The sequence below is a fragment of the Elephas maximus genome, chromosome 2, assembly GCF_024166365.1.
Source record: "Elephas maximus indicus isolate mEleMax1 chromosome 2, mEleMax1 primary haplotype, whole genome shotgun sequence".
In the NCBI taxonomy this organism is placed as follows: Eukaryota; Metazoa; Chordata; class Mammalia; order Proboscidea; family Elephantidae; genus Elephas; species Elephas maximus.
In genome coordinates, this window is record NC_064820.1 from 132,582,335 (window position 1) to 132,654,423 (window position 72,089).

Here is a 72,089-nt window from a genome sequence, read left to right on the forward strand (position 1 = left end):
ACCACTACTCCTCTAAGCGAATAGGTGACAGTCTACACCACACTCTTGGTGACCCAAAATCAGATTCTACTCAAGAATAGTGAATGGACTCTTAGGCTTATATTTCTCGTAACGGCCCAAACCAGCTGGTAAGAGGTCATAAGTGATTCAAAGGCTACAACAATCAAGACAGAGCAATCTAGTAGCCCATCTACGTACACTGAAAGAAAACAAAACAAGATAACTCTCAGTGAGCAAATATAAAATAAACCATTACAATATCTTATAGATGGCTTGGAGACAACAGTTGATATCAAACCACATAAAGAAGCAGACCATGATTGCTTCTACAACTCCCCAAATTAAAGAATCAAAATCTTTTCCCAAATGAAGATACAATCCTGGAATTGCCAGATGCAGAATATAAAAAAACTAATTTACAGAATGCTTCAAGACATCGGAGATGATCTCAGAAATGAAATAAGGTAATCTACAGAAAAAGCCAAGGAACACACTGATAAAGCAGTTGAAGAACTCAAAAAGATTATTCAAGAACATAGTGGAAAAATTAATAAGCTACAAGACTCCATAGAGAGACAGCATTCAGAAATCCAAAAGATTAAGAGTAAAATTACAGAATTAGACAACTCAGTAGGAAGTCAGAGGAGCAGAATCGAGCAATTGGAATGCAGAGTGGGGCAGGTGGAGGATAAGGCAATTGACACCAATATACCCGAAGAAAAATCAGATAAAAGAATTAAAAAAAAACGAAGAAACCCTAAGAATCATGTGGGACTCTATCAAGAAGAATAATTTGCGTGTGATTGGTGTTCCAGAACAAGGAGGGATAACAGAAAATACAGAGAGAGTAGTTGAAGATCTGTTGGCAGAAAACTTCCCTGACATCATGAAAGATAGAAGGATATCTATCCAAGATGCTCATCGAACCCCATATAAGACTGAGCCAAAAAGAAAATCACCAAGACATATTATCATCAAGCTTGCCAAAACCATAGATGAAAAGAAAAATTTAAAATCAGCCAGGGATAAAACAAAGGTCTCCTACAAAGGAGAATCAATAAGAATAAGTTCAGTCTACTCAGCAGAAACCTTCATGCAGTCAAGAAGGCAATGGGATGACATATATAGAGCACTAAAAGAGAAAAACTGTCAGCCAAGGATCATTTATCCAGCAAAACTCTCTCTCAAATATGAAGGCAAAATTAAAACATTTACAGATAAACACAAGCTTAGAGAATTTGCAAAAACCAAACCAAAGCTACAAGAAATACTAAAGGAAATTGGTCAGAAAATCAACAACATCAGATAAAAACACAATACAAGATCACAGAACAGAACATCCTGATATCAACTCAAATAAGGAAATCACAAAAACAAATTAAGATTAATTTTAAAAAGAAAAAAATGCTCAAAACAGAGAATCATTGAACTCATTATGTAAAAGATCACAATAATCAAAAAGAGGGACTAAATACAGGAGGCATAGAACTGCTATCTGGAGAGGAAAACAAGGCATATAGGACGATACAAGATAGGTTTTTACTTAGAAAAATAGGGGCAAATATTAAGGTAACCACAAAGAGGTCTAACAATTCCATAACTCAAAATAAAAACCAAGAAAAACATAACGACTCAGCAAACGTAAATTCGACTACTATGAAAATGAGGAACACACAATTTACAAAGAAAAACATCTCAGCACAAAAAAGTAAGTGGAAAAATGAAATTGTCAACAACACACACAAAAAGGCATCAAAATGACAGCACTAAACACATTCTTATGTATAATTACACTGAATGTAAATGGACTAAATGCACCAATAAAGAGACAGAGAGTCTCAGACTGGATAAAGAAACACGATCCGTCTATATGCTGCCTACAAGAGACACACCTTAGACTTACACAAACAAACTAAAACTCAAAGGATGGAAAAAAATATATCAAGCAAACAACAATCAAAAAAAAGCAGGAGTAGCAATATTAATTTCTGACAAAATAGACTTCAAAGTTAAATCCACCACAAAGGATAAAGAAGGATTAAATACATAATGATTAAAGGGACAATTGATCAGGAAGATATAACCATATTAAATATTTATACAGCCAATGACAGGGCTGCAAGATACATAAAACAAACTTTATCAGAACTGAAAAGTTGGATAGACACCTCCACAATTATAGTAGGAGACTTGAACACACCACTTTCGGAGAAGGACAGGACTTCCAGTAAGAAACTCCATACAGACACAAAAGACCTAATTGTTACAATCAACCAACATGACCTCATAGACCTATACAAAACACTCCACCCAACAGCTGCAAAATATACTTTTCTTTCTAGTGCACATGGAACGTTCTCTAGAATAGTTCACATATTAGGTCATGAAACAAAACTTTGCAGAATCCAAAACATCGAAATATTACAAAGCATCTTCTCAGACCACAAGGCCATAAAAGTGGAAATCAATAACAGAAAAATCAGGGAAAAGAAATCAAATACTTGGAAACTGAACAATACTCTGTTGAAAAAAGACTGAGTTATAGAAGACATAAAGGAGGGAATAAATTCATAGAATGCAACGAGAATGAAAACACTTCCTATCAAAACCTCTGGGACCCAGCAAAAGCAGTGCTCAGAGGTCAGTTTATATCGATAAATGCACACATACAAAAAGAAGAAAGAACCAAAATCAGAGAACTGTCCCTATAACTTGAACAAAAAGAAAGCGAGCAACAAAAGAATCCAACAGGCACCAGAAGAAAACAAATAATAAAAATTAGAGCTGAACTAAATGAAATAGAGAATAGAAAAACAATGGAAAGAATTAACAAAGTCAAAAGCTGATTCTCTGAAAAAATTAACAAAATTGATAAACCATTGTCCAGACTGACTAAAGAAATACAGAAAAGGAAACAAATAACCCGAATAAGAGACGAGACGGGCCATATCACAACAGACCCAACTGAAATTAAAAGAATCATATCAGATTATTACGAAAAATTGTACTCTCACAAATTTGCAAACCTAGAAGAAATGGATGAATTCCTAGAAAAACACTACCTACCTAAACTAACACATTCAGAAGTAGTACAACTAAATAGACCCATAACAAAAAAAGAGATTGATAAGGTAATCAAAAAACTCCCAACAAAAAAAAAGCCCTGGCCCGGATGGCTTCACTGCAGAGTTCTACCAAACTTTCAGAGAAGAGTTAACACCACTACTACTAAAGGTATTTCAAAGCATAGGAAATGATGGAATACTACCTAACTCATTCTATGAAACCACCATATCCCTGATACCAAAACCAGGTAAAGACACCACAAAAAAAAAGAAAATTACAGACCTATATCCCTCATGAACATAGATGCAAAAATCCTCAACAAAATTCTAGCCAATAGAATTCAACAACATATCAAAAAAATAATTCGCCACGACCAAATGGGATTTATACCAGGTATGCAAGGTTGGCTTAATATTAGAAAAACCATTAGTGTAATGCACCATATAAACAAAACAAAAGACAAAAACCACATGATCTTATCAATTGATGCAGAAAAGGCATTTGACAAAGTCCAACACTCATTCATGATAAAAACTCTCAGCAAAATAGGAATTGAAGGAAAACTCCTCAACATAATAAAGGGCATCTATACAAAGCCAACAGCCAACATCACTCTAAATGGAGAGAGCCTGAAAGCATTTCCCTTGAGAATGGGAACCAGACAAGGATGCCCTTTATCACCGCTCTTATTCAACATTGTGCCAGAAGTCCTAGCCAGAGCAATTAGGCTAGACAAAGAAATAAAGGGCATCCGGATTGGCAAGGAGGAAGTAAAATTATCTCTATTTGCAGATGACATGATCTTATACACAGAAAACCCTGAGGAATCCTCCAGAAAACTACTGAAACTAATAGAAGAGTTCGGCAGAGTCTCAGGTTACAAGATAAACATACAAAAATCACTTGGATTCCTCTACATCAACAAAAAGAACATCGAAGAGGAAATAACCAAATCAATACCATTCACGGTAGCCCCCAAGAAGATAAAATACTTAAGAATAAATCTTACCAAAGATGTAAAAGACCTATATAAAGAAAACTACAAAGTACTACTACAAGAAACTAAAAAGGACCTACTTAAGTGAAAAAACATACCTTGCTCATGGATAGGAAGACTTAACATAGTAAAAATGTCTATTCTACCAAAGCCATCTATACATACAATGCACTTCCGATCCAAATTCCAATGACATTTTTTAAAGTGATGGAGAAACAAAGCACCAACTTCATATGGAAGGGAAAGAAGCCTCGGATAAGTAAAGCATTACTGAAAAAGAAGAAGAAAGTGGGAGGCCTTACTCTACCTGATTTTAGAACCTATTATACAGCCACAGTATTCAAAACAGCCTGGTATTGATACAACAACAGAAACATAGACCAATGGAACAGAATTGAGAACCCAGATATAAACCCATCCACATGAGCAGCTGGTATTTGACAAAGGCCCAGTGTCAGTTAATTGGGGAGAAGACAGTCTTTTTAACAAATGGTGCTGTCATAACTGGATATCCATTTGCAAAAAAAAATGAAACAGGACCCATACCTCACACCATGCACAAAAACTAACTCCAAGTGGATCAAAGACCTAAACATAAAGACTAAAACGATAAAGATCATGGAAGAAAAAATAGGGACAACTCTAGGAGCCCTAATACAAGGCATAAACAGAATACAAAACATTACCAAAAATGACGAAAAGAAACCAGATAACTGGGAGCTCCTAAAAATCAAACACCTATGCTCATCTAAAGACTTCACCAAAAGAGTAAAAAGACCACCTACAGACTGGGAAAAAATTTTCAGCTATGACATCTCTGACCAGCGCCTGATCTCTAAAATCTATATGATTCTGTTAAAACTCAACCACAAAAAGACAAACAACCTAATCAAAAAGTGGGCAAAGTATATGAATATGCACTTCACTGAAGAAGATATTCAGGCAGCTAATGGACGCATGAGAAAATGCTCTTGATCATTAGCCATTACACAAATGCAAATTAAAACTATGAGGAGATTCCATCTCACTCCAACAAGGCTGGCATTAATCCAAAAAACACAAAATAATAAATGTTGGAGGGGGTGCGGAGAGATTGGAACTCTTATACACTGCTGATGGGAATGTAAAATGGTACAACCACTTTGGAAATCTATCTGGCGTTTTCTTAAAAAGTTAGAAATAGAACTACCATACAACCCAGAAATCCCACTCTTCGGAATATACCCTAGAGAAATAAAAGACTTTACACAAACAGATATATGCACACCCATGTTTATTGCAGCTCTGTTTACAATAGCAAAAAGCTGGAAGCAACCAAGGTGTCCATCAATAGATGAAAGGTTAAATAAATTATGGTACATTCACACAGTGGAATACTATGCATCGATAAAGAACAGTGATGAATCTGTGAAACATTTCATAACGTGGAGGAACCTGGAAGGCATTATGCCGAGTGAAATTAGTCAGATGCAAAAGGACAAATACTGTATAAGACCACTATTATAAGTTCTTGAGAAATTGTATAAAGTGAGAAGAACACATTCTTTTGTGGTTATGAGGGGGGGAGGGAGGGAGGGTGGGAGAGGGTTATTTACTGATTAGTTAGTAGATAAGAACTACTTTAGGTGAAGGTAAGGACAATACTCAGTACAAGGAAGGTCAGCTCAACTGGACTGGACCAAAAGCAAAGAAGTTTCCGGGATAAACTGAATGCCTTGAAGGTCAGCAGAGCAAGGGCGGAGGTTTGGGGACTATGGCTTAAGGGGACTTCTAAGTGAATTGGCAAAATAAACTCTATTATGATAACATTCTGCATCCCACTTAGAAGTGTGGCGTCTGGGGTCTTAAATGCTAACAAGCGACTATCTAAGATGCATCAATTGGTCTCAACCCATCTGGATCAAAGGAGAATGAAGAACACCAAGGTCACATGATAACTATGAGCCCAAGACAGAAAGGGCCACATGAACTAGAGACCTACATCATCCTGAGACCAGAAGAACTAGTTGGTGCCCGGCCACAACCGATGACTGCCCTGACAGGGAACACAACAGAGAACTCCTGAGGGAGCAGGAGAACAGTGCGATGCAGACCCCAAATTCTCATAAAAAGACCAGACTTAATGGTCTGACTGAGACTAGAAGAATCCCGGCGGTCATGGTCTCCAAACCTTCTGTTGGCCCAGGAAAGGAACCATTCCTGAAGACTACTCATCAGACATGGAAGGGACTGGACAATGGGTTGGAGAGAGATGTTGATGAGGAGTGAGCTACTTGTATCAGGTGGACACTTGAGACTGTATTGGCATCTCCTGTCTGGAGGGGAGATGGAAGGGTAGAAAGGGTTAGAAATTGGCAAAAGGGTCATGAAAGGAGAGACTGGAAGAAGGGAGCGGACTGACTCATTAGGGGGAGAGTAAATGGGCGTATGTAGTAAGGTGTATATAAGCTTACATGTGACAGACTGACTTAATTTGTAAACTTTCACTTAAAGCACAATGAAAATTATTTAAAAAAAAAAAAAAAAAAGTAACTTCCCTATCATGCCCACTGCTATGGGTTGTTGTCAGAAAAAATGCCAAGTTGGGTGAACAAAATTGATTATCTAGTGAGTACAAACATGAGCTTATCTGAAGGCGAAATTGCGTAAGTTGTCAAAACGTCTTTCCCATCCATGTAGGATGTGCTAGGTAAAATCCCTGTCCCCTGTTCCGTATGTCAAGAAGAAGAGAATAGAGCCACATGAACTATACATGCAGTCCATAAATTAAAATACTTGACATTTTCTATAACACATTCCAATGATATGAACCACCCGCTGTCCAGTAAATGGGTTATGCTGAACCTTTGCATTCATTAGCTAAGCTGTCATAAAGACGGAGTGTGGAATTGTTACTTCTAGTCCTAATTCTGGGCATTAGATACTTGGGAAACAAGTCTGCTCACCTAGCCCATAACAGGTCTCTGATTGTGAGCTCCCACAGCATTTCTTCTCTCTTACTGTGCTTTTCAATGAGTGTTAAAGGAATGATTTAGGAGCTGGAGAAAGCTGTCAGATCCCCTTGTGAAATTAAATGCACAAGCTCAACAGAACAGAAAAAAGAAAGGAAATCTGCTCATTTGGGGGCACAATGGCTTTGGCATACAGCTGTCAGGAAAAGAGGGAGCTTTGGTGCCAGCAGCAAAAATGGACTCCTCCTTCAGCCACTTAATGATATGGTTTCCTTAGAAAAGGATGATTTTCTTGGGCATGCCCATTTTAGATGCTTTGGGGAGAATATTTTACCAGAAGAAATTTTCTTTATCTTCGGATTGCTCCTGGCAACATGCAAACCCTCCCAAAGAAATAACTGCTTTCCAGGAACTCCTACTCCTTTGCACCTGTGCCAGGCACCATTAGGATCAACTTGTGAACCTACCTGCCTCCTCCCATTCACGCTGCAGACCAAGAACATTGCCTTCAAAGCCACCTCAACTTGCAAAATGCACCTTCCCTGCTCAGGCCCAGCAGATGGTCTTAAAGATGATGATAGAAGATCAGTTTCACTTCGATGACACACGTTCCTTTGAAAGCATGCATCCACATACCTGTCTTTTTCTTAGTTTCCTTTGCAGGTCCCTCCTCATCTGCCATATCTCTTAATGTCTAGTTGTTCCAGAGACTAGTTCTTAGTGTTCTGGATTGACACGTGCCCCCTCGAAATATGTACTGAAGTCCTGGCCCCTGTACCTGTGGATGTGATCCTTTTTGGAAATAGGGATTTCCTTTGTTATGCTAATGAGGCCACGGCAGAGTAGAGTGGGTCCTAACCTAGTCCCTTCTGAGTGCTGTCTTGTAAAGGGGAGTACAGAAGCGCTGATGGTCCAATGACTAAGCACTCACTCGGCTGTTAACTGGAAGGTTGTTGGTTTGAACCCACCTGCTGTTTCCTGGAAGAAAAGACCTGGCTATCTGTTCCCTTAAAGATTACATCCTAGGAAATCCTACGGCAGTTCTACTCTACCATGTAGGGTTACTATGAGTCAGAATCAACTCAATGGCACAGAGCGACCACAACAATACAGACATGAAGAGACAGACACGTACAAGGGAAACCACAACGTGAAGGTGGAGGCAGATAATCTATAACCCAGGAGTGCTCAGATTGCTGGCAGCTACTAGAAGCCGAAAGGTCCAACATGCATGGACCTTCTCCTAGAAACAAGCACCTGAAGTCGGACTTCTAGCTTCTTGAACTGTGAAAAACTAAATTTCTGTTCTTTAAAGCTACCCACTAGTGGTCTTTTCAGTTATGGCTGAACCAAAACCAAACCCGTTGCTGTTGAGTTGGTTCCGACTCATGGTGACCCCACGTATGCAGAGTAGATCTGTGCTCCATACGATTTGAAAGGCTGTAACCTTTCATAAGCAAATCACCAGGCCTTTCTTCTGAGGTACCTCTGGTTAGGTTCTTACTGTCAACAATTTAGCTAGTAGTTAAGAACTTAGCCATTTGTGCCACCCCCAAATAGGCCTCCACATTCTCCTTTCTTTATTTTTCTGTATTTTACTTATCATCTTCTAATATTGTATTTTACTGATTTGTTTATCATTTGTTTATCTACTTTCCTCCTCTAGAATATAAACTCAATGAGGGCACAGGCTTTTGCCTCTTTTGAATCCCCATGTCCTAGAAAAATGAATTAGACATGTAGTAGTCATTCAATAACTATGTGTTGAATGAATGAATAAATTAATAGATGAACCCTGCCTTTGGTCACTTTGTCCTGGGTGCTGCTCATCTTGCTATCCTCCTGATTCCTAGGCCTTCCCTGATCCTGACCATAGTATAGCCTGCCTTGCTCCTGACCTGCATCACTGTCCTTCACTGCTTTAGATGTCACACTTGATGGACCAAGTTCTGACACCTCCCTAGTTCTCACCCAGTTCCAGCCCAGCCTGCTCTGATCTACCTCATCGCCAGCTACAACCTAGCATAATACGTAGAATATTCCATTTAGGCTGCCTCCCAGCATCTTCATAGTTTTAGAAGTCTGAGGAAAATGAATAATCACGTAACCCATTTGCTTTAATATATCTAACACTACTAGGATCACTAAACACTAATAATTTAGACAAATGAGTATGTTTATCATATGCTAGGCAGTTACTAAAGAAACTAAACACCCATCATTACCTGGTACAAGTATATAAAGGGTGATTAGTGGGTGAGTAAATGATCAGAATAGTAATAACAAATATTTATTAAGCTCTCACAATATATTGGGCACTTTATCTGTATTATCTCTTTCCTTGTTTCATGTTTTTACATCTCCACTTTCATCAATTTAGATTTCCATCCAGAGTTCTTGTTTTCACATTTTCCTCTCAAAGCTATTGTTTCTATTTATCTTAGGCTGGGTTTTCTAGGGAATCGAAATCAGTAAAACATATAAATATCTATATAAAGTGGTTTATATCAAGGAAATAGCTCATGTGGTTGTAGAGGCTGGAACATCCCAAATCTGTGGGTCAGGATGGAGGCTTCTTCTGACTTACATAGCCTCACGGGCTGGCGAACTCAAGATCAGCAGGTCAGATGGCAGGGCTCTTGCTCACAGGCTGTGAAGATCAATAAATCCAAAGATCATTAGGCAAGACCACAGATAAGCTGCTAGATCAAGTCCCAAGAATCAGAAGTGAGACAAACAGGAGCCAGCTACAGGGTCCAGAGTGAGCAAAAGCCCACAAGCCTTGCCAGAGAGTCCACTTCAGTGCAGGCCACACCCTCAAGGAATGTCCTTTCAACTGATTGGCTACTCACAGCAGATCCCATTATGGAAGTGATCACATTATATCAAATCTCATCATGGAAATGATCATATCATCATACTACTGCCAAACTACATCATAACTGCCAAACCACTGAAAATCATGGTCCAGCCAAGTTGACATACATCCTTAACAAATCACACCACTATAGTCAGTCTGATTATTTAAAGCATTTTTAAAACACTCCAAAGCCCTCTCACTATACTTAAATGTAAACTCTATCAGTTTCCAATGATAATGTTTAACATTATTGGATGCTTACTATTTTCAAGCCGTGTTTGAATGTTTTGTATACAATTATTATATTTAATACCCTCAACAATTCTGTGATGTAGGAAGAGGGCACAAAGAGCTTAAATGATTTGCTTAATGACATGCATTTAATAGAGATAGAGGTGGAATTTGAACGCAGGCACTTGACCATTCTGCTATCCTGTCCCCTGAATGAGTGTGCTGGCCACAGGTACCACCTCTGCTTTCCTTCCCACAGGCTCTCCATCTAGCAACCTATAGCTCAATGCACTACAGACACACATAACCACTTTCAGCTTCTGGAACACATAAAACTCAATGTTCTTTCTCAACGAGGCCTTCCTAGACCACCCAATCCAAAGTTAAATCCTCTCTCTGTCTCGTGTTGTTGTTAGGTGCCATCAAGTCAGTTTTGACTCACGGCAGCCCTATGTACCACAGAACAAAACACTGCCCAGTCCTGCATTATTCTCACAATCATTGCTACATTTGAGCCCATTGTTGCAGCCACTGTATCAATCCATCTTGTTGAGAGTCTTCTTCTTCATCTCTAACCCTCTGTCATGGAATGAATTGTGTCCCCCCAAAATATCTGTCACCTTGGCTATGTCAGGATTCCCTTGTACGATTATGATTGTCCACCATTTTATCTTCTGAGGTGATTTCCCTATATGTTGTAAATCCTATCACTATGATGTGATAAAATGGATTAGCGGCAATTATACCGATGAGGTCTACAAGATTAGGTAGTGTCTTAAGCCAATCTTTTTGGAAATATAAAAGAGAGAAGTGAGCAGAGAGACATGGGGACCTCATACCACCAAGAAAGCAGTGCTGGGAGCAGAACACGTCCTTCGGGCCTGCGGTTCTTGCGCTGAGATGCTTGCTGCCAGACCAAGGGAAGACTGATATATCACAAGGACTTACCTTCAGAGCCGACAGAGAGAGAAAGCCTCCCTCTGGAGCCTGTGCTCTGAATTCGGACCTTTAGCCTACTGGACTGTGAGAGAATAAACTGCCCTTTGTTAAAGCCATCCATTGGTGGTATTTCTGTTATAGCAGCACTAGATGACTAAGACACTCCCTACTTTACCAAGCATGATGTCCTTCAGCAAGGACTGGTCGCTCATAGCATCCGGTGTTTTTCTTCACAAGATTGGTGCAATTTATGGATTTACTTGTTTATTTACATTTTCATTGTCTTTTCTGACCACTTTCATGTCTATTTTATTCAAAACAGCCTACACTGAGAAACTTTCTGGTTCTTAATGAACATCTGTTGAATCATTCATGAATTTAGTGTTGCTTAATCTTCACTGTGGAGTCCCTGAGTGGTGTAAACAGAGCCAACAGGTTGGAGCTTTGATTTCACCCAGAGGTGATTTACATCTGAAAAATCAGCCATTGAAAACTTTATTGAGCACAGTCTTACTCTGACACACGTGGGGTCACCATGAGCTGGAATCTACTCAACAGCAGCTGGTAACTGAAATCTTAATTACAAACCCCAAGGTAGTACTGCTCTCATCATATATGTGATCAAATTGACAGTGATAAGAAATAACTTGCCCAAGATCAAAGAGCTTTTGAGTGGTGAAGCCTGCACCGGAACCCTGCTCTTTCCAGTTCTGGAGCACTAGCAAGCTATGCTGCTTCCCAAGATGCTCAAGATTTGAGGACCCTAAACAAGGAGATTATTAAAGTAGCTGGCAGATGGGCTTGGTAATCTCTCTATAATTATCTGCAAATTTGTAAACCTTGAAGTGAAAATTAAACCCTCCCTACTCAGATTCCTTTTCAGAGTGAAGACTGAACAACCTAGTGAAGCTTCATCTTGGAGCTGCACTGAGCAAATCACAGTGCAAGGAGGCAGCTAATTGCTGAACCTGATTGCAACTGCTAATCACAGTCATAGGGAAAAAAGTGTTGGGAATTAATTAGGCAAGGACCTTCCGAACAGCAGCAGGAAGCCTCCAAGTGACCTTTATTTACAGTCAGTTAAACAGAAGTGTGACTAAAAATGCCAGGGAGCAAATCAGATTATTAATATTGATTGCTTAAAGAAAATGAATAATTTAGAAGCCAAGTCAGAATAAATACCCAGTGACAGAGATGAAGGAGCACAACATACCACATTTCTAACATCCATCCGTCATGCAGCAGTGTCCCCAGTCCGGAAATTGAGAATTTTCACCCTCACAAAGCACAATTAGTTTCATGACCCAGCATGACTGCCACTAGGAACTGTGCTCATTCAGCCCAGCGCTGGGGGAAATCCAGGGTGTTGAACTAAAGCTTTAGTCAACACTTCTCATAGTAAACTAATTACAAGTTCATAGAAGGTTTGCTTTCTGATTTTTATCAATAAAACATCAACCAAAAGAAGTTGGATTGCATTTTCTGTACTTATTGGGCAAGGCTCCAGGGTTTCAGTTTTTGATGACAGAATGTCTTTTGTGGTGCATACGCCGCAGAAGTTTCCAACAGCAGAGGCAGAGGTTTCAGATTGTTTGTAAGTAAATATTTTCAGAGGTTATCTCAACTTCCTGGAGCCCTGGTGGGGCAGTGGTTAAAATCTTGGCCGCTAACCAAAAGTTTGGCAGTTCGAGTCCACCAAGCTGTTCCTTGGGAAACCCTGTGGGGCAGTTCTCCTCTGTCCTGTAAGGTCACTAAGAGTCAGAATTGACTCACCGACAACAGATTTATTTTTTTTAATTTCAAACTTCACTTCCAATATAAGTTGCCTTTCATTTATCGGAGTCTGTTGTCCACACACTTCGCCAACAACACAACTCTGTCCTAACTCCATTTGGTGGTAGGATGGATATAGAATATTTATTTATAGCAAAGTCTTGAGCATGTATTTTTTAATTACGTGGTTTTCTTTAAGCAGAGATTTTTGAACCATGTTCAAAGGTTTAAGTTATACTTAAAGTTATACTCTCTTATACCTGGAAATACTAATTAAACTACCTGGTGGGGGGAGGTTATGGCTATAATTATGTTTTAGGGAAGTAGATATTAATAGTTTTGCTGAAGTGGAAATATTTCAAAACTACTACGGTGGCAGAGAATGCAGGCATGTTTACTTAGGCTAGGACTTGGAGAAATTAAGCTCTGTTACTATCAGATTAATGTAGCAAATTAACTAGCCGTGTTGAAGGAAGCTACAATTTCTATATGACAGTAAACGTAATTTGTAAACCAATCAATAAAGCAAGTCAAATCACTCATTTTCCCTATCCAGTATAGGCATTAGTATTCATTTATGCCTATACTAATTTATGTCATTCATAGCATGTATCGAGTGTAGGCATTAGCATTATCTCATACTCTTGTAAGGGAAGAAGAGTTACTGAGGTGAAATGGTTTCCATTTCTCTAGAGTGGACAGACTGATTTGTTCCCCAATTCAACACGATTGTTCGAAGTACATCCCCTTAGTACTCTGGCCATAGGCTATCTCGATGTACCTCTGGATGATCATCTCCCCAGGTGTTCTATTTCCCTACAGATGGAAGGAGCCAGATGCAAGCTCCAGTGAGTGTTGAAATCATTTCATATTTAAATATTGATAGGCATTGGTCTCATTTTGTTGCCTGGTGGACTTCAGCAAACACTGGCCAGTTAACTGGCTTGACTGCCCCTAGGTGAGTCACAAGACCAATACAGATATGTTCTGCTGGCTAAAAAGTTGGGCACTGATGGAAGAAAGATTGCATCAAGCATGGTGGCAGCCTTCCAATCTGGCTAGTCATTAATTTAAGGATTGATGGTGCATCTTTCAACCATGAATGGATTCTTGCTTCCCTCATACAGATGGGAGTTCACAATAAGATTGGTCCTATTCTAAAGCAACTGGTTGATTGATTATTTCCCAGTACAAGGAATTACTGGTGCTTTTTACCAGGTTATCTGGTTATGCGTCTGTCATTTCCAGAAGTCTGTCGTATGAACTTTGTTTTTATGAGAACTTAGATAATATAATACTCTTGGCAGGTAAACATAAGATCATATTAAAATCAGACTGTTCAGTCCTCTCTGGCCTAACATCAGTATGCCAACACTGCAGATTCGTAATCATTCTCCTGAGGGAAGAAGTCTCCTTCGCTTGGAATCCTGACAGGAAATAGAGGCCAGTAGAGGCTTTTCCTTTACCTCACAGGTTTGAAAAAATTATTATTATTTATAGGCTGTGTTTTACTCTTTCTAGTATCTGTTCTTGGATGTTTTAGTCTGTTGTTTTTCAAAAGCATGCAAAACTGGTGTTCAAAGGAGATGGCAGCAACCACAAAAATGCGAAGAGCTTTAATTAAGTGCCACCATAAAGCCTTAATCACATTTGATGTTAAAGTAAAACAGTCTCTACTGAAGTGTTCAAAATGATTCAGGTAGCCAGCAGGTGGACTACCACAAGTCATTAGAATGTGAGGGGATTTTATGGGCACTTGTTTGTGTCTAGATACCAGCAAACTGACTGTGGTAACCATTCTTCCTGAAAGCAATTTCATTTTTGAAAAACCAAACCATGTAGAATTATGGTCTCTCATTTAGATTCTTGGGTAGAAAGGCGAGCTCACCAGTTCTGATTCTTTTCCTACCTCTAGGCAATGAAATGAACCAGGATCTTTTGAAAAGCAATAATGGGCAAATGTGCATCCTTTAATACATGAAAGCTGATATGAAAATACATGACTGTGTGGCATTCTCAGGTTTCTTCCCTTTGCTAGACAGGATGGTGATCGTCACTTTAATCGTGTCCATTTTTAATGGGATGCCTGGCTTTACCTGCAGAGGTGCCCTTATTCCCGCCCATTATAGGAAGCAAGTCATATGAATAATAATTCCTGCCATCAGATTACAAAAAGCAGCATCTCTAGAATTTATAAATATGGTGTCTTTATTTTATTCCTTTGTTTATACACAGATTAAAACATGGTCCCCCTTGGCTGCTGCCTATAATTGAATAGAATGTTCTGAGACTGCCCCATGGAGCCGTGCTTAAGTGGCTTGGGAATAGAGTCAACACCTGAAGAATAAATTTTCTCCTTGATCTTTCAATAGGGCTGTGCATTTTTTGATAATGTTGAGAAGACACAATAAAAATGGTACTTTTTAATGAGCAGAGAAATGTAGCTAGGCACTACACTGCCTGCTGCAGAAAGAGAAAGATTTTTCACTATTACTTAGAGGATGGGGTGGGGTATTTTTTCATATAATTAATTTCATCTTAATTTGCTTAGCTTTCTGTAGAAGATCATCAGATTGAAATTGCAATATGTTTCTTTGTCTTTTTTATCCCTCTGAATTCTCAGCATAATTTAGAACCAGGGAAGAGCGACTCTTTTGCACTTTGCATGCAAGTCACAATTTCTTTATTGGGTTCCAAGGGATCCCTGGTCTCCAAGCTCCAGTCCACAGCTGCCACTGCATATGTTGCTGCTGCAAACTAAAACTTGCTGAAATAATCATTCCCTATGTTTTTAAGAGGCTGTGTTTAAAGCACGACTTGACACATCTCATTTCTTCAGGGAGCTTGAATTCGTATTGCAAGACAGCAAAGCCAATAAAAATCTAAGGTTTATTTATTTTTTTCTGTTCGATATTAAATATTATGAACAATCCTTGGAATCACTAATAGTGAGAAAGCTTTCTGAGCCTGAGGCATTGTATGTACTTTAATTTCTAGAATGCAAAGCACACATATAAATTAACACTACGTAGTGAATATAAAATATGAACCCTCCTCTATGTACATGGTTTAAAAATCCAAATAATCTGTAAACACACACAAAAAATTAGTCCCATTTATGTTTAAACCAAGGAAGTTTTATTTACTTTTTTTTTTTCCTTCTATAATCTTGATGCTGGTTATTTTCAAATAAAAATGTCAGTTAGAAAAACAATATTTTAATCGCTTCATTATCATATGGAAACCATACCAGTTCCCTTAGTTCATGGGATATACAAGATATTTCAATATAGGTAGAGATACACCAAACAGATATTTCTGTGTACTTCGACTTCTTCTCTTATATACCAATAAAACAATAAAAATTTACCTCTCAACCAGTATTTTCTAAAACTAATACAGAGAAGAACTCTTTGGACAAGCCAGAATCTCTATAAATTTTAAAATTAGATTGCTTGGGGGAGAACATTATCTCTGGAAATAAAAAGCATTGTTATCATCATCCCTAAGATGTTAAATTAAAAATATAATTTAGTGGAAGATAGTCTGGGCAGAGTTAGCTGAAAGCCTGAAGAGCTAATTGTCATTTAGGGTTTCCAATCTTTTTCTTTCATAAAAATTCCTAATAAGGACACCAAGACAATTTTCTCAAAAGGCATATTTTGTTTTTAATTTATTTTTCTTCCTTCAGGACTTCTGAATTGCCAAAGAGAAATAGGAAACATTTCTAAATGAAAATTATTCTAAGTGTGGTTTTTATAAATATTATAAGATTGAATTTCAAAGAGATCTAAACATTTTTTTTCATGTCAGAGGGATACACGTGGAAAATAAGTTGCATTTGAATATTTCAGTAGTTTTGTAAATAATATTTATGTTTAAGTTTGAATGTAAAGTGTGGAGAATTTAAGGTAGAATGGAATTCAGTTATTATAGAGTCTCTTTCTTTTTTTTTTTTTTTCTTTCTCAGGAGAAAGATGTGACAGCCTGCTTCCATAAAGGTTTATAGTCTTGGAAACCCAATGGCGTAGTTCTGCAGTGTCCTGTAGGGTCGCTATGGGTTGGAATCGACTTGACATCAATGGGTTTGGTTTGGCTTGGGTTACTTATGTTTTCATCAGTGTGAAAGAGCTCCTGCTTTTTGCGGCTTCATTGCATTCAGAGTGATGGCAGTAGATTATGAGGCAGGAAAGTAGATGTAAGTTCTTCCTTTGATATTTTCCTTGAGAAAGAAGGAGGTGTATCCCACAGGGTGGATACATTTCTTCTTGTCTATTTAACAGCCTCTAGAGACCCAAATGAGTCAGAATTGACTCATCGGCAGTGGGTTTGGTGTTTTTGGCTTAGAGACCCAAAGAGCCCTGGTGGTGCAGTGGTTAAGAGCTTGGCTGCTAACCAAAATGTTGGTAGTTTGAATCCACCAGCTGCTCCTTGAAAACCCTATGGGGCAGTTCTACTCTGTCCTATAGGGTCACTGTGAATTGGCATTGACACCATGGCATCAGGGTTTTTTTTTTTAGAGACCCAAGAGAGGAGGCGACCTGGTAACACAATGGTTAAAGTGCTCAACTGCAAACCTAAAGGTTGGTGGTTCAAAATCATCAACAGCTCTGTGGGAGAAAGACATGGCAGTCTGCTTCAGCAGAGATTACAAGCTTGAAAACCCTATGTGGTCATTATGAGTCAGAATCCACTAGACGGCAGTGGATTTAGTGGTGGAGACCTAGAAGTAACCAAAATGTCATATTTGACTATTGTACAACCATTCCGTTTCTGAACAATTCAATGGTTTCATTTGGCTTCTTAAGTTTCTTTTTTTTAACAGGAAGGTTGTAAGTGTGACCCATATAAAATCTTTTAAAAATCTCCTGTCATTAGACTGGTCAAAGGTAAAGAAAGTTATCTATGAGGCCACTCATTTGACTCTTTATGGATAAAACTTATAATGATCAGACACTCTGCTGCTAAAATGGCCCTAGCAATTTATGTGGTCATGTTTGCCATGTCATAGTCCATTTTATGTCCCTCATTGATCCTCAATGAATCCATCTTCCTTTTCCTGTTGTTAGGTGCTGTCAAGTCTATTCAAACTCATGGCAACCCTAAGTACAATAGAATGAAACACTGCCTGGTCCTGCATCATCCTCACAATTGTCGTTATGCTTGAGCCCATTGTTGCAGCCATTGTGTCAGTCCATCTGGTTGAGGGTCTTACTCTTTTCCATTGACTGTCTGCTTTACCAAGCATGATGTCATTTACCTAAACCAAACCAAAAAACCCATTGCCGTCTAGTCCAACTCAGCAACTGTACAGGACAGGGTAGAGCTGCCCCATAGAGTTTCCAGGTAGTGGCTGTTGGATTTGAAATGTCAACCTTTTGGTTAGCAGCTGAGTGCTTAACCACTATGCCACCAGAGCTCCATCCTTTACCTAGTCCACTGAAAATTAAAACAGTTTCACTTAAGATGGTTATAAGGTTTGGCTTTACCAGATAAACTTTCATAAAATACTAGGTTTAATTTTTTTGTGCTATTATCTTTATAGAAAGTTCTAGTAAATAATGTGGAAACCAGAAAAGTATATGTTTAGAATTTGGAAATAGCAAAATAACACTACCTTGAATTAACTTTTATGGACGAAGATTGTAGCTGAAAATAACGACATTTCTTAAAAAAATAGAGATTGGGAGCATGATTTGTCATTACTTAGCACATCTAAAAAGATCTTTTATGTGATAATATGCTTAATTACCCCAATTGAAGGAGCCTTGATGCTGCAATGGTTAACCAAGAGCTTGGCTGCTAATCGAAAGGTGGGTGGTTTGAATCCACCAGCAGCTCCATGGGAGAAAAGACCTGGTGATTTGTTTCCATAGAGATTACAGTCTAAGGAAACCCTAATGGGCAGTTATACTCTGTCATACAGGGTTGCTATGAGTCAGAATCGCCTTAACAGCACACAACAATAACAACAACCCCAACTGAGAGTGTGACAGAACTGTTTATAAAATCCTTCACTAATATCTTAACTAGGAGAGAGGAAAAATAGATTTTTAAAAAAATGTATAGAGTTAATTGCTTAATTGGTAGCTTAATGTTAGCAGTTTGTATAAGAAATAACAGAGAACTGCATATTAGTCTTACAGATAACAGAAGGGAAGACTGTTATCTATAGACTCTGAGATGATAGTACCAACTATACTTGACTGATCACTTGTGAGAAGCAAGAAACAGATGCCAAGAGTGACTTTAGATTTGGCCAACCTTTAAGTTTGGGTAGCTGAGAGGAAAATGGGTGTATTAACATAGGGGAAGCAAAAGATTTTTGAATAATATAATGAGTTTGCCTTGGAATCTTTGTTCATCTGAACTTCCCAGAAAGGATATCTAGATGAGAGATGAAAAAAGATGATGACTTGAAGAGATGTTGAGGCTAGAAATAGACACCTGGAAGTCATCTATATTTATACCTAGTGATTGAAGATTAGAAATGAACGTAGAAGAATAATTACCCAAAGACATGCTACCCAGAAATAGCCAAATCTAACATAATCTAATACAATATAATAATGTACCTTCTCCAGTTCTTTTACTATTACACATGCATGTATGTGCTCTTTCAGCTGCTCAGTTGCTTGCCTATTTTGTTATGAAAAGTTTTAAGCAGGCAACTAAGTTTAAGCATCAATACTGTTCCAAAGCACAACAGTTAATTGGTCACCTTGTGCTACAGCCTGCTTACAGGACTAGTAACAAGGAGGAAAAAGAATAGACTGGGATAATACTCTTGCAAATTCAAATGTATTAGTGCTAGCAAGTAGTAATATGGGTGATAGCCTTTTCTTTATAGTTCACCTTGTCTCAAAAAAAATGAAATTCAGAAAGACCTCTGAATTAGGTTAATAATACAACAAATCAAAAGTGTCCTGTTTATTCCCTTTCTCCCTCTTCATGCTCTCTCCCTTTCATCCTTAGATGTAATTTCAGCCAATTTACAGTAAATACTGATTACAGCGATCAAATCATTTATTGCTACATCAAATGTCTTTTCTTACATCAAGGAAAAGAGAATTTTCTCTGAGTTGGTAGACATCACAATTATGGTGGTCCCATTTGGATCTCTGATAACATTTCTAGACATTAAAACTCAAATTGCTAAGTTTCGTAGACTATGAACAGAATAACTATTCACTGTAATGCCTTAGTGCAAGCACATAAGAAGTGAAGAAAGAAAAAAACCTCGGGAGGAAAATTACATGCAAATAGAAGGTATGAAAAAATTTCCTTAATCTGTGCTTCAATAACAGGGTCTAAAAATATGGTATGTATGCCCCTCTCAAGTCTCCAGTGAGAAAAACATCCAAAAGTTCACAAAGTGCAATTGTTTTTCCAAAATGCCTGATTAGGAAAATCAATTAACTAGGCAGATTGGGCCTTGTGGAGAAATTGCTTCATTTCATTGGAACAGGAAGAAAAAAATGTGAATGAAACCATTTGTCTTAGTCACCTAGTGCTGCTATAACAGAAATACCATGAGTGGATGGCTTTAACAAAGAGAAGTTTATTCTCTCACAGTCCAGTAGGCTAGAAGTCTGAATTCAGGGCGCCGGGTCCAGGGGAAGGCTTTCTCTCTGTCAGCTCTAGAGGAAGGACATTGTTATCAGTCTTCCCTTGCTCTGGGAGTATTTCAGCACAGGAACCTCAGGTCCAAAGGACACACTCTGCTTCCAGCACTGCTTTCTTGGTGGTATGAGGTCCCCATGTCTCTCTGCTCACTTCTCTCTTTTTATATCTACCTAATCTTGTAGATCTCATCAATGTAACTGCCACTAAGCCATCTCATAACATCATAGTGATAGGATTTACAACACATAGGGAAATCACATCGGATGACAAAAATGGTAGACAATCATACAATACTGGGAATTATGACCTAGCCAAGTTGACAGATATTTTGGAGGGGCACAAGTCAATCCATGATACCATTTTTTGCTACTGTTTTCCCTTTCCATGAAACTATTACAAAAGAGAGAAAGAAGAGGGAAAAACTCAATAGGAAGATGTCCCAAAGTTTCTCTGCCTGGTTCAGCCTTGGCTACTATTCTGATGTCCCAGCCTCCTCCTACAGAGATTCTGATCTTTTATTTATAGCCCCTGGCCAGATTTTTACTCTTTAGGGGTACCACAAAGTCTTGGGTTGCTGGTCTCCCAAGACTAGATTCTAAATAGGATGTGATGTCTCAAAGTTATCCTTTCTATACCTGTTGCCATTGAGTGTATTCTGACTCATGGTGGCCCCATGTGCTATACTGTAGAACTGTTCCATAGGATTTTCTCGTCTGCAATCTTTAAGTAGGAGCCCAGTGGTGCAATGGTTAAGTGTTTGGTTGCTAACTGAAAGGTCGGCAGTTGAAACCCCCCAGCTACTCCACAGGAGAAAGATGTTGCAGTCTGCTTCCATAAAGATTACAGCCTTGGAAACCCTGTGGGACAGTTATACTCTGTCCTATAGGGTCACCGTGAGTCGGAATTGACTGGATGGGTTTTTGTTTGGTTAATTTTTAATGAAGCAGATGACCAGGGTTTTCTCCTGCAGAGCCACTGCGTGGGTTCCAACTGCCAACTTTTAGGTTAGTAGAAGACAGCAAACTGTGCCATCCAAGGACTTTCCTTTCTATAAGGATCTGGAAAATAAATAGACCAAGACTTTTTTTTTTAACTTCCAGTTTTCATTGCTAATGGTTGCTGAAGGGATAAGCAGCAACAAGGATGACCAAAACAAGCAGATAAATGCCAGCATTCCCAGAAATGCCCAGCTTTGCCTGATAATTACCCCAAATACCCAGAGACTCTTGCTGACATCTTTTGCTCTAGAGCATGATTTTAATCAAACTTCTCTTTCCTTCAGTGCCTGGATCTTCTCTGGGCGATTAAGAGTCCTTTGCTATTTTATATTTGGTTGATTCAGCAGAAAGGTCTGACAGCTTATCAGTGTAGATACAAAAATAGGTATGTATTATTTTTTATTAAGTAATAGAATATTTATATAAATATACCCAGAAACCCTGGTGGCGTAGTGGTTAAGCGCTACAGCTGCTAACCAAAAGATTGGCAGTTCAGATCCACCAAGCACTCCTTGGAAACTCTATAGGGCAGTTCTACTCTGTCCTGCAGGGTCGCTATGAGTTGGAATTGACTTGAGGGCAACGAGTTTGGTTTTGTTTTGGTTTATACCTGGCTTTATGCAGATAACCCGCATTTCTGGGAATTACAGAACTCTGACTCTTATCTCTTAAGTGCCTTCTACTCTACCAGCCCCAGGTCATATTAGGACATTTTTTCACCATGAAAGCTCTAAAACAAATTTTGAAAACCCTGATAATACTTAGATTTCAACTGGTTTGGATTTCAAACCAGTTAGTGTGTTGGTGAGTTATTTAATTTCTCTCTGCCTTCATGTCTTATTTGTAAAATAGAAATAATATTGCCTACCTCATAGGAACACCGTGTTAATTTAATGTTAATGTATTGAAAATACACACAACTGTGCCTTTCACAGGGAAGAACTATGCGATTATTATCATTGCCAAGGTTAATCTTGCAACTAAGTGTTTGTTGTGGTGGTGGTGGTGGTGAAAATACACACATCAAAACATTCACCTGCTCAACAAGTACCACATTTACAATTCCATGATGTTGATTACATTTCTCGCGTTGTACCACCATTATCTCTATTCTTTTCCAAACACAAATTCCCTTTGCAACTAAGGTTTATTTGACCCACATTGGATTTCAAAAATTACAAATTTGTAAAAAAAATTCTTATTTGGGAGTATTCTTGAAAAGTCAAGAGCTCTGACCACAAGTGAACCCCCATTAGCCACACGGAAACAGTAGATGGCCATTGAATAATGTCACCCCTTTAGAGAGGGAATGCATGATCAGTTGACCACATGGCCACCATTTTCTCATATCCAATACACTTCATACATAAGCAAGTCACCTGGCCCCATGGGTATTATACTATGACACCTCACCTAAAAATTCTAGCCCATTTTGGAGATTATTTATACTGGCTCTTAATCTTCCAATCTGAGCAATTCCTCGTATAGAAAACGACTTTCTCCTGCCCTAATACCTATGGAAAACTTTCATAAGGATGGGTCTGGGATTGCTCACAATGAGTTACGTCTGCATAACTCTACTTCTTTCTCTCCGACCCAGAATCTTATCAGAATTCAGAAAGTGAGAAATATGACTATGGGGAATGCTTTAAATATCAGCACTAAAATACACATTTTACATTTGGGGTGTATGTGTGTGTGTGTATGTGTGTATGGTGATTCCAGGTATGAGAATTGCTTTTCAACAGAACATAAAACATTTTCAGTTTTTTAAAAAAATTGGCTATCATGAAACCATAGCCCTTTTTTCCACCCTAACTTTGGCTGCAAACTCATCTGCTCCTCCATGTGCAGCCCTCCACCTCGTTCTGAAAGGCACCGTCATGTCTAAGATACCAATCGAAGGCCCTATGTGATGTGGGCTGCCAGCGAGACTGCTCTGTGATCCCATACTGAACACCCTGTAATGAGGATTCTTCCTGCTTTGAGGCATTTCTTTTCATGGGTTGCAGCTACCACTAGAAGTACGGTTCATTTCTGCTGCAGGCTGGTCAAAGAAATAGTCAGGTTTTTAATAACAAGCTGTAAGCCCTTGCAAGTCAAAGGGTGAGAAGGAAGGAGGGAGAAAGAGGAGGGTGCCCAAAGTTATTTCAATAGGCAAGCTCCAAAGTAAGTCTAAGGTTAATACTGCCTAATTAATGACAGCACCAAATGGAGCCAAAAGCGTGAAATCTGTAAATGGCTAATAATAAGGGCTAGATAGATATACCCCACTTTCTGTGTGTGTTCATAGGTCCGTCAACAAAATGTAATTGAGGTAAATGGGGTTTTCTACTTATTTCTTATTCTTAAATTTAGTGCTGAGAGAGCGTTGAGCTCCTTTCCTTTCTTACCTCAAAAAATCTCCATTAACTTAACAAATCTTACACCTGGTAATGTCACCGCTAGGATCCAGGACACAGACGCCTTTGAAGGACATTTACAGGGAGGAAAGGCTCAGTCATGTGTAGCACACCTTCAGCACTCGTTCATCTCTTTGCAGTTATAACTGACGGACCCTAAGCGTGGGGTTGGGGAGAGGACCGAGTTGTTGCTTTCAACTCCTCATGCCTGTGAAAACCAAGACTTTCCATTCTCTTGCTTAAATGCTCAAATTCAAATCATTTTTTAAGTACAGTGACTCTTTAATAAAAAGGGCAAAGAAGATAGGATCTAAAAAAGAAAGATTTTAGGAACAAGGGGATTTTTATTGTACTTCTTTTTCCAAGTCTTGAATTAATCACAGCTGTCTTGTCTTTCCCCGACAAAGGTTATTTTTATCTAGCATGCTTTAAATTAAAAGCCAACAACAACAAAGGGAGCAATCTGATGTTCTTCAAGCTCCCATCACCTTCCACAGAAAAGAGTGAAGCCTTAGCTCGGTGCAGCTAAGAACCCAGCTTTTAATTATATCTTCGCTGTGTTTACATGAACTTTCGTTTGCATTTCAGAAGGCTTATGGAGAGATTCCTGCTGCTGACCCTGGAGTCGTGGTGAATTTCTCCATCAAGTCAGTATTGATGAGCTGCAAAGTTCAGTGAACAGGAAAATTCTGCTCCTTTTATTGCCAATGTGACAGGTTACTTTATTACCATGCCTTTCACAGCAATTTAACAGTTACCCTGGTAACGGATTCAGTGAGGTAATGGGATCACAGGCATTAGAGCCGAGGAAGGCTGGCCGCTCCCGAGCCAGCCATCTGCTGGCTGCTGTTCCGAATGCTGTCTGCCTGGAGGAACCCTGACAATCACGACAATCACGGGCCTGCATGGCAATGAGGCAGGTTAAACCGCAGGCCTGCCCTATTTAGCTGTACTCTGGTGATTTGTCTTTCTAATTCTATTGAAATAATAATCAGGATTTGTTTCTGATTAATTAACTAACCTTTTGGTAAAAAGATTAGATAACGAAATTGCTGCCTATTCAGAGATAATGAGATTTTTATTACTCTGTCAAAAGAAAAAAGTACATTTATGTGTCACCAGCCGCTATGTCAAGAGAAGGAAAAAAAAAAGATTTAAGTCTTTGTCAGATGTGTATAGTCCTCAACAGACTAAGAGTGTGCTTAATTCTGCAGGAACTCCCCAGTCTTGTTTGAAGCCTTTAGGAAGAGCTTTGAAAACAGCAAACAAAGTAATAAACACATTTAGGCCAATAGGCTTTTGGGGAGGGTGCTAATTTGTTTTAAAATGTCTCCTAATGGAGAGAAACGCTCGGGAGTTTCAGGAACTTGCCTGTACTGTGTGGGTGTATTTATGTAAGTGTGAGAGTGTGAAGAAAGCAGTAAAACCTCCTCGCCAGGCTTTAAAATGACATATGTAGACAGGCTGCTTTTCCTCTGCACTACAGATATGTCTTCGGCTTGCAGTACATTTGTCTTCTGGCAGGAGTTGTACTTGGGCAATGGGAAGGGGGAAATCATCCAAGCTTAGCTGGCTGGGAGGTCACCTGTGACTGTCACAGGTAGGCTGTGTTAGGAAATGAGTTATTCTGACTGGCTGAGTAAAAAGGGGAGAGGCCCTTTTTCCCTCCCAGACACACAGCCGGTCGATTTAACCTTTTCTCTTAAGAAGTCACAGCTCAATCCTTTGTTGAGACTTTCATTTTCTCATTCCTCTGTGGCTTCTTCAACGTTGCAGCACCAAAGATATATCAATCCTGAGAAAAGCACCTCCTTTGGATAAAGAGATGCCAAATGAGCCAAAAAGGCTGTGTGTGTCAGGGAACGGAGCCCAGTATATTTCCAAATAAAACTTCACAGAGCTACAATATTGTTTTAATTACTAAAACCTGAGGAGGGAACGCAGCGTGTGTCTCTTCCTGCAATGCCATAAAGCTGAGGAATGGGAGGGAGGGCCAAATGGTGGGCTGGGACCCAGCTGAGCATTTCGCTGAAGTGTATTTGTGTCGCTGTCTTTTCAGATTCAATGAGATAGTTATGTTTCTTGTGACATCCTGTGGCCTTGGCTGCCTCAGTTTGTGCGTGTATGAACATAAAAAAGATTTCAAGTGCTAAAAATGAATGTTTCTGTTCTGGATTTCATATGGCTTGCAGACAAGTTGAAACAGACCGAAAAAGAATTGTGACGGGGATCAGATGTGAACATTCTGTAGCCTATTCTCCTGTTCTTGGGTCCCCACCCTCTATCTTCCCTTTATCCTCACTCCTTCCTCCTGCACCTCCAATTGCCAGTGAACAGGCTCCTTGTCTGACAACAGATGCTTGACAAAGAGAAGTAAGACATTAAAGAGGAGGAGGTGGCTGCTGGAGGTGTGGATGGGTGGGGGTGGGGCTCGCTGAGAGTTCATTACCACATGCTTTTAACCAAGAACTTGCTCTCCTTGGCTCACCACCAAATGAAGGGAACAAATGGGGCAGGGGCAGGGAGCCTTTGTCTTCAAGCTCTCAGTGAAATACAGGGTTAATATTAGCAATTATTATTAAAATTAGCCAAATGTTATTAAATGATCTTTGCATAGAAGAATAAGTATAGTTTTCCCTTTGGCAGACAATGACATCTGGAGCTCTACATTTTCATGAAATGACTATACTTAACAAAAACATTACTTCATTTTTGTGGTATTTCTTTTGTGCCTAGGAGCAACCCTGTAATTGTTCACTTCAATTACAACATTACTATTTTAAACTGAAACCCATTTTATCTGCATGCCAGCTTTTTATTTGTTTTACCAACTATATCTATTTCCATTACTGCAAGGCTGATGGTTTGTCTCAAGAGGAAATCAAATCCATTAATTCAGAAATTTCAAGCTCGGCTGGGTCTGCCATAAGCAGCATTTCTTATGCTAATAGCAAATGTGCCGAGACTGAAAGGAACTGACATGGCTCTGTTTTTTATCATAACTTAAGCATTTATGTAAGAAGGCAAATCTAATAGTACTAGGAAACTGTAAGTGTTATTATATATAATTCACTTTCCTGAGATCTGGACAGGGCTCTGGTTTGTGTAGCTGTGGCTTAAATCAGGCTGCCATGAGACTTAACTCACCTGACTTTTCCTATTTAGCCAACATATTGCTTCACAACAGATACATCTAGCGTGAAACTACATTTGTGGCTTTTTTTTTTTTTCTTCTTCTCAACATTTTTTTCCCCTTAAAAAGAGGCTTTTGTCAATGCAGAAAAAAATTTTTCCTTTTGCATTCAGCTGATGTCTGAAACTTATCCTTTTTATAGCGCTAGCTTGAGACAAACCTGGCCCCATTCTGCTTCATTTTTAATGCACTCTGTTTGGGTCCTATCACATGGTGTGTGTTCCATTAGATAGCTTGCCTCGATAAAATCTGACTCTGACCCAGAAAAAAAAAAAAGAGAGAGAGAGAGATTGCTTCTGACTCCTGCGTAAGCTTTTGCAGGCACTGTGACCTGTTTATGTCAATGGTAAAGTGTAAGAGATTCCTATCACAGAACCACATCATCTTCTGGGATATAAAAAACACAGAAAGCTCTGGAGGACCTCGGCCCTCCTTTGTCACCACCAAGCCCATCAGTGCTGTAAATCAGTCCTCAATGGGAGCTCTTGTACACTAGCCGTCACCCATAATCTTTGGAGAAGTAGACAAGGCTTTTAGGAATTGCTGAACCATGAAGTTGACCTGCTTAGGGTTTTGTTGTAGGCTATTAAATCCAGGATGGCTGTTTTAAGATGATTCCACCTTCTTCTTGCCTTGGTTTAGTTAAGCAACTCTACCCCAAGCTCACTATTTGCCTGATTTAAAAAAAAAAAATCAGAATGGAGAAACCTGCTGTTTGAGAGTACTACCTTCACACACCAATTTAATGAGTGACTTATGCTGACGTAGTTTACAGGCTCAAGCAACTCGATACTAATTTTGCAGCTAAGGAAAGATTTACTAACTGTACATACTGCTCTGCTTTTGTTGGCATGGGTACCATGATTCTTTTCTCCAAAAACAAACTCTAAATCTTTTGTAAACATGCATTATTTGGTTAACACATTGTAAATGGATCCCAGTTGCGCAGCACAAGCGCTCCTCACTATTATGTAAACAATTATTCACTGAAAGGCTTGCTTTAAGTTGTAAATGAATATATTTCAGCTGTAATGTTGCTTTCAGACCTGCCCAGTGGTATAAATCTGGTCATTTGTTTTTTGCACTCTGCCTGTTACTAACCAGTTAGAAATGTGCTGATTATTTGCACAAGCCTTTCACACTGCGAGCACAGTTAAATTGCGGTTTTATTTTTCCTGTGTTTGATGAGTGTTAACAAGAGCACCATTTGAGGAAACCCAAACCAAATACAGCTCTTTAATTGGGGTTGGGGGTGTTTGGGAAAAGCCACCCGGTGAGTAATTCTACTGTTTAATGTTTAAGAGTTCACCCAGCTCACTGTAGGACTTACAGCAAAATTAATTAAAGGGAGTTGACAAAAATTCAGGGCCATGTTCAGTCAACTGAATAGCTTGAAATATGGTGAATCCAGTTATTGGGGGTGCAAATTGCTTTGTGCAGTGTCTAATTCCCAACCATCTCCTTTAAACCCCTACTCTTGCCAAGCAGCTCCATGTTTGGATTAGGCAATTTTACATTTTAGATCCTTCAAAAGAATACAGTTTGGAGAAGAAAATGAAGTAGTGATCTCACAGGGCACATGACCTGCTTTCATAGGATCTGTCCAGGGGCTGATAAAAGTTCTAGCCAACTCAGCTTTGCCTTTTTTTCTTTTTTTCCTAAACAGCCCATTAATCACTTTTAAAGTTTCCCTACCCCTTGTAGTTTGATGAGGTTTCAGTAGTGTGCTGATCTGCCAAACTTTGAGGACAAAAATATTATGACCTGAAATGGTCTCATTGGTATGAACCAGAGCAAATGTTGCAGCTTTATCTACCTCTGTTGATAAGTTACTAAACCATTGACTTAGTTAGTGCTGACCTTAGATCAAGCCTCAGATCATGGGAAAAGCCCCAGGTTCTACCCCTGGATTTGCTCCTAACTAGCTCTGTGACTTTGAGCACTCAGTTAGCCTCTGTGAGCCTTATCTATGACATGATAGGATAGGACAGCAAGATCATTATTGTTCCTTCTGGAACTAAAATTCTTTGAACGTCTGTGGTACATAATTCCAGCTGCTATTTTGCATCCATAAATAAATATAGGAAAGAGACTTAGTAGTCAAACAGTATGGTAGCTAAAAGTATGAGGCTTTTTACCTCCATATTGAATATTAAAAAGAAAATCTGGACCTCATAAAAATTAAAAACTTTTGTTCATCAAAAGGCTTTATCAAAAAAGTGAAAAGATAACAACTGGGAGAATATCTTCGGAAACCATGTATTCGACAAGAATCTAACAACAAATAAAATATTAACAACAAAAAGACAAATAATCCAATCATAAAATGGGCAAAGGACTTGAATAGACACTTCACTGCACATACGAAAAGATGCTCAGTGCCATTAGCCATCAGAGAGATGCAAATCAAAAACCATAATGAGATACCATTTCACTCCCACTAGGATGGCTAAGATTAAAAAATAAAGAAATAAAAAAAAACAGAAAATGACAAATGTTGGTGAAGATGTGGGGAAGCTAGAATCCTTATCCACTATCACTGAGAACGCAAAATGGTACAGCTGTTGTGGAAAACAATGTGGTCATTCCTCAAAAAACTAAAAATAGAACTACTCTATGACCCAGCAATTCCATTGCTAGATATATACCCAAAAGACTTGAAAGCAGAGACTCAAAAAGACACTGGTACACCAGTGTTCGCTGCAGCATTATTCACAACAGCCAAAAGGTAGAAACAATCTAAATACCTATCAACAGATGAATGGATAACAAAATGTGGTTCATACAGACAATGGATTACTACTTGACCAGTAGGAGAAATGAAGGTTTGATGCATGCTACAGTATGGATGGAGCTTGAAGAGATTATACTAAGTTAAATAAGCCAATCACAAAAGGACAAATAATGTGTGGACTCCCTTGTATAAAAAGATAAGAAAAGGCAAATATATGAGAACAAAGTTTATTAGCAGTTACCAGGGGTGGGAGGGAGAGGGTTGAGAGGGATTAATGGTGATGTAAAACTCACATTGATTAAGGGTAGGGTTGCACAGCCAATTATTGCCATTGCTGTCAATGTTGTATACCTTGTATGATAGATATATTTATAACAATGACAACAAATAAAAAAAAAGGGGAGAGAGAGAAAGAGTACCTGATGAGGCTGCTTCTGTATACCCAAACACCTCATGGGATTTGGTTCCTTGATTTGGAGGTTTACGGTCATGATTTCACGGGACAACCCCCTTAATGGGCCTAATAACGTGCTTAGTGCTTCTGTTCTACCTCCTGCTCCTAGTTGTATAGTGCTGGGGTATTAAAAGCTTGCAAGTGGCCATCCAAGGCACAACAATTCGTCTCTATTCACCTGGAGCAACAGAGGAAGAAGGGGAGTCAGGAATAGGAGGCGGATATGGAATGTGTAGTTCATTTTCTCCATGTATACCTGCCTCCTTTGCCTTGACACCAGAAGAACCAGATGGTGCCCAGCTACCATTACTGAGCATTTTGATCAAAGATTCCATACAAGAATCCTGATCAAAAGAAGAAAAATGCAGAATAAAATTTAAAATTCTCATGAACTCCAGACTTTTTCGAGCTATGGAGGTTGGATGAACTCCTGAAAATATTGCCCAAAGATAACCTTTAAACCTTAAACTAAAAATATCTCCTGAAGTCATCTTATAGCTTGACTAATAAAAAAAGGCTTGCCTTGAGCATTATGCTTTTAAGAACTATCTATATGGGATCAAATTGACAGCAGCAACTGGAAAGATTAGAAAGGAACCTTAGGGTGAAGTGAATTCAGGTTAATCAGAAAAGGAAGGTGAGAATGGTTGTACAACTCAAGAACATAACCGGTGTCACTAATTGTACACATAGAAACTGCTGGATTGATGGATGTATGCTTTGCTGTGTATATTCTCAGTAACTATAACAAAATTTTAAAAAAAGAAAATCTGTGGTTTCTTAGTAACTACCAATTCTGTAGAGTTAATAAAGATTAGACACTCTTTTATCAGTGGCTATTCATTGCAGCCATAAGTAACTATATTATCATCACCTAAACCACGTGAGTCATATCGTTTAGATGTACAATGGTCTGTAATTGTACATTATTATTTAAATTAATAATTGTACATTATTATTTCTAATTAGTTTAACACAGTTTCTCCTGTAGTGACCAGGCCCCCACAGGTCTGTCAGTTTGTCATACTGGGGGGATTTTATTGCTGTGATGCTGGAAGCTCTGCCAGCAGTACTCAAATACCAGCAGGGTCACCCATGATGGACAGGTTTCAGCTGAGCTTCCAGCCTAAGGCAGACTAGGAAGAAGGACCTGGCAGTCTACTTCTGAAAAGAATTAGCCAGTGAAAACCTTATGAATAGTGGCAGAACATTGTCTGATATAGTGCCAGAAGATGAGCCCCTCAGGTTAGAAGGCACTCAAAACATAACTGGCAAAGAGCTGCTTCCTCAAAGTAGAGTCAACCTTAATGACGTGAATGGAGTCAAGCTTTTAGGGCCCTCATTTGCTGATGTGGCATGACTCAAAATGAGAAAAAATAGCTGCAAACATCCATTAATAATTGGAACTCAGAATGTATGAAGTATGAATCTAGGACAATTGGAAAGCATCAAAAATGAAATGGAATGAATAAATATTGGTATCCTAGCCATTACTGAGCTGAAATGGGCTGGTATTGGTCATTTTTAATCAATCATATGGTGTACTATGCTGGGAATGACAACTTGAAGAGGAATGGTGTTGCATTCATAGTCAAAAACAATACATCAAGATCTATCCTGAAGTACAACACTGTCAGTGATAGGAAAATATCCATATGCCTACAAGAAAGACCGGTTAATACTACTATTATTCAAATTTATGCACTAACCACTAAGGCCAAAGATGAAGAAATTGAAGGTTTTTACCAACTTCTGCAGTCTGAAATGGATCGAACATGCAATCCATATGCACTGATAATTACTGGTGATTGGATTGCAAAAGTTGGAAACAAAGAAGAAGGATCAGTAGTTGGAAAATACGGCCTTGGTGATAGAAATGATGCTGGAGATCACGTGATAGAATTTTGCAAGACCAATGACTTTTTCATTGCAAATACCTTTTTTCAACAACATAAATAGAGATTATACATGTCGACATCGCCAGATGGAATACACAGGAATCAAATCGACTACATCTGTGGAAAAAGACAATGGAAAAGCTCAATATCATCAGCCTGAGCAAGGCCAGGGACCGACTGAGAATCAGACTATCAATTACTCATATGCAAGTTCAAATTGAAACTGAAGAAAATTAGAACAAGTCCACAAGAGCCAAAATACAATCTTCAGTATATACCACCTGAATTTAGAGACTATCTCAGGAATAGATTTGACTCATTGAACACTAATGACTGAAGACCAGATGAGTTGCGGAATGACATCTGGGACATCAAAAATGAAGAAAGAAAGAGGTCATTGAAAAGACAGCAGAGAAAGAAAAGACCTAAATAGATGTCAGAAGAGACTCTGAAACTTGCTCTTGAACATCTAGTAGCTAAAGCAAAAAGAAAAAAATGATGAAGAGCTGAAGAGAAGATTTTAAAGGGCAGCTGTAGAAGACCAAGTGTTATGATGACATGTGCAAAGACCTGAAGATAGAAAGCCAAAAGAGAACATACTCAGCATTTCTCAAGCTGAAAGAACTGAGGAAAAAATTCAAGCCTCAAACTGCAATATTCAAGGATTCTATGGGGAAAATATTAAACCATGCAGGAAGCATCAAAAGGGATGGAAAGCATACACACAGTAACTATACCAAAAAGAATCAGTTGACATTTAACCATTTCAGGAGGTAACATATGATCAGGAACCCGCAGTACTGAAGGAAGAAGTCCAAGCTGCACTGAAGGCATTGGCGAAAAACAAGGCTCCAGGAATTGACAGGATACCAATTGAGATGTTTCAACAAATGGATGCAGTGCTGGAAGTGCTCACTCGTCTATACCAAGAAATTTGGAAGACAGCTATCTGCCAACTGAAAGGAAAACATCCATATTTATACCTATTTCCAAGAAAGGTGATTCAACCAAATGCAGAAATTATCGAACAATATCATTAATATCACACGCAAGCAAAATTTTGCTGAAGATCATTCAAAAGCAGCTGCAGCAGTATATCGACAGAAAACTGCCAAAACTTCAAACTGGATTTAGAAGACGACGTGGAACCAAGGATATCATTGCTAATGTCAGATGGATCCTGGCTGAAAGCGGAGAATACCAGAAAGATGTTTACCTGTGTTTTATTGACTATGCTAAGGCATTTGACTATGTGGATCATAACAAATTATGGATAACACAGCAGAGAATGGGAATTCCAGAACACTTAATTGTGCTCATGAGGAATCTGTACATGGATCAAGAGGCAGTCATTTTAACAGAACAAAGAGATGCTGCCTGGTTTAAAGTCAGGAAAGGTGTGCATCAGGGTTGTACTCTTTCACCATACCTATTCAATCTGTATGCTGAGCAAATAATCCAAGAAGCGGGACTATATGAAGAAGAACGGGGCATCAGAATTGGAGGAAGACTCATTAACAACCTGCCATATGCAGATGACACAACCTTGCTTGCTGAAAATGAAGAGGACTTGAAGCATTTACTGATGAAGATCGAAGACCACAGCCTTCAGTACGGATTACACATCAACATGGAGGAAAAAAAAAAAATCCTCACAACTGGACCGATAAGCAACATCATGATAAACGGAGCAGAGATTGAAGGTGTCAAGGATTTCGTTTTACTTGGATCCACAATCAACATCTGTGCAAGCTGGAGTCAAGAACTCAAAAGGTGCATCGCATTAGGCAAATAGCTGCAAAAGACCTCTTTAAAGTGTTGAAAAGCAAAGATGTCACCTTGAGGACTAAGGTGTGCCTCACTCAAGCCATGGTGTTTTCAATCACTTCAGACACGTGTGAAAGTGGACAAGGAATAAGGAAGAAAGAAGAAGAATCGACACCTTTGAATTGTGGTGTTAGTGAAGAATATTGAATATATCATGGACTACTAAAAGAATGAACAAATCTGTCTTGGAAGAATTACAACCAGAATGCTCCTTAGAAGTAAGTCTCAACTGTTTTGGACATGTTACCAGGAGGGATCAGTTCCTGGAAAAGGACATCATGCTTGTTAAAGTAAAGGGTCAGCAAAAAAGAGGAAGACCCTCAACAAGATGGAATGATACAGTGGCTGCAACGATGACTCAAGCATAGCAACGATTATGAGGATGGCGCAGGACTGAGCAGTGTTTCCTTCTGTTGTGCGTAGAGTCACTATGAGTGGGAATCGACTCGACGGCACCTAATAGCAACATAGTGATCAGTATCCAAACTACCTTTTTCTTCCTGACAAGTTACTTATTCAGATATCTATTTTATGTATTAAATTCAATTTAGTTAAAAAAATGAAATTAATGTGCATATCAATATATATATATCACACACACACACACATATATATTTACCCCGTTTACTTCAAGTCAATTCCAGCTCATGGCAACTGCATGTGATACAGAGTAGAACTGCTCCGCAAGGTTTTCTTGGCTGTAGTCTCTAAAAAAATAAGATTATCAGTCCTTTCTTCCATGTGCTGCAGGGTGGGTTTGAACACCCACCTTTAGGTTAGGAGTTGGGTGTAAATCATTTGTACCATTCAGGGATCTTTATCAATACCTATCTGTGAAAATAAAGACAGGAGACATTTTCTTTTCTCTGAAACTTTCTCTTCTTTAGAAATTGATACAAGTTATCACTCATGACAAATTGGGGCCAATTTGTCCCAATTTGTCATGAGTGATACTCATGATTTTGTACTCAATTTGTCTTTTGGAGTATAAAAAGCCCATTTAAGAACTATTATATCAGGTTCGTTATAATGGAAAAGATAGGACTTGTCCAGTTCTTTTGCTGTAGCTACACTCAATCTTGTAAATAAAAAACAAGCACGTTCCTGGCATATACCTCACCCTACTATAAATATTCTACATGCTGGTCCACAAAGAAAATGGAACATTTTTTAATTGTAAGTATTTTAGTTAGAAAAACCCTTTGGAATTTTTTTTTTTTAAATTGGTAGTTTTTAGTTATTTCTGAGTCCTGATAATTGGTTTATTTTCGAATTTAGATGTTAGACCAAACTGAAGTATCAGCCATGTTGCCTTTTATTAGCTTCTCTATTTGCCACACTTTTCATTCAGTGCTTCCTAAAAATATATATCACTGCTCACTACTGCTTTTTTTTTTTTTTTGCCTGCTTCTGACCCTGTCCAGACAGCTGCGCTGTCATGATTTTACATTTCAGTGTTCCACTTTATAACACAATCTCTAGGAATACCACGTTGAAAAGGAGGAACCATTTCTTCCAGGCCAAATGTGTAGAGTGTTGATAAAGTCAATCCAGGATTGAAATGTGTATTGAGTAGCTCACCTGTGACCTTAGAAGCATTCGTAAGGAGGAAAAGGTGCTTTTGGTCTCTATTGTAGCCTTGGTTATTTAGATAAGCCACAGACTTGGTCTATTATTTTTTCCTATCAAATTTAAACTTGCATGTTTATTACAAAAAATGGTCACCTACACAATGAAGGAAACCCTGGCGGCATAGTGGTTAAGTGCTACAGCTGCTGACCAAAGGGTTGGCAGTTCAAATCCACCAGGCACTCCTTGGAAACTCTATAGGGCAGTTCTCCTCTGTTTTATAGGGTTGCTATGAGTTGGAATCGACTCAATGGCAATTGGTTTCTCTTTCTTTTTTTTTTTTTTTTAGATACACGAAAGATTCAAGTAAGTTTTTACAGACACTTATTCATGTCACAATATTATGCTAAATGAATTGAAGAATTCAAATATTCTAATGTGCAGGTCCCTAGGTGGCACAAAGGGGTCCTGGTGGTGTAGTAGTTAAGGGCTTGGCTGCTAACTGAAAGGTCAGCAATTCAAACCCACCAGCTGCTCCATGGAAGAAAGATGTGGCAGTCTTCTTTCATAAAGATTACAGCCTTGAAAAACCTATGGGGCACTTCTACTCTGTACTACAGGGTCACTATGAGTCATAGTTGGCTCAACAGCAACAAAAACAAAGGTGGCACAAATGACTTGTGCTCAGCTGGTAACCAAAAGGTTGGTGGTTCAAACCCACTCAACAACAATGTAGAAGAAAGGCCTGGAAATCTGCTTTTGTAAAGATTACAGGCAAGAAAACTTCATGGAGCACAGTTCTGCTATATAACATCTGGGGTCACCGTGAGTCAGAATCTATTCAACAGCAATGAGTTTTGGTTTTAGTTTGGGATATTCCCTCTAGCTGTGCCTGAGCTGAGGCTTTCATGCTATTGTCAATTAGCCAACATGATCTAGTTAGAAATTATTCTGTACTATTTTCCTGAGCGGACAGAATTCCCTTGCTATGACATATCTCAGAAGATGTCCAGGTATCTAAAGGATCTTTAAATAGTTATGCTGCCTTGGTTGATTCTTTTCTTTTCAATTACTTACCCTCTAAACACGTTGATTGGAGCCCTGGTGGTACAGTGGTTAAGAGCTTAGCTGCCAACTAAAAGGCTGGAAGTTCAAATCTACCAGCTGCTCCTTGGAAACGCTATGAGGCAGTTCTACTCGGTCCTGTAGGGTCGCTATGAGTTGGAATTCACTCAACAGCAATGGGTTTGGTTTTTTTTTAATGCTTTGATGGTAAGGTAAAAGCCTTCTGTTTTTAGACTTGTTGGTATGAGGACTTATATCTGGCTATTACTCATTTAAATACTTTAGTAGCAGGAAGGGAATAATTTAGTAGCCATCCTCATATAATTTCACTCTTAAATAAGCATGTATTGTTTTTTACAGAAATAATGATGCTTTTTTAAGCTTTTTTTTTTTTTTGTCTTTTTCAAAGGATAATTAAATGTGTCATTCTTTCAAATGCAATGTGAGATGATGATGGTAAATGCAGAAAAGAACCACCAAACCTAGACCAGAGGGATCAGGAAAGGCTGCCCTGCTGATCGATGCTACAACAACACTGAGTATTGAAGGATAAGAAAATTTAGCTTGGAGAAAGGAAGCAGGGTTCTTTTCAGGCAGAGGGAAGAACATATGTTGTCCTATAGGTTTGAGTTTAAATCACGTGATGTTAGAAATGCCTCCCCTAACAACAACACAAATGTTTTTTTATATTTTATACAAAATTAATTATTTAAGAAAATTATCTACCTCCTCATTTTAAAACGGAAATTTGGGATATATAATAAAACTGGTTCCTATTGAGTTGATTCTGACTCATGGTGACCCCATGTGTTACAGAGTAGAACTGCTCCATAGGGTTTTCTTGGCTGTAGTCTTTACCAAAACGGGTTACCAAGCCTTTCTCCCATAGCACTGCTGAGTATGTTCTAACCACCAACTTTTAGGTTAGCAGCCCATTGAGAAAGCTAATAAATGGCTGAATTTGACCTCATTAATTTTAACTTCTGAAAATATTTAGTCTTGTATATTCTTTTTTTATTCAACCTATGTAAACATCTAAGAAATATGATAGGTGCTGGGGACACATAGGTAAAAGTTAAACAAATAAATGTGCACTCATGCTGTCATGGATCTTAGAGATCTTTGAAGCCATTTTCTCCTCACTCATCACGAACAATGAATCACCTTGAACAGTGAATCACCTAGAAGAAAATCTCCAAGAAGTGGTTACTCACTTATTATTCTTTTTATTTTTATTGCTGCACAACAAAATACTACAAATCTTAGTGTCTTAAAACAATAATAATCGTATATTATCTCACAGGTTCTGTGGGTCAGGAACTTGGGAGTGGTTTGTTTTAGCTGGCTTGGGGTCTCTGATAAAGATACAGTGAGGTGTTGAATGGGCTGTAATTTTTTTTTTGAAGATTAGTGTAGGACAAAGGATCATCTTCCAAACATGGTTGTTGGTGGGAGGCCTCAGTTCCTTATCACTGAATTTCTCCACAAAGCTGCTTGAGTGACCTCAAGGCACGGCACTGGTTTTCTCTGAGCTAACAATCAAGGCGGCCAAATTGGAAGCTGTAACTCCATTTATGACCTAGCCACAGGATCTCATCCACTGTATCCTACTAGACACACTGACAAGCCTTGATTCAATGTGTGGGGGATTATGCTAGGGCATGAATACCACAATTACTAAACCTTTGTTTAGAAACATGTCATATCTCTGAATCTAGTCTGACACAATTATCAGTTCAAAACTCTCAACCATTTCCCATATTTTTGTGCAAATAATATGCATTTTCTACATTTGTTTGCCAACCATGCCCTCTCCCAAAGGTGTTTTTGTAAGTGTTCTATACTTTTTTTTTTTTACAGCAACATGTAAAAAAAAGTTGGCATAGCAGCACTTATGAAAATACTTTCCCTGGAGCGTTGGGTTCACAAAAAATGTAGAAGCTGCACATTATTTGTGTAAAAATACAGTAGTTCATGAAAAAGTTGAAGTTGCCAGCTCTTACTTGGAAGAAGGAATCTGATAAATTTGTGGAACAAATTTTCAGGGAGTATTATGCGTTTTGTTTCTTTGTTTGCCTTCAATTAAACAATCATCCCTAGCACTCTGAAACCATTTTTCTCAGTTCAGAGAATCTTGGCCTGGAGGGAACTTTAACTCTGTTCTCTGTGACCCTAGTACGGTGTTGGAGTCATTACATGAATGATAACATATTCTTTCCAAACAGAAAATTCTGTCTGCGGAATCATTTCAGCTCTTTTATCTGTTTTATATACTGACATTCTGAATAAGATTTCAATTTTTTAAGTCTGTTGCAAAAAAAAAAAAAAATGAAAGTACTGATCTAAGTTAACATCTTACCAAAGGCAAGAATTTTTTTCACAACATCCGTTACAGATGGTCAATGAGTAGTAAGACTACTTTACAAGATAGGAGATTAGCTTTCACAGGAAACAATAAATTTATATTCAACGGAAAGACAAAATCAGCTCCCCAAAAGTTCAGCTCATGGATTTTTAATTCTGCCTTCTGGAGCAATATGAAACAAGTTGCTCCCTTTTCTGCATGACAGGCTTTCACATGGCTGGAGATAACTGTCACTTCTTGTCAACGCAAGCACGTAATTAACTATAAATTGATATTCTCATTATAATAAATCATTATTTTAATCCCCTGAAGCCATATTCTATGTACCTAGTTTCAAGTCTTCATTGTTTCTTTAAAGGTATTTTTAATTGAAATTTTATTTTCCTCTTCTTTTGTCCAAATTAGTGCAATTTTACTAAAGGCAAAAGCAAATACGTGTTAGACTTCTCAGAAACTGCAAATTCCTTTTCTGCCTTCACCTCTATTTCCTGACAGAAAGGCTTAAAAATCAAATTGCAAATTCTAACTGCTATTGCCTTCTATCTGGTTGACAGGTATTCTTTGGGTTTACTTGGAGCCCTGATGAGATGACCTAATCCCAGGAGTCCTGTTTTCCCTTTTGCCCAAGGCCTTCCCGGTGTTAATTAGGTGTAAGGAGATGGGCAGAATTAACTATTTCAGGAGCAGTATTTATCTTCCTCTCATTAAATGCACTGCAGCAATAATGATGTAAGAAAACCCTTCATTGTTCCGGTTGCCATATTTAAAGGAATCCCTAGTGGATTACTCATAGATCTAATTCTCAGCCAGACAGCTATCAGGAAGAAGTAGAGTTTGGTTGACAGTTTACTTAATATCATGATTTGGGGGGACTAACCACTTTTGAAAAATTGCTTTGTTGTTGGTGGCTGGTTGGTTGTCTTTTCTCCTGAATTGTCCCAAATGTTGTAAATGCCTGTCCTGTGATAGCAGTATTTCCATCTGGCTCTGTGCTCCTCTGTACTGATGCTACATAGAAAGGCTTTTCTCTTTCTTTTTATATCTTAATGATCAGTATGGTTAATTCAGGTTTTCCGAAGAGTGTTATCAGTGCCAAAAGCTTGCCCTGTCATTGCACCACACTGACAGCAATTGCTGCATTTTTTTAAACTGTGCTGCTGTGTGAAAGTTTTCAAAATCATGTTGAAAATGTAGCATCCTTATTTATATAATACAAACAGTGTTTTGGAACTACTAAAACCAGTCATTTGTGCAGGGTCAAGGACAAGGTAAACATGCCTCATCTCTATATTTATTGCCCTGTCAACTTTCTCCTAGAATTATTCAGGATGAAACGAAGCTTTAAAAAAACTTCACTATTCCACTAAGAAGAAAAGACTTGGTCTTGCCAAACACAGAGTCAAGTGATATCAACTCTCTCACCTCACATATGGATATTCTGGGTTTCAAAATTAAACTGAAATCTTGTTAAAACAGGTTGTTCTTTAAATTTAGAGATTCCTGCTGTTTTGATAATAGGCAACGAAGACCGTAAGAATTTTGACAACTAATTTAGGAATTTGGAGATTAGGCATCGTAGGGAGATAAAAACTAAAATCTGATTCTCATTGATACTTTTATTGCATGTTTCTAATTTAAAAGTCATTAATGAAGGAGGCATAATGGAGAGAAAATAATGCAGATTTCACCTAAATAAGAAATCACTAAGTAGCATAAACCATTCATTTCCTGGAAAATTAGAGACATTTTCGTGGACACCTTTTGTTTGCAAATAAACTTTGAGCAGTTTGGAGATGGCTTCCACATTGGGAGAAACAGGCTTCAAGAGGGTGAAGTGGTCACACTGACTTTTATTCAGATTATATCTGAAGAAAAACATCTAAGGAAATCACATGAATGAAGTAATATAGAATGATTTCTCCTTCTATAAAAATTAGCTAAGCTCAAAAATTAGTTTTAAAGATAGTTATCCTCACTCAAGTGGTGTATCATTGTTACAAGACATTACGATCTTGATGAATCTACACACAGTGTTGTCAAAAAAGAAAGACAACGCTAAACAGGATAAATATTTGAAACAATGTTTAGATTATCAAAAAGAGTAATGACACTTTATGTGGAGGAAAGTTAAGTGCTCGTCTGCTAGCGGAAAATGTTGGTGGTTCAAACTCACCCAGCAGCTCAGGTGGAGAAAGAGCTGGCAATCTACTCCTGTAAAGATTGCAGCCTAGAAAACCCTATGGGGCAGTTCTACTCTGTCACTTGGGATCACTATGAATTGGAATTAACTCAACCAGGGACAGATTACCCAATAAGCAAGATAAGCATGTGCTTAGGGCATCAATAAAACAGGGGCACCAGTTGTCCAAAGCAAAGACCCATAGATGCCAAGCAAACCTGACATAAGGAAAAGTGAGTGCCACAGTGGAAGGAAACTGGCAGAGCTCTAAAAGGAACTGATCGCAGCTCCAGTGTGTGAGAATGTCCTGGCTGCAAATAAAGTTCATGGAGGATCATGAGGGTGCACATGTCCAAGGTTCTTTAAGCTATGAGGCCCCTACTACTTCAACACCTTCACTGACATCTGTCTCCCACAGCCCCCTCCTGTGGTAATGGAAACTCCTTATCTCAGTGGGTCTCTTGGGAATATACTACTTCTTTCTAATAAACAAGAGGTGGATGTGGGCTGTCGAGACTAACTCTTTTTGTATTCACCAAATATGCATTGGAACCAACATGAGCGGTTACTGGGCAAGGATGGATTATATTAATAGATAACAGGTCTCTGCTCCATTTTGAGAGAACCAGCTGGTACATCCATGTATGCTGATCCAGCAGCTCCAGCCAGGAAGTCCAGTAATGCCTTTTGCTGTGATACAAACACAAAGGTATGTCTTGCAAACATCCAGGTACAACCACTGGGAACTCCAGGCCCAGATGATGTGCAAAAGTGAGGGAACTCAAGTAAGTTGACCACTGTGATGAATTCAGTCAAGTTACTTTTTAACTGTATAGCATTTATTTACAGATTTATGTCCTAAGTTTTACAAAAAATAATATTTATAACTTTGACTTTAAAATCTGTTTGGCATACTTGTGGATATAACCTAACATATGTTCAATATAATACTAACATGGGTAATAATTTAATATAATGCTAACATAGAAAATTCCAAAAAATACAGGAAATATTAATATTTATCTAACACAAAAAGTTTTAATTTATGTATCAAGTGAGTTTCATTTTTTATCGTCTGTTGTATGGGACATAGTGCTTGATAGTACTCTCTATATGCTAATAAAAGGTGTTAGGTACATTAAGAGGATGCAAAATTCAGTATTTATTTATCATGCAAAAATATGTTTCTCTTTTGCAATAATGAGTGTGTTTCTAAACTCATTTTCCAAGAAAGCAACGAAGGGCATTTATCAGAATACATGTGTAGAAATTGTGGTATATCGAAAAAATCTTGGTACCCCACATTCACTAAAAATTTTATAACCTAATTCATCTCATTCCACTAAAATGGCATGTACCACTTTTGTGTTCAAGCACAAATGTTAAGTTGTTGTTAGGTGCCATCAAGTCAATTCCGACTCATAGCGACCCCATGCACAACGGAATGCATTTACATCATAGATAGCTAAGACACAGACACAGACACACACATACATATATATATATATATATACATGGATACATATAACTCTTATATCCCATTCGAATGCGTGAGTAAGCAGAGTAGGGGGCACCACAGATTATCAGTGCTTAGGGCTCTCACAGGCCTAATCCAGTCCTGAGCTCAATAGCACCTAACAACAGCAACAACATTCCTAGAGTCTAGAGCTTCATAAAACAAATGATTATCAGACAAATACAATGTATTTATAATGTTTAAAATACTATATGATACTCAAAATGGTCTCATATCTATATTATCCAAGCCTTAGAAGACATTATGAAGTTTCTAAAATTAGGTGTTATCCCAATTTTATAGATTATTAAACTAAAGCAAATTTAACGATCGTAATGGATTTAGATTATGAATCAATCAAGGACTCATTTTGTGTACTTAGCATTTCCCAGAGTCCCTCAGTATTATATAGCATACAAGTATATTACCATTCATTATACATATAAAAAAATCACAGTAAGGCTGTTACATGAATAGTACGAATTTATCAACAAAACCAGGAAAATTTTGAGAGCAAAAAGGGATTCCACTAATAATTGTTCTGGGACAGTGTGAATAACCTGAATTATTTTAGGCAAGCTGAGATGTTTGGTCTATGCACCTCATGGTAGCCCTGGTGGCGCAGTAGTTAAGCATTTTGATTGCTAACCATAAAGTCAGCAGTTGGAATACACCAGCTGCTTAGAAATCCTATGGTACGTTTCTACTCAGTCCTATATGGTGGCTATGAGTCGGAATTGACTAGATAGCAATGGGTGGGTTTTTATGCACCTCATGGCAGCTACCACCCTCTGTTAGAGCAGGCTTCTTTGTTGCTGTGATACTGAACAAGCTTCAGTGGGGCTTCCAGACTAAGACTAGGAAGAAAAGCATCACAATCTACTTCCAAAAATCAGTCAATAAAAACCTTATGAATCACAACAGATCCAAAACCAGTCATGGAGATGGCACAAGACCAGGCAGCATTTCTTTCCACCATGCATGGGGTCGCCATGAGTCGGGCCAACTGACAGCAGCTAACAACAACGTCTATGAACAGAAGTTGGAAAATCATTGCCCAAAAAATATTTTGCATATGTTTCTTTTTTCTGTTTTATTTTGTCACAAGGGTGAAAATCCTTTTCTTGTATGTGTGTGGATTTTGTTTTGTTTTTGTTCTTTGTCAGGGCAAGGGGTGGTTTAGGAGAGTAATTTGCTCTTAACTAAAGTGGGAAATTTGTTTCCTATTTGCTTCTTAATATGTTTGAGGGTATTGTGCAGGTTTGTCACCCATATTCAAGCAAATAATACAAAGGATATTTGTAGGGAAAATTTTTTATATTCAGAGATTCTCCAGGGTATGTACATACGTCTGCCTACATATATATTTTTTTATCTTGAGAAAATGGAGAATAATAGAAATAATAAATATTGAGTAGTTTTTAAACACTCAAATGCTGCATTAATATCTTTTAATGCTTATTGAAAAATAATTTTGGAATACTGAGAATTACCATCTCAGACAAAATGATCCAGTGCTTTCATTGCCAGGATTTAACTTTTATTTCTCAGGAGCAATTACTCAACCTGAAATTGTCTTTTAACCAAGGATTTAAATTCATTTACATTGTTATCGCTAAAATATGTGTACTTGTTTCTACCAACTTCTACATTTTTTGCTTTTTTTTGTTAATATTAGGCTTGTCACATTTTACTTGATCCTTATTTTCATCAAGTAGGTAATTCGCCTTTATTTATTGTCATGGATTGAATTGTATCCCACCAAAAATATGTGTATCAATTTGGCTAGGCCATGATATCCAGTATTGTGTGATTGTCCACCATTTTGTCATTTGATGTGACTTTCCTATGCATTGTAAATCCTACCTCTATGATGCTAATGAGGTGGGATAGGTGGCAGTTATGTTAATGAGGAAGAGCTCAATCTACAAGATTGTATTGTGTTTTGAACCAATCTCTTTTGAGATATAAAAGAAAGAAGCGAGTAGAGAGACAGGGGGACCTCATAACATCAAGAAAGCAGAACCAGAAGTGGAGCACATCCTTTGGACCCAGGGTTCCTGTGTGGAGAAGCTCCTAGTCCAGGGAAAGATTGATGAGAAGGACCATCCTCCATTGAAAGAGGGCATTCCCCTGGAACTGGCATCCTGAATTTGGACTTCTAGCCTACTAGACTGTGAGAAAATAAATTTTTCTTTGCTAAAGCCATCCATTTGTGGTATTTCTGTTATAGCAGCACTAGATAACTAAGACATTTATATTTCACTAGCAATTACCATGTATTTTTAACAGAAAGTTTTGGAAAAATATTCCTATCAACATCAAAAATCATTCAGTAACTATATTAATCAGCTCTGCTTTGATGACAAGTGACCTCCAGACTTTAGTGGTTTACCACAAAAAGTTCATTCTTACTTACATTTCATGTCATCTCTGGAGGTTGTAGGTCAGCTGTGGCCGTATTGCATGTATCGTCTTCATTCTTGAAATGAGGCTGAAGGTGCAGCCCCGCTTTAGGAGATGCTATTCTTTTGCCAAACCAGAGCTGAGGCATTCAAGCTCTCAAAACTTTTGTTTTCATTCGGCAAATCTGCTGCAAAAGACCTCTCTCAAGTGTTATAAAGCAAAGATGTCATTTTGAGGACTAAGGTGCCCTGACCCAAGCTATCGTATTTTCAGTTGTCTCAAATGCGTGTGAAAGCAGGACAATGAATAAGGAAGACTGAAGAAGGATTGATGCATTTGAATTATGGTGTTGGCAAAGAATATTGACTATACCATGGAATGCCAGAAGAATGAACAAATCTGTCTTGGAAGAAGTACAGCTAGAATGCTCCTAGGAAGTGAGGATGGTGAGACTTCATCTTATATACTTTGGATGCATCATCAGAAGGGACCAGTCCCTATAGAAGGGCATCATGCTTGGTAAAGTAGAGGGTCAGTGAAAAAGAGGAAGAAATACAGCAAAATGGATTGACATGGTGGGTGCAACAATGGGCTCAAACACAGCAATGATTATGAAGATGATGCAGGACCAGGCAATTTTTTGTTCTGTTGTACACAGGGTCATTATGAGTTGGAAGTAACTTGATGGTACCTAACAACAACAGTAATTTTCTGTCTACTCACCTCCCATTGACCAAGGTATGTCAGTGGCCAAGCCTGATATCAAGACAATGGGAAAGTAGAGTCCTCCAGAAGATTTACTAGATTAACTCTAGCGTCTTGCTAGAGCAAGACAAGATCAACATGTACTGAGCTCATCTATGTGCTAAAGATACTATAAGGAACAAAACTATCCTTGCTTTCCTGAAGCTTACATTCAGGCTGTGACTTTCCTACCCCACCACTCTTCTGTTTTTCTTTTTTGTTGTTGTTGTTGTTGTTTGTTTTTTAATATCTAGAATTTGCACTAAATTTTCCCAGACTCAGATTACCTCTTTTCCAAAGCAATCTGTTCTGTTCTTTTTCTCTGAATTTAGTATCCCGTCTTATCTCTCTTAGTATATAAACACCTATTTTAAATTTTCTTCTATTTCTGGTATCTACTTTCTCCGGTGAGGGTTTATCCTTTAACGTAGTTAGATTTATAATTGTTGTTTGTTAGCTTTTCTCAGCTTCCCAGTGGTTGATAATATTGAGAACTAAAGAGGCCTTCCTCAATTCAAGTAAATACTACTGTTCCCCAGGCAGGGAATGTGACTTCAGTCCATAGGCTAGCTGGCTGGAGTGAAAATAGGTAGTGAATAACCAGGAAGTGGCCTGGTGGGTGGGAGCAGTAAACAACACATTATTTAATTGGTTTTCTTTCGAGGTACGTACAGAACTTATCTTCTGCTTATATAGGAGTCCTTATATATTATAAAAGTTATTTAGACTCCCTACTCAGTTTCTCTCTTTCACCCAAAAGCCCACTTTATAAGTTCCCCATGGAAAAGTTTTCATTTTATTTAAAGAACTCTTCTCCCAGTTTTATACTAAGGACAAACACCAGAGCAAGCCACGTTAAGGGGGTGATAGCTGAGCGATTTTCACAATCCTTTAAATAAATATCCAAAGACTGCCTCAGAGTCTACTTCTGCGGCTGCCTCTGATCTGATGGTTACTTCAGGCATGGCTGGGAATAAGGCAAGAGGAATGAAGCAAGTGTGGCACTTGCCTCGGGCACAAAATTTAAAAGTTTGTTAAAAAAAACTCAATAATCCAGGTTAAAAAAAAAAAAACCCATTACCGTTAATCCAGGTAAGTAATATTAAAATGCAATATTTTTAAAAATCACAATTAATGCAAACTCTAGGATGAACAAAATATCAAAATTATAGATAAAGACAGGATCAGTAACAGTGCCCTGCCAAGCCACACTGGAGACTGAGCCGGAAGGAAAATCTAGAAATACTGGTATTTTGTTTATTACAGGCTTTTTTTTTCCCCCCTGCATTAATTTAGATTTTTCAAAATATGATTTATCTCAATTATCGAGTTTTTTGGTGTCTGTTCAAATTTTACATTTGACAAAAGTGCCTCACCCGCCTTATGCCTCTCTCCTTAGTCTTGGCTCTGATTCAGGGACCTTCTGGGAAGCCAGCCACCTCAGTTGTTCTATGATATAATTGTATTTTTAACATATATTTGTGTTATGTTAGCAGTTCTCTGACTTTGTTGGGTTAAGCAAAAACACTAATCTATTGGCTTTAGAGCTTTTATAACTTCCTCAAAATTCTTGTCCTCTGATGGAATGTTTTGCTTTTTTTTCTATACTTTTTTGTTAGGTGCTGTGGAGTCAGTTCTGACTCAGAGAGATGATGTGTACAACAGAACAAAACACTGCCCAGTCCTGTGCCATCCTCACCATCATTGCTACGTTTGAGCTCATTGTTGCAGCTACCATGTCAAACCATTTCACTGAGAGTCTTCCTCTTTCTGCTGACCCTGTGCTTGGTAGAGGATCAGTGTTTTCTGTACTACTATACATTTTTTTTTATTATTCATATATGTGTGTATATATATACATATGTATCTATTTGTTTTAATTTTCAATAGGAATTTGGGAGAGAGGAAAGGTAAACTTTTATATATATATGTGCTTGGTCAGCCATCTTGAACTGGAAGCTAGCAGAAGCCATAGAATCAAGAGAAAATAATGCTAAAATAAATTATTTAAGCTTAAGGCGTGTAAGAAGGAGTCCTGGTGGCGCAGTGATTAAATGCTATGCTGCTAACCAAACGGTCAGTGCTTCAAACCCACCAGCTGCTCAGTGGGAGAAAGATGTGGCAGTCTGTTTCTGTAAAGATCACAGCCTTGGAAACCCTATGGGGCAGTTTTACTCTGTCCTGTGGGATCATTACAAGTTAGAATCAATTTGACACCAATGGCACAGGGTGTGGCATATAAGGGGGGATAAAAGATGTGCAAAAGAGATGGGATACACAAATAAAAGACTCATGACGATATTTATTAGAAATGGCCACAATTTTTCCTTCAAAAAATAGTGGAAGAATTTGACGTAGGTTTATTTTAGAATGTGGAAATAAAAGGTGTGAGGAGAAAAGAAATAGGTAAGTTGGATTTTCTCAATCTAGTCGAAAAAAATAATGTAGAAAAATAAGAAGATAAACTACTCTGTTTCCTTTTTCTGTGAAGATTTACAAGCATTATGTAGATAGATTCATTAGGAGAAGAAACATAACTTAGCAAATAAGGAATCTTGCAGAGCACAGTTCTAATTCTTTAAATTAAATGCAAAAAATTTAAATTCTTTAGATTCAAGTAAAAACTTAGCCAAAGGCATCCCATAGTGTATTGTATTGTTTCTTAAATTATTATAAATATATATACAGTATAACATTTGCCAGTTCACCCATGCGATAGAGACCTAAACCTGCCATTTGTCACTTGTTTAGCTCTAGCAAAACCTCTGTCATTTTCCTATTGACAGTTCAAATCGGAACACTAAATGGCTAAAATATGTCTCAAACACTGAGGTGTTAAAATATAAATACAATTTAAAAAACACAAAAAACCGAACCCATTGCCATCAAGTCGATTCTGACTCATAGCAACCCTATAGGACAGAGCAGAACTGCTCTATGGGGTTTCCAAGGAGCGCCTGGTAGATTCGAACTGATGACCTTTTGGTTAGCAGCTGTAGCACTTAACCGCTACGCCACCAGCACTAGGAAGTCTTTTATTTGTTCATTTATTGCCCATATGTATATATATATATATATAGCCCATTTACATATATAAAATATCTACCATTTATTAATTGCTTAAATGTAAAATATATATCAGGGCCTGAGGTAAGATATGATATTATTTAATCTTCAAAACACCATAAAAGGTAGGAATTAAAACTTTGCCTATTTCACAACAAAGAAAACTGAAGATAGAGAGATCAAATTACTTGATCAAGATCACATGCTTAACATTTGCAAAGCTAGGGGTCAAGCCCAGGCCTCTCTGATCCCAGGCCTACATATTCTCAACCACTATATTATATTCAGGAAACCCTGGTAGTATAGCGATTAAGAGTTACAGCTGCTAACCAAGAGGCTGGCAGTTTGAATCCAGCAGCCGCTCCTTGGAAACTGTATGGGGCAGTTCTACTCTGTCCTGTAGGGTTGCTATGAGTTGGAATCGACTTGACGCAATGAGTTTGGTTTCTTGGTTTATATTATACTTATAGCATGTTGTTGTGTGCCATAGAGTTGATTCCAACTCGTATTGGCCCTATAGAACAGAGTAGAACTTCTCCATAGGCTTTCCTACAGAAGAAGATCACCAGGCCTTTTCTCCCATGGAGATGCTGGTAGGTTTGAACTGCCAAACTTAAGGTTTGCATCCAAGAGCATGTAACGATTACACCACCAAGGCTCCTTAGTTATAGCATAGAAGGGGGGATTTTCATCTTGGTAGCAATCAGATGAATACTCCAGTAAACATGCACCAGTGAAGAACCCCAATTGTTTCTTCAATAACATTATTAAAACATGTTCATTATGCATGTGTGACTTCTCTTTTTGCTTCAGTTTTCTCATGTGTAAAATGAAACGATGCCTTAAGATTCCTACCCACACTCTAATTCTATGATTATTATCAACAAACCATTTACCTTAAATAGGACATAGTTGGAGACCCTAGTGACTTAAAAGGGCAAACTAAGAGAATATACTTTAAAAAGGGTAATTCTAAGGAAACACAGGTAGCATGCTTAATTTCAAGCAGCTCTTTTCATTCTCATCTTCCCCTTTCATCCTGAATTATTCTTTGCCCTTTTATGTACCAACCCTACCTTTTTTTCATCTTGTAGTAATAAAAACAATGCATTCCATTTGATTTTCATCCTTTCTTTCTCCACCCATCATTTCTCCATCTTTTAATGCCAAGTCTTCTTTTTTATGGTTGTTGTTAGGTGCCGTTGAGTTGGTTCCAACTCATAGCGACCCTATAGCCGTCATTAGATAAACATAAACACCTCAGGAGATTCTCCACCTGTCCTCAGGGGGCCATGCAACCCTCACCTATTCAGTAAGAATCTCAGAGACAGCATGTTGAGAGGCTTGACCATTTAGAAAGTGCTTTGCTTGTTGAGCTTTATTTTCTGGAGGTTTTTATTTATTTATTTTTTAAATTAAATAGCGTATTGCTAGGGAACTTCAAATTAAAATAGTGAGACAACATCTCACAGCCACCAGACTGAAATGTTTTTAAGTACTGGTGAGGGTGTGGGTCCACAGAGATTTTCATAAATTGCTTGGAGAGGAATATAAACCGATCCAATCACTGTAGAGAAAAATTTATCAAACTATCAGAAAGTTAAAAATATGCATGCCCTAGGACCCAGCAATTTCACTACTAAACATGTGCACCCAGATACATTCTAAAAATATTCATTCTAGCATCACTAGTAATAGGGAAAAACTGGAAATAACTTAAATGTTTGTCAGCAGGAGAGCAGATACATGAATTGTGATAGACTCAGACAGTGAAATGCTATTATCAATCTAAATGAATGAAGCAAAGCTACATGTAACAACATGAATAAATCTAAAAATGTAATAATGAGAGGAATAAAAGTAAGTTGCAAAATGCTACATACTGTTTGAAGCCATGTGAAACAGCAGAGTATTTTATTTATGGATATAGAATTCAAAAACTTATAAAATATGCTTGAGAATAATAAACAAGATGAGGAAGACTGCTACTTCTGGGGAAGAAGTGTTTGGGTTCATGAGCAGAGTTTCAATTTTGTCCATTGTGCCTAGTTCTTAAGTTGGTAATGTATGTATGGTTATTTGTTATAGTAGTCTTGTACTTATTTGTGTACCATAAATAACAGATATAGCTCATAATAAAAATAGAAATATTTTTCATTTCTAGATATAAAATTACAATGATATCATATGATATTCAATATGATTTTTTTTAATTGCACATATTTTCCTCCCTGGATTCTGATATGTTTCCTATATTGATACAAACTAGTGAGAACCATTGCTCTAACCAATCCACACTCACTACTAACTTAATCATTCAACAAGCAATCACATGCTACATTATGGTGTTAAAATACATTGATCATTTCCACTATCCCTCTAAGAGAGCCCAACCCTACTGGGAAATGGTGAAGACTGGAAAAACAAACTAATCAGCTGATTACTAGATTCTTCCAAACCTCTACCAACTTACCCTGAGCTAAGGGCTGCAGCTGAAGGGGAGCAACATGGCTTTACTCAAAATCAAAGATAGAGCTTTGGTCAGCAGTCCCCAGAACTCTCAAGTAGACCAGTTGCCATCGAGTCAGTTCTGACTCATGGTGACCCCATGTACAATGGCTGCTTTTTCAGCCGTCCCCAGGCCTTTCTGCCAAGGCATCTCTGGGTTGACTCGGACTTCTAACTTTTCAGTCAAGAGCTGAGCTCATTAACCATTTGTACCACGCAGGGACTCCCACCAGTGCCATGTTCCAACTAAAATAAATCAAACAGTGCAGGGCTCTTTACATCAGAAGGAATAATCACGTTACTCGTTGACTGATCACAAGTCTCACTACTTATACATTAATCAGGATGACAATAAATGGATCAGGGTTTCCAGCAGCCAGGCTCTCCCAAAAGACTCTTGGCCAATGTCTTTAGTCACCTCCATGCCCTCCCTTCGTTGTGCCATGGGCGAGGGAACAAAGGGGGACTTGGGCCTGGGGTTTTTATTGTATAAACTAGAGGGGCATGTATGCTGGATTGCATGGAAAGGCGAGAGGGAGTAGGAGGAAGGGGTCTTTGTTCAAGCACGCCTGGCCTGGCCACCCTGTTACCAGAGGGGGGTGTATTTTGTTTAGGTGCACACAGCATAACCAAAAAGAACATTTCTTCTCCTCTAGATACAAGATTAATTTTGTAAGCCTGCATTTTCTGATTAATAATACAGTGGGTAAAAAGTTTACCAGGAGAACCTGCCTTGCCTGGAGTGTATCCTTGGTACAATTACTGTGAGCTCAGAAGAGGAAGGAAGCCTCCTCACACAAAAAGAAGGAACTGGGAAAGAGAGAAAAACCAAATTCCCAGTCTCCTTATCAGAGAATGTTCTGGGCCCCAGGCCTCAGTTTAGGTAGCCCAGATGGGAATTACAGAGGCAGACCATCCTTCCAACAAGAGGCTTGAGATAACTTTGAATATATCAATCAGATTTTTTCCCTTCCTGACATCATTCTTTGTGTTCAAACTGTTTTCCAAGCTGCCACCCAAGGTGAAGCTAGGGATGCAAAGTGTGGCCCAGTCTTTGTCTACTCTCTATTTCATTTATATGTGAGTTTTCTCTGTAAAAGGCCATTCTAATAAGGTTTACTTTCCACTGCCAAGATAATAATCTTTTTACGCATGTTTTAGCTTCCACTGAGATCTTTCGGAATCGACTCGACGGCAGCGGGGAGACCTTGAATTCCATTTCCTCAGAGCACTATAACATCTTTGGTGCCCTAACTCATGTGGTTAAGCAATGTCCATCATCTCACATTTCTGCAGATACTCTCTGCTCAAGAGCTCATTGATTTTTTTCTCTTAAACTTAATAACTTAACTCCACTACCCAACTACTCTTAACAAATAATATGTTTTCCTCTTCCACTCACCTCAACTACACATTTCATTACAATATCCTCAATTTTTATCTTCAAATGAACTGTCTATTACCTTAGCCCATTTTACCTTTTATACTCAGGTACTACCTGGTGTAACTGTTCTTGGGCAAGAGCTCCAATTTATTAACTATACCAATGCCTTTTCACTATTGATAGGTCTCCTTTTTTACCTTCCCCTCCTTGGATGGGATTCCAGGGCCCATCATTGTAATCCTTCTTTTGTAAATATCCTTGACTTCCTTGCCCCTCTTCCTCTACTGAACTCACTTGGCAAGCTTCGATTCTGATTAAACCCAGATATCTGCTTTTCCTATGGCTTAGCCCAAGCAACTAAATGTGGTTGGAGAAATATTACACAGTTGGCTGACTAAAGTCAGTTTACATACAACACCCCTCAAACAGAACTCAATATTAACCAGTGGTCCTACTATAATTTCCTATTAAGTTTCCTTTCTCACTCTCCAAGATAACTATTTCATTTTTTTTTCTACAGTTCTTAAGTATCTCACCCCTTCCAACTCCCCTTCCCATTACTTACCACTGAAAAATCTTACCTTACACTTAATTGAGAAAAGAAAAATCAATAAAATTAAAATTACAATTTTTTTTTTTAATATTCTAGCAAACATTATCTACAAACTCCTGTACATCTGTACCCATACGCTTTATCTTCTCTTCCGTTAAAAGAAAGAAACATCCCTGCTTTAATTAATGGCCAATTTATTCACTTGTGCTCTGTATCACTTTCTATTTCATCTTCTCAAGAACCTTGCTTCTGTGTTGTTTTAGTTATCTATCATTGCACAACAACAATTATTGTTAAAAACAACAAATATTTATAAACTCACGTGATTTCTGAGGATTAGGAATCCATGAGTACCTCGTCTAGGTGGTTCTGCATCAAGGTATCTAATGAGTTTGCAATTATCAGCTAAGACTAAGGTCATCTCAAGGCTTGACTGGGACTAGAGGAGTCACTTGTAAACTCATTCACATTGTCGTTGGTGAGTTCCTCACTGGCTATTCATTGGAGGCTTCAGTTCCCCAGGACTTGACCTTCACCCAATGGCTGCTCATAATAGGACAACTTGTTTTCCCCCTGAACAAGTGATGAGAAAGAAGAGAGAGATCAAGTGGAAATTGTAGTCTATTATAACTGAATTTTAGAAGCAATCATCCCATCATTTCTGCTGTGTGGTCTAGGTCACATATACCAATCCTGATACATTTGGGAGAGTATTACTCAAGGGTGTAAATATCAAGAGGTGGGATCATTGCGGTGGGGGTGGGGCACCTGGGAGGATGGCTACCACATACAGTTACCCCTGAACATCCTGAATTGTAAATATCTTCCTCCCTATTGGAGCATTTCCATCAGCACACAATATTGCTTCAATAAAAAAAGAAAATCCCCATGGCCACACATCCCCCTCCATCTGCTGCCTGATCTATTTGCCAAATTTGTCTGCCAAACTCCTCTCAGAACTTGTTGATATCCACCATCATCATGCCATAGCACTTCTCATTCATTTTCCAGATCAACCCTCTGTTTTCTGCTCATACCAGTCCTCTGAAATAATTCTTGTCATAGTCAGCAATGATTCCGTGCTGCCAGCTCTCATGGAACCTAATCTACCTTACCTTACTGTAGTTGTTAGCAACATTTTTGTTGTTGTTGTTATTATCATTCCTCTCCTGGCTTTCACGAAGAGGTGAACTTAGGTTTTGTGGGATTTGAAGCCTGTGCAATTTGGGGTATCCTATTTAAGAAAAAGAACATAAAATTATAAATACAATATTAGATATAAAAGTGAATGTTTATTAGAATGAAAAATAAATCATAAAAGTTTGAAATATTAACTAAAAAATACTACAAAAAACAATCACAATAACAAACGGGAAATAACACAACTCCTCTAAAATGTTTTTTCTTACAGTTTTAGCTTCATATTTTTTTATTCCTCTTCATGTAATAGCAATTGCAAAATATTTTGTAGGACAAGAATCAAAAGATAGTTTGGCTTCCCTTCTGAAATGATTGATCAAAAATTATTTTTTATCATTTTTAGTTTAGAAAATTGTTTTTTAGTTTCACAGCTCATCAGTGATGGTTAAAATTGTCAAATTTGGCAATTTTTCTGTCAGGTTTATTTCAAATATGAGATACAATTTTGACGAATTTTCCACAGACCAGCTCTGGCACCATGCATTTCAACCTTATTTCTCCTCCACTCCAGGTGACAGTATCCCGACAAGCCCTCTGGCTCTTCCCCCTGTAGTCTCACTGCAGTGAGTTAGGATAGTGGACATTCGGGCCATTTCTGGAGGCCATTCCTATGCTGAGATGGGCAGAAATAATTCAATATACATAAAAGGGACTGTGAACTGCATAAATTTACCCCACCAAATCCAAAATAAATGAATACATAAATGTACTATATTCTAACATACAAATGTATGTAATGCCTGTGTATTCATTTTTTTTTTATTGCTGCATAACAAATGACCAAAACATAGTGGCTTAAAACAATTCGCAGTTATTATCTCAAAGTTTCTGTGGCTCAGAAGCATAGGCGAAGTTTAACTTGGGCCTCTGCTTAGAGTCTCACAAGGCTGCAATCAAAGTATCAGCCAGGACTGGGTTCTCTTCAGAGGCTCAAACGCGAACACATCCACTTCCAAGGCTCCTCAGGTTGTTGGCAGAATTCATTTCCTTGCAGCTGTAGGATTCACGGCAGCCAGCTTCTTCAAAGCCAGCAACAGAGACTCTAACAAGACAGGTGCTACGCTCTTCGGTAATCACATCCGTGTAATCACATATATTCCATCGCCTTTGCTGCATTCCATTGGTTAGAAGCCAATCACAGGTGCTGCTCATACTCAAGGGGAAGGAATTAGGTGACGATCACGGGTGATACCTTAAAGACAGCTCACCATAGTCTGCTCTAAAGAGTAGATATAGAAAAAATATAAAATAATTGCCATATAGAAAGCATTATTTTGATGAGCTTAAAATAGCTTACATATATCATTGCATATACTTTCTCAATGGCTTTATGAGGTAATCTGTGTCAGCTTTCCATGTAGGCAGATGAGAATTTTAACTTTTTCCAATCCCAAAATCTATTATCTGAGCTAGAGCTGGGACTTCTCAAGTTTCAGCATCGAATGGATTCTTCTGTGATGGTAGCTTTCCTTTAGAGATACTTTAAAATAGAAATTTTCATTTTTTGAGATAGCTTTAAAGTACTAGAACCTTTGAAAATGCATCTTTTAAGCATAAACTGAATACTGAGAATTAAGTAAGGCACTAAATATGATCTGTGTACAATTAAAATCTATTTTCATCTTGATGATCATGATATCACCAAGTCTTCAGATCTATAAATCCAAAAATTTTGTGGACTTTGGTTCGTTTATCTTTTGCAGGTACTAGAGGCTATCCTCATACTTACTACTTTATCTCTTTTTTTCTGAAGACATAGATGTCTATTCTATCTTTAATTTATTCTTTAAAAAGGAGCAAAAATACTTCCCGATGACCTTAAGAGTAAGTTTACGTTGGGACTAGCAGTTAAGTTACAACTTGCTTCATTTTAATGGTCCTGTGTGTTTTTCCCTTGCTATCATTCTTCATTAGGTACCATAATGAAAGCATTCCTTGCTATTGTAGGCTTTATCCTAAGTACGGATATGCCCTTGGATTAAAAGGTCGTGTCCTTAAAGCAGAGAAAATACAGATGTTTCCACTTGCCCATTTACGTTACTCCACACAACAATGATATTAGCCTTTTAGCAATATACGCCACATTAGCAATCTGAGTGTTTTTTGAATCAAAGCTGAAATTTGTAGTGCCTCTAATGTGTAATGAAGTTGCACATTTTTACCATGCATTCGCTCAAGCATATGGGTTTTATAATTGAACTCAAGAAATTGTGTTTTGGATTCACGTCTGCTCTAATAAAAATGAACACATACCAATGCTTCTGTCCCCATTTGGAGACAAAATTTGCTAGAGCTTGGTCATCTGTTATAGAGTGTAGATATGCTTTCACTTCTCTGTTGAAAGAATAAAGGCATGATAACTTAATTATGTAAGATAATATTACTAAATAACAGTTTATACTATATTCACATATGGCCATTTTAAAACATCACATGACGATATGATCTCTCGGTGCCCAGAACAAATATCTTTGGAATGAATATGCTTAACAGTTTTTTAGAGGCAATGTAGAATTTAGAAGCATTGGTTTAGTTCTAGTGTTTTTGCTCTTAATCAACCAAGCATTCAAATAAATGTTCACATTTATATGAATGTTTAGATTGTGGATTTTAGGAATGCTAAATTATACTCAGGAGCAAGTGGAAATTTTGCTCAAAATATTACTTTTAAAGTGTTCTCTTTTATTGCAATCGAGTATATTGAATCACATCTACCACAAGAGTTGAAGTAATCAGAAAATTCACTAAATCATTTTAGACAGCCTTTAAAGATTAAAATTGAAGTTAGGCCTTTAAGTTCAGCTTAATGGTTGTCATCTGTGTACAGTGTAATTTCAAGGACCTTGATGATGTAAGTTAAAGGGATTTTGGGGATTTTTTTTGCATTTGCTCTTCTGCTCTTTTGTAGAGATGTTTATGCATATTTTTCTCACATGTACTCAAAACATTAATTGGAACAGCTCTTATAACAGTATTCTAATCAATAAAAAGAAATTCACACTGAAATGATCAAGACCATCAAATGAACATTTCCATTTAAAAAAATTATTTCCTAAAATGTTGCTTTTAGAATAATATGAAGATTCATTAGGAAATAGAGTACAAATTGGTTGTTTCAAGATGAAAATTTAAGCAGCACAAAAATATATTGAGCATTTAGTGTTCTAAGTGTTTTTCATGTGTTAATTTATTAGATCATCACAACAATTTTATAAGAGAAATACTATTATTTTCCTAGAAGCCCTGGTGGCACAGTAGGTAAGCGCTTGACTGCCAACCAAAATATCGGTGGTTGGATCCCACCGGTGGCTCTGGGAGAGAAAGATGTGGCAGTCTGCTTCAGTAGAGATTACCCATTGCCATTGATTTGATTCTGACTCATAGCGACCCTATGGGACAGAGTAGAGCTGCCCCAGAGGGTTTCCAAGGCACAATCAAATCAAATCAATGGCAATGGGTTTGTTTTTATTATTTTCCTAATATTGCAGCAGAGGAAACAGAGACACATGTGGCTAAACAACTAATAAGAAGTAGAAGCAGCTGAGATTGTAATGCAGGATATCTGCTTCTTAATGACTAGCCTATGCCATCTCTCAAGAAGCCAGCATTTACTTGGTAAGTATTCTAATGAAAACTTATTCATTGCCTTTTCAAGAAGATGCTTCATTGAATGAAGCACATAAAGTTCCTGTTTTATCTTACCTGCTATGGAATCATGCAGAAAATGTATAATAAATGTCTAAAGCTTACTTTGTTTGAATAATATGACATTCCTGCGTAAATTTGAAATTATCTCATTGGTTCTTTTGTTTTTATGCCATTTCCAGTTTTAAAAATCTGTTTCTTTCCCTTTTTTCACCATGTTCAACTCCATTTCCATGCCCCACACTCACCAACGTAATGATAGCAGCTGTCCTTTAATTGCTTAGCCAACTATTTTGCTAAAACAATTATATTTATCAAAATAACCAAATTGATTTTCTGTCTATAAGAAAAGACATTTTGAAATCTATATGCTTCTTGGTCAAAGGTTAAGTCAATAAAATACTCAGTAAAGTGGAGATTTGGAAATCATCCAATTAATTTGATCAATAGAGAGACAAACTCAATATGTTAAATCCTAAAGGTTTTTTCCTCTTCTAAATTACTGTCTGCAGACTACATTGATACAATTAGCCAGATAATCACCACATCTCAGTGCTGTTTGTGCTCCACGGTTCACTCCTTAGTGTTGTGAGTAATAGGTAGACACCACAGATTTTCTCCACAGTTAGCAACAGTTGAGAAGTAAAGTAATGACACGAACCTCAAGAAGATGTATATTTAAGCTGAATTATAACTAAATAATGAAATACGTGGCTTTGATTATAAGAATATGCCAACTGATGTGAACGTTCTAGATCACTTTAATATTGATAAGTAATTTTGACTCTAACATTCCCACCAAATGCAGAGATTGGCACGAGAATGTTTGATAACATCTATTTCACCTGTTCCTAAATTTTGCCAAGTTTAGGTTTTAGGCAGAAATGCAAATATCTGAATGTCACATTGCTTTTAAAATTTTGACCTGAATTTATAGCTATATCAGTAATCAGGAATTGCCCCATCCAACCCTCAAGTTTGAAGTACTGACCATGTTCGTGAAGGCTCTCCATGTTCTATTCTGTCTATTTCAGGGTACTATCCTGTATCATTTAAGGTCACGTTTTGGGCTGTGAGCAAGAATAAATTATGTGTAGTGAAGAGTCTACTCTTATTCTATTTATAACTACCTTTTCCTAGGGAAAACAATGTTTTTCCTTCAAAGTAGAAATGAAATGTCAACTCTCTTGGTTTAAGCCACGAGCTTTTATTACATTCAATGTCAGAGCAAGGATTTAGGTATTAATTCAGCAGTTTGGACTCTTCGAGACACAAATAAAAATAAAAATGAGGTTCATCGTTCATTCCTGAGTGTGACAATTTATGAAAAATACTAAATTGTATGGAATGGCTATACCCAGAACAGCCTAAAAATAAAAATCGAAAGAAAGTGGTAAATGCTTTTTGCATACATTCATGACACTATATGATTATTTCATACATTAAGCTGATTTGTAACTGTTGAAAGAGCTGACCCATTCCCAGAAAATGAGAGTACCCAGCAAGTATAAGGAAATCCAGTATGAACTTTCTGGACCTATTAATGCACTGACTAGCTTTGGATGTCTTCCTAATTACTTCTCAATGTTTTGCACCAGTCATCAAAACCTGCTAATACATCTGTCACGTGTATGATTGGATATATACATACATATTTTTATAATATTAAGATACAGAGGGAATACATAAAAACAGATTCTATGATAACACCAAGCTTTTTATCTCAGTAGAGCTATTGGAATTTTTAAAGTACATGTGGTTTTTTGTTTGTTTCAGTCTACTTTTGGTGCATTTTCTGTTTTTATAATTTCACTTTGTGCCAGAATTATGTCTAAAAAATACCATGTGAATCTTCCATCTGTTCTTCTTTAAACTGAAAGGTAGTTTTCATTATTGGTATTTAGACTCCCTTCAGTCATTTTTTTTTTTTTTTTCAGTCATACAGATACCTTATTTTCTCACTTGTAAAGTGCCTGCCTCATGCATATGTATAAGCCAAAGTTTAATTGGTCCACCTGGTAGGTACTAGGAGCCCTGGTGGTATAGTGGTTAAGAGCCCAGCTGCTAACCAAAAGGTCAGCAGTTCAAGTCTACCAGCCACTCCTTGGAAACGCTATGGGGCAGTTCTACTTTGTCCTATAGGGTTGCTATGAGTTGGAATCAATCCCAGGGCAAATGGTTTTTTTGGGTAGGTACTAACAGAAGTAAGTTTTTTTCAACCATGAACTAAAAGTTGAATAACAAATGTTGCCTGTTTTAATTTTTGGCCTAATTACAGTGTCAAAATAATGCTATCGGTGATCACTAAAATTTAGGGGAAAAAAAAGGATTTCTAATTTGTTTAAGCTTTGCATTACTTTAAAAATAACAGCTTAGAAAGTTTCCATTGTCCAAACTATTACTCAAAATACTGAACCAAGAGAAAATCACAAAAGAAAGTGATATATTTATAATTTACAGTTCAATTTAAAAGTATCAGGTTTACTACTAATACCCAAAATCTTAGTCTCCATGTATCAGCGAAGATTTAGAAGATGTCAGAGAAATAAAATTTTATAGTGTCCTAAATATGTCAGCAGAGCCAACAAAACCTTTTTATGAGGAAGACATTACATTAACACCTAAATCAAAATAAAAAGAGAAAGTAATAAATGTAATAAAACTAACATTTATTGTGCATTTACTATGAAGACAGATACTGTTCCAAACTCTTTGTATACATTAACCTTATTAATTTATTTAATCCTCCTAGCATTCTTTATGAAATTGATGTTATTGTTATTTTATAGGTGTGGAAACTGAAGCATAAAGAAGTTAAGTAATTTCCGAGAGGTTATAAGCAAGAAAGTGACAGAGGCCAGAACTGAATTAAAAATGCATTTTAACTCCAGACACTGCCATTCTAATCATCATGTGATACTGACAATACTGGAATCTGACATTGTCATTTGTTTCTTTCTTCAACTCATTGCTGTAATAAGGCTGAGCTTCCCCCAGTGCCCCGCCACGTGTCTGTCAGCTTGTTGTACTGTGTTGGTTTGCATGTTGCTAGGATGCTGGAAGCTATGCCACCAGTATTTTAAATACCAGCAAGCAACCCATGGCTGACAGGTTTCAGAATTCTCATACTAAGGAAGACTTGAAAGAACGGCATGGAGATCCACTTCCAAAATTTAGCCAGTAAAAACCTTAAGGATCATAACAGAATACTCTCCAATATAGTGCTAGAAGATAAACCCACTAGGTCTCAAGGCACTACACAAAAGCTGCAACAATGGACTCAAACATACCAACTATCATGAAGACGGTGCACCCATACACCCGTTGTCGTCGAGTCAATTCCGACACATGGCGACCGTATAGGACAGAGTAGAACTGCCCCATAGGGTTTCCAAGGAGTGCCTGTTGGATATGAACTGCCAACCTTTTGGTTAGCAGCCGTAGCTCTTAACCACTATTCCACCAGGGTTTCTGAAGATGGTGCAGGACCTGGCAATATTTAGTTCTATAATACATAATGTCACCATGAGTCAAGAGATGACTTGAAGCAATGAACAACAGAAGTAAGTGTGTAGTGTATCTCATTGTAGTTTTGATTTGCATTTCCCTAATGAATAATGAAGGAGCCCTGGTAGCACAACTGTTAAGCTCTGGACCACTAACTGAAAGGTTGGCAGTTCAGCTCACCCAGCAGCTTCGTGGGAGAAAGACCTGACAATCTGCTTTTGTAAAGATTACAGCCTTTCTACAGTTCTACTCTGTCACATGGGGTTGAGATGAGTTGAAATCAACTTGATGACACCTAACAACAAAAATGACTAATGATTTTGAGTAGATTTTCACGTGCTTACTGGCTACTTATGTGCCTCAGGGTCGTATCCTTTCACTATATTTATTCAATCTGTATGCTGAGCAAATAACCTGAGAAGCTGGACTATATGAAGAAGAACACAGGAACAAGACTTGAGGAAGACTCACTAACAACTTGCGATATGCAGATGATACAACCCTGCTTGCAAAAGTGAAGAAGACTTGAAGCACTTACTGATGAAGATCAAAGACTATATAGCCTTCAGTATGGATTACACCTCAACACAAAGAAAACAAAACTCCTCACAACTGGACCAACAAGCAGTATCATGATAAATGGACAAATGATTGAAGTCAAGGATTTCTTTTTACTTGAATCCACAATCAATGCCCATGGAAGCAGCAATCGAGAAATCAAAGGATGTATTGCATTGTGCAAATCTGCTGCAAAAGATCTCTTTAAAGTTTTAAAAAGCAAAGATGCCACTTTGAGGACTAAGGTGTGCCTGACCTAAGCCATGGTATTTTCAATAACCTCTTATGCATGTGAAATCAGGACAAAAAATAAGGAAGACCAAAGAAGGATTGATGCTTTGAATTACTGTGTTGGTGAAGAATGTTGAATATATCATGGATTGCCAGAAGAACGAACAAATCTGCCTTGGAAGAAATACAGCCAGAATGCTCCTTAGAAGCAAGGATGGCAAAATTTCATCTCATGTATTTTGGTTATATTATCAGAAGGGACCATTCCCTGGAGAAGGACATCATGCTTGGTAAAGTAGAAGGTCAACGAAAGAGAGGAAGACCCTCAAGGAGATGGACTGACACAGTAAGTACAACAATGACCTCAAGAATAGCAGTGATTTTCAGAATGGCACAGACTGAGCAGTGTTTCATTTTAAAAAAATTTAAAATGTGTCCCTGTCAAATTATAGCTTTGAAAGTATGAAGGAAATAACCTGGGTTTAGTTTTTCCGTGTATAATGCTTTCCCAGCATATCTCAGGAAATGTATATATTGTTTTTTAACTGCTGAATCATGAGAAAAACATAGTGAATATTGAGGGAAATGGAGGAAAAAGTGTTATTATTCTTCCGGGAGATTTAAAGCCTAACAATCAACACGTGAACAGCACTGGTCAGAAGAAATCACTCGTGTTAAATTAAAAGCAAGAGTAGGAAACAGTGATGTGGCAGTCTAAGGGTAAGGTTGACATTTGGATAGATGCGCACCGGAGAGAAATTGTCTGATTTAATCAGTTTTACTTGTAGTTGTTGTCAAGCTATAATTGTTTTCCTGGCCTGGTCTGCTGCTAACAGTGAATCATTCTTGCAAATAAAATAAATAATAAGCTTATTCACATGGACAGGGCAGTGTTTCGTTCTGCTGTATATAGGGTCCCTACGAGTCGGAATCAACTCAATGGCACCTAACAGCAACAAGCTTATTCACATAGTATACTTTACACAGATCCTTTACACAGCATGCCATTCTTTATATTACTGCTAGCCTTGCTAGGGGATCTGCCTGTTAGGTTATTTGAATGCCACCCAGTAATGTTCCTGGTGGTGTCCCAGTGATTGGGTAGGAAACCGACCTAAAAAATGAATTAGCAAAAGTCATATTGATTTCAATGACCAAATCCAAATTAATGCAAGCAGAAAAAATGTTTTATCATTAAAAAAAGAAAATGGAATTTATAAAGCAACTTGTACTCTAATGCTTAATTTAAAGAAGTTTTAGATGTATTCTTAACAATTTAAATCAATATAACTGAAAATAAAAGAATTTTCTCTGGTTTGAAATATTTTTCATGAAAAAAGATTAAGAGGGCAATTAATTTTTTTTGTTTGTTTTAACACTTTATTTTCAGAAAGGTAACTTTTAATTATTAACTTTTGTGCCATTATCTTTTCATGTTTTCTACCATCAAATGTCCATTTCAGGTAGATATAATTTTTACATGCTATTGAAATCTGTAATCTTCTCACAATATATTGTTTTGTAATTATACATTATTATATCTTTTTAACAGAAAATCTCTGAAACTTTTAGTACAAATAAATGATTCACAGCCAATTATTGTCATTCATTATCACAGAATAATGTTATGAAAAATACAGAATAACTTACAATTTCAGGACTGCCTACAGATTACCAGGAATTCAAATTTCTTATTTCTGAATCCTGAAGGTAATTATCCGCCAAGAATTTGGAAACATAATCAGAATTCTATTTTGGAGGGAAGAACTATTGAATGATGAGTAGCCATCTGTAAGTGTTGGCCTGTAGTACTCCAGAAGGGCAGTGGCTAAAGCTAGGAAGCTTGTAGAAAAGACAAGCTATCACTTGGAGTGATTTGATAGAATGATTCCTCAGAGAGTTCAGGAAACTCAGTGCGGAAGGAGACTTGGTGAAAACCTGGACGTCCTGTACTCCGTGAAATGGGAGCTCAAAATACTCTTTGACCATTCTAGAGAAAGGTGGCCCTAAAGACTGGAACAGTCAGAGACATCTGAGATTTGGAAAAAAATTAAGTTCTAAAAGGAAGAATTAAATGAACCCTGGAAGTTCAGCTTACAACAGAGGAGGGGTAGCTCAATCACTATTGTGGAGAATATCTCAAGCAGCAGTTCTTGATCACCATGAAAAATCAGAAGGAAATAGAAGAGGTTTCAAATGGACGTAAGAAATGACTATGTAAGTATCAGGACGGCAAACTTCCAGGAAACTGTAAAATCTCCAGTCCTAGAGCTGTTTAAGATTGAAAATAACTTGTCCTGAGTGGTGAAATTTAAAAGCAGGGCTGTTGGGTTCTTTGTGTCCTTCCAAGGCTATTATTCTATGCATCTTTATAAGAAAGAGTCAGAACTTAAGGTTTTATTTACTTTAGGCTTCAGGCCTTCTTTAACTTCTACTCTTTCCACTGTGCCCTGATTAATTAACAAAAAATCTTTATAGCTAAATATAAACTTTCTTGCAATTTAAATCATAACAAAAATCAAATTTAGTTAAAAGTATATTTTTTTTCTTAGGGCATTGGTAGTGGAGGGTTGAGGGAGAGACGGTATGTGTATGAACGTGTGTGAGTGTGTGCTTGTGGGCACCATATGGGTGGTGTTATATCTTTATTCACAAATACACTCTTCGATAAATTCTTGCTGATAAACAGGAAGTGATACTTTGGAAACATGAAAGATTTAATGTGCCTTCAAAAGAGGTCAGTTCTTTCCTATTAACCAAGATGATGAGGCTCAATGCCCATTTCATAGATACAGCTGACATTTTGCAAACCAAAAGCAAGTGTGGACAAGTTTTTTTGTTTTGTTTTCATGTGATTTTCAGAGTTAAAAGAGAATGCTGTATCCGCAAACTGGCTTACGTGAATAGAAGAGCAATTCCATTCATATCACATGAAATGTTCTGACAGCTGAATTGAGGTGAACTCACTTTGATAATTTTTGTGCTCGCCTTTTAATACTTGCTGCTCTTTTACAGAGAAACTTAAAGATCATTTAAGTATATTATACTATTTTAAAATTGTATAGCATTTAACGAAAAACCTAAGAGTAATAATAACTCTTTTCAAGAGTGGAAAAGAGGTATAAGAGCCCATTAGAAGTGGATTATTTGTGTCATTAAAGAGTATCGTTACATGCTTTTGAATGAGAAAACACACCGCAGAGCAGAATTTGATAGTGAACGAACACTTGGTTAATGGTCAGGCAGCATACGTTGAAGAAATAAAGATATGTATATTTGACTAACAGACAAAAGAATGTGAAACAGAGGTTGCATCTATGCCATTAAAACACAGTTATCCCTGGAAAACCAATAAGATTTTGCATTAATTCATATCACCATGTTAATACACACTTTGGAAAGATCTCAATTTTGAAATCTAATATGCCATTTCCTCTACGATTAAAAGTTAAACTGCTGCCCCTGCAGGATTTATACACATGCCAGATGCTGCACAATTCTTCAGTCAAAATACAAGTATCTCAATCACCACCCATATGTACTCCCTCTTCAGTGTTACGAACTGTGATTTCATCTCCATCCTCAACCAACCGTGAGACTTGAAACGTAGCCTACCAATTACATGGAAATGCACAAAATTGTATGGGGTTGGAGCCTGCTGGCAAAGTTAGGCGTGGGTGTGTGTAACACACCCTTTCAGACACATACACGAGACTCATGGGCTTCTTTTCCCTCTCCTTAATTACTGTATTAAACAACAACTGAAATACTCAAGAATACCTAGTCTTCAAGGAGTAAGAGGAAGGCATAGAGGAACTCCATATAGGTGAAAACATCCCACAAAGGTGAGATTTCAGGCCTCTGTTTTCTAGGTTAAAGACTTAACATGCCATTTACACCAAAACTCTCAATGGGAACTTGTTGAAGCTGAGAAAAATAGTTTTCCTTTTGATATTCTCGTAATGAAAATAGTCGCATCAGCTTATCACCTTATTCTTTTTTGGTATTATCTTAAAATCCTGGAAGGAGGGAATTTCACACACACATGCACACACACACACACACAAATAAAATCATCTGGGGTCCACAGATCTGCACTTTGAAATAAAGGGTTTTGCAACGTTTATTTGTCCTCTGGATTTGAGCGTTCCCAAGAGATCGTCTTTACCCAGATTAATTTTTACTCAGCAGGTTCCGAATTTCATCACGTGTTCTAGTTTTCCACAGCATCTGAATGCTAAGCCTTTAGAAACTCACCTTCAGCCTCTAATTTGTGGCTTCTGATCTGTTGTGATTAAAGAAATCATATAATGTATCTTGCTATAATTGTGTCTGATGTCAGTAAAAGGAAATAGGTCTGGACATAGAGGACTCTACTCTGACTCTCTAATGAACTTTATGGCAGTTCTTTGTATTGCCCTGGATGATCACTTACTTAAACTCTCTGAATTTCAGTCTTCTCTGCTATTCAAATGTGGAGTTGGACTGGATGGTCTCTAAACTCCCTGATGGCTCTGGTACTTGTTTCATTCTCCAAGGCCTTTATTTTTTCTAGTTATTTTCTGATTCTTATTTCTTTCCTTAGTTTGCTGAATAAGTGATCTCCTTGGAACTGTTACTGTATTTTATTCTCTCATTTATTGGTAAGGTCTTTCCTAGGTATTCAAGTCAAAAATGGAGTTCCACAAATGGATTATATAAGTCACCCTTTTGTGGCATTTTAAAACATTCCATAGGTGTTGATGCAAAGATTTATAATGACACCTTGTATCACTCAAGCCATTCTCATGAAATCATCAATACGTGTTTGCTGTTTGGAGGAGTGATTGAACATGGCACCAAGTAGGTCAGGTAGTATCATGTATCAATTAGAGAACGGGATTTAAATTTTAACAGCTTTTCTCATGTTCTTCACTTACTTTTGTTTTTTATTTACAAGCAAAAGTATAAACTGTCCTTTCCTTACTAATTTAGATGCAAATAGTGCTTTCCAATCTATAGGGACAGAGAATTATTTTGATAGAAGTGATTCTGTGTTAATTTAGTTGTTATCTGGCTTTTCCTGAATCTCCCATAATTTATACTGCAACTCACATACAGCTATTATGGGTAGTGTGTGTGTGTGTGTATGTGTGTGTGTGTGTGTGTGTACAAATGAATGAGGAAATGGCTCATTCAGATGTGCAGATATATATTACACATATACACATGTGAATGAAGAAATTGCTAACAATGATTAGTGGTTTATTAAAAGGATTATTTTTTTATTAAGTAGCTGTGTGCAGTGAATCTAATTTCTTTCTTTTTACAACTTCCCCTTCTATTACAGGCTGTTAAGCTTAGACCCCAGATCCACTAAGCAGCAGATTCAGTAACAGTAAATGAAGTGCTGTGAGCTTACATCAGACTAATTAGTCTGAGGAATAAAAAAAAAAAAATGGATGGTGGAAGGGCTTGGGAGGAATTTTCAGGTTGCTTTGTGAAAGGCAGTTTGCTTAATTAAGCCAACCACTAATTGTTAAATATTTTTCAGGCATTAACAGAGCTACTCTGAGTGTAATTAAATTTTGATTTTAGTGGTATTTGCAGGGATTAAAGTCACAATCTGCTGAGGCACTGGGGTTAGTTAATATTCACTTCACTGCCACAGCTGTCCTCCATTATAATACAAAGGACAGGAAAAGAGACAGCAGAATGGGGTGAAGTAATGAGAAAGCTATTCATTCATCTGATCCAGCTCCTCACTCCACAGCAGTCTACAAATGGATCTGACCCGCGTGACACACAATCACACATTAAATCCTATTGAATTTGATACAAATAAAAAAAAGGGACTCCTAAACCCTGATGAGTTTTTTATTTTTATACATGAGAATAGGCAATGGATAAAAATGTATGTAATCATATGATTATCATATGTTTCCATCTAAGTAGTATTTCTGGACTTAGAGCTCTATAGGAGTCCACTAGGATTGTAAACCAATTCCTAATGAGCCATTATTTGGTCCAAGTGAGCGTGAATCAACCCTGTGGAAGGTGGTGGTGGCAGTGACTTTAAATCCCCAGTAAAATTGCAATTGGTAAGATCCAGGTTTTGGGTTCTTTTTTTGGATTGAGGCTGGGAAAAACAAACAAAAAAGACCTACTGGGTTCTGTGGACTTGAAACAAATAAAGCTCAGCATCCCGTGACTGACAAATTCCTATTGCTGACACATAACATTGCTGGGGTTTTATGTATTGTTTTGTTCTTTTGATTCAATAGCTGGAACCAATGTCTTCCAGTTATTACATACTCCAGGAAGAGTACAGGCATGGAAACAAATTATCTTGCACTCTCTTCCAACACCACTCCCCAAATTAGAGTCTATTCTAGCATCTACTACCATTCAGTGCTCAGTCATTAATTTGGCTATTGGCAGTCATGGAAAGTGTTTCAGGATAATCCACAATCCAGGGTCCCTGCCTCCAAACGGAGGCCATCAGTGGTATTAGGATCTTAGTTACCCAAAATGCCAGCCTTGGAACTGGATTTTCAATAGAATCTAGGGCTAGATATATCAGTGTGAGGAATCTAGTCGTTTAGCTCCTATACTGGCAAAAATAATTTTCTCTAAATATCGTTTAAAATTGGAGTGCTCCTTGTGTTCACCTTGACATTAGAATAAAAATTTTAGAATAAAAAAAGAAGGAAGAGTTCAATCCAGCAAAATTCTATGTCAAGGAGTTTGCAGCAATTCTATTCATAATGAAACAAGTTCTAAGAACAAACTGTATCAGTCATGAGACCTTTTCTATAATCTCGTTAATTATATAGTGAACTCAATATATGTGAAGTTGCTCTGTAACAAAAGTTAACTTGATCGTTTCTGCAGACAAAGTGAAGTAGAGAGATGAGTGCATTATACAGGGCAATAACCTTGAGTCTCAATTACTATTAGTTCTAGTGTTAAAATGACCCCAAAGGACTGGGGTTACTTTTCTAAGGGGCTTTGAGTTTCATTTTACATGAAGTCACACTCAACAACTGGGAAACTTTTCCTACTGAATAGGTCAAAGCATTTTATTTGAAAGAGCACAATGAAATACTTTAGGAAGAATTTTAACAGAAAACAGCAATTACTAACTATGCATTCAAATATGCTAAGTAAGCGCTGACCATGTCCCAATCTCTTGAGTCTCTAAATGACTGGAGGTGATAAAGAATATTCTCTCTCCATGCTAGTTATGCCCCAGGGCTACACACTGCTCTGAGACCCTTTCTCCTATCTTCTGGCTTAGAACCCTCAACAATGGCCTGTCTGGTCATTTCTGCTTGGTGCCCTTCACTAGTTTCTTAGAGAGCTACAGTGTTTCCTTTCAAAATTATAACCTTAGCAGAGCAGACAGCTCTTTTATACTGTGGTTACTTTAATAAATGAATGAATAAAAAGGAAAAAAAAACACCCCCAGGCAGGGTATTTTTCTCTTCGGTCTTCCTTTTGTTACATGTACCACTCACACATCTCCTGTGAAACTACTATTCTCAATATTATTTTGGTTGCAGGCCTTGGAATCCAATTTACTTTTTTTTCGCCCTTTTTTAAAAGCCTGGGGTGGGAGGAATACATAGTCTTTATAGTACTTCCTGCCAAAAGTGGTACATTATTCAAATAAGGATCGGACAATGAGAAACAGAATCTCCAGTGAGTTTCCTGTATAACACTAATAATTGTGACTATGCATCCATCCCCTAGGTGCAAAGATAAAGCCTCAAATCCACCATCAGCAGGACACACGCTTTTATTCTCAAGTGATATAAGCCTAGGTGGGTTATGCAATTAGCTCACATTTCCCTTTTCCAGTTCCTTGCAAAGACAACTGTGGACAATTTTGAAGATGGCTGTTCATGAGATGGGGTATCCTGTTAACTGTGAAAAATGCCAAAGCTACTACCCACATAGCATACATTACGATCTCTATGGCCACTCATGCTCCAATAAACTGATTTACCTATTCACAGATAGGATTGAATTAACTTTGGTCAACACTGCCCAAATTCATGAAAAAAAAGGACTTTTATGTTGCTTATGGAAACACAAACTAGTCTAATCTATAATCTGCAGTTACCTGTATGACATAACGTAAGCTATTACGTTTCCAAGTAGAGTTTGCTTGAGGTCTCCAGATCCATTCCAACCAAAGAAATATGTTCGCAGTTTGTATCAGTGCGACCCTATAAGACACAGTAGAACTTCCCCATAGGGTTTCCAAAGAGAGCTGGTGGATTCAAACTGCTGACCTTTTTGGTTACCAGCCAAGTTCTTAACAATTGTGCCACCAGGGCTTCTATCAGTGAGTAAGGCAGACAATGGAGGCCCTGAGTGGCACAAATGTTTAACACACTCAGCTACTAATTGAAAGGTTGGAGATTCAAGTCCACTCAGAGGTGCATTGAAAGAAAGGCCTGGAAATCGTCTCCCCAAAAAATCAGCCATTTAAAACCCTATGGCGTACAGTTCTGCTCTGATGCACATGGAGTCACCATAAGTAGGAATCAACTCAACTGGCAATTAGTTTAAGACAGTAATCTGTCAAGATGCACTTACCGGTTCTTTTGAATCAAAATCTGTTTAGAAACTGGAGCTTCCAAGAGGTTTTTCCCCACATTAAAAACATGACAAACAACCTCACTCCATCCCTAACCTTTACCCCTAAATTCTGAGACAAAGCATCATTTTTATTACCATAATATTAATTTGTTGAAGAAATAAATTTATTTTAGTGTCAGCCGAGCTGGCAAACAAACTGAAATAATCCAAAAGATTGACTCATTTTTTAAAGTTGCACTCTTCTCTAGAGTTTACTTTCAAAGCCTCCCATTTTTCTTCGACATTATCAATTATTCTTATTCTATCTCTGTTTAATAGGTTTAAGAATATCAAGAGCCAATATTTGGATTACTATTATATGTATTTTCAAATTATCTGGTTCATACTCAAAGAAAATTCTTACTATTTTTTGTAAATTTATATTCAGTTGATTCTTAAAGCTTTGTAACACAAAGACTTGGAGCTTGAAAGGGGCGTCTTTTATAGGCGTGCATGGTTTATTAGATGGCCTAACAATACTGTGGGAGCATTTTGCAAAGTTGCAGTTAAAGGTTTTTTTATCAAGTATATGATACTAAAACTTAGGCCAAGATAATGTCAGAAATTCTTAACAGAGTCTGACTCTGAAATCGAAACAGATTTAAAAAAAAATTCTATGCGCCCTTCTTACGAAGATTTTTCTCTGTGTATTCTGACTAGGAAAACCCTTTTTATTGTGACAGTAACAAATGCTATCCAGTGCTTCCAGTTTTGCATATAAGGTGTGTGTGGGGTTAGCCAAAGTCAAAGTCATGTAGCGACGTGTGTCAGCCATGTTGTATATTCACCCTGCTATTTGAGCAATACAAATATTTATCCTATGCAAAGATTTTACCTTCCTAACTCAATATTTTGTGCTTAGAAGACCACACCATGGAGTCATTGTAAACAGTGCAATTTGAGTCTTGTGGCCACCCTGGAAGACCAAGTTTGAAAAGAATTTAGACTGAGAAAGCACATGTACTTACTTACAGTTAAAGAAGACTCTAGGGAAATTATCCAAAACACACGAGAAT

General features: G+C 37.7%; 1 long non-coding RNA gene across 1 annotated transcript; it reads right to left on the reverse strand.

Annotated features, from left to right (window-relative positions):
* Nucleotides 1-9,622: 9,622 nt before the first annotated feature.
* On the reverse strand, nt 9,623-54,587 carry LOC126061672 (uncharacterized). Its single transcript, XR_007513867.1, has 3 exons — nt 54,420-54,587; nt 53,627-53,877; nt 9,623-9,664 (listed from the first exon to the last, which is right to left on the reverse strand). It is a non-coding gene; the product is annotated as an uncharacterized LOC126061672 (long non-coding RNA).
* Between the last annotated feature and the right edge of the window lie 17,502 nt (nt 54,588-72,089).